Source organism: Trachypithecus francoisi, unplaced genomic scaffold, assembly GCF_009764315.1.
Source record: "Trachypithecus francoisi isolate TF-2019V2 unplaced genomic scaffold, Tfra_2.0 Lachesis_group16, whole genome shotgun sequence".
NCBI classification, from domain to species: domain Eukaryota; kingdom Metazoa; phylum Chordata; class Mammalia; order Primates; family Cercopithecidae; genus Trachypithecus; species Trachypithecus francoisi.
Window position 1 is genome coordinate 78279706 of NW_022681461.1, and position 72089 is coordinate 78351794.

Consider the following 72089-nt stretch of genomic DNA (forward strand, 5'->3'; position numbering starts at 1 on the left):
TACTGTTGCCTTTTTCTGGCACCTCTCTGCCTCTCTTCCCAACTCTGGAGCTCTAGGCATCATCTGCCTCCCACACGAAGAATCTTCTCCATGTCTTCATTCTGTCTTTTTCTGCAAGTGCTTGTCCAAAAGTTACCAGACAAAGGCACCCACCCTTACCCTCAGTGAGTCCCACTCACAACTCCCCATGGGTGCCCTACCTCAAGCCCCCTTCATCTCTCTCTTGTGCTGCAATACTGCCTCTTCTCTGATCTCATTGCCTTTAACCCTTCTCTTATCCCAAACTCTTCATCTCTATAATCCGCAGAGTTTATCAAGCTTCTCATTTATAATTTCTGAAATGGGGTGCACATCCCATGTAGGGTGGTCAACCTGATGCATTGAATACAGAAAGACAACCTTAGGTTATCGTCTCCATTGTATTGTATTGTATTGTATATATATATTTTTTTCTTTTTCGTTTTTGTAGAGATGGGGTCCCACTGTGTTGCCCAGACTGGTCTCAAGCAACACTCTTGGGCTCAAGCAAGCCTCCAGCCTCAGCATCCCAAAGTGCTGGGATTATGGTCATGATCAACCACACCCAGCCTCACCTCCATTTTAAAGATGGGGAAACTGAAACTGGGCAAAGTAGTCTCAGCTACTTAGGAAGCTAAGGCAGAAGGACTGCTTGAGCCCAGAAGTTCAAGGCTATAGTTTTCTATGATTGTGCCTGTGCATAGCCACTGAACTCCAGCCTGGGCAACATAATGAGACCCCCATCTCTTAAAAAAAAAAATGATGGTGAAACTGAGGCATGGCTGTGTTAAGTAACGCCTGTGGTCACACAGCTGTTCAATGTCTGAGTTTGTGCTATTAGAGTTATTCTGGTATCACTATTCCGCAATACATATGCATAACTTATTAACAAATATGCACAAATGGGGATGAGGTGCTCCAAATATATTTTTTGTTAGAGTTGTGTGATTTTAAAAGTTTGGATTACATTTAAATTCTTTATCTTGGCTAGGCGTAGTGGCTCATGCCTGTAAATCCAAAACTCTGGGAGGCCAAGACAGGAGGATCACTTGAGTTCAGGAGTTCAAGACCAGTCTGGGCAACTTAGGAAGACCTTGTCTCTATAAAAAATCAACAAGTTACCTGGGCATGGTGGTGCATGCCTGTAGTCCCAGCTACTTGGGAGGCTGAGGTTGGGAGATCGCTTGAGCCCAGGAGATAGAGACTGCAGTGAGTGGTGATCACACCAGTGTACTTCAGGCTGGGCAAAAGAGCAAGACCCTGTCTAAAAAAAGTAAAAAAAAATAAAAAATAAAAATCTTTATTCTAGCCTTCCAGGGTTATTAATATGTTCTGGCAACTGCCTACCTCTCACTGTTCTGGCAACTTTCCTCCCCTTACAGAAACCTGAAGCTTCATACTTCCAGGCCTTTCCTCGTGCTGTTCTCTCTACCCAGATGCCCTTCCCTCAGGTGAACTCAGGTGAGATTTGAACTGAAAGGGAAATTTTGTGCTTTAACGGGAAACCCTATATTGTCTAGAGAACACCTTCTAAGTTATCTGATTCTGATTCCAAGGGAGCTATTTTACAACTCTGGATGTTGTAGATAACTGATAGCAATGCAAAATTATTCTTGTTTATGGACATGTAAATTCTGTTTTATCCACAAGGTTTCCATTGATTCCTCTTCCACTGTAAAGGAAGCTAGTTTTGTTTTCACTTGCATATTGATTTCAATATTTCTCATGTGTCCATGTGCTAGTTCTTCGGATTCTCCTTTGAACTTATTATAACACCTGCCTCATTCTCTCATTAATTAATAAGTTAAATAAAATATTTAACATGTGTTTAATTTCTATCTGTATGAAAGTCATGATGTTAGGCCAAGAATCATAGCTCACACCTGTAATCCCAGCACTTTGGGAGGCCAAGGTGGGAGGATTGCTTGAGGCCAGAAGTTTGAGACCAGTCTGGGCAACATAGTGAGTCTTCATCTCTATTTTTAAATAAAAAGGAGAAGAAAAAAGAAAATCGCAATGTTATCCTTGTTTGGAAATAATTCTTTAACAGACTGAGGTCTGACCCAGAGCCCATGATCTCTGCTGTCCTCCCCTTCATGCAGGAAACTTTTAGTGAAAACCTACATAGTGTTGGACCCTGTGTTGGGTGAGGGGTGATAGGGATCTTCGATGAGTCAGGCATGGTTTCTGCCACCAGAAAACTCCCACCCAGGAAAATGGGGAGGCATAATGACAGACTGTTTGCCTGGATAAAGGGAAAGACAGAAGCTGGGAGCCAAGTGAGAAGAGGCCATCCCCAGCTGGGAACACAGGAATTTCCTGAGAATCAAGGTAATAATTAATATAATGAGTTAATCTCATTACAACAAATTCTAAAACTCTATTCAAAACTATTGGCCGAAACACAATTTTATGTTGAATATTACTTGAATTAAGTGAACTAAACCTTGGCAACATCTGGTTTCTTACAAGATATGTTAGTAATAATACTTGACCTGTACTGTATTTAAAATAACGCTGTATCCTACTCCAAAGAACATAGTTCAGGGTTTCCAAATCCCATGGGCAGAACTGATTAGTTGGAGTTAAACAATGTCAATCATCAAACAGCCATCCCCATGAAGAGGAAAATGCATGCATATATAACAATGGATCCAGAAGGCTTTTCTGAACACCAGGCAAAAGGAATGATAGCATATATTCGTCTCTCCACCAAGTAAACTGATTTTATTCATCTTTGTATTTCTTGCCCAATTCATTTGTTCATTCATTCATCCATCCATTTAGTAATTCTAAAGTCTGCACCACTAGGGTCTATAGAAACTTGAGGGGATATAATGATGAAAGAAAGGTATAGTTCCTGTCCTCAAAAGGTTTACAGTCTTCTCACAGGGACAGGGTCAGGGCCCAAATATAAATACCCAGAATGCAATTCAATCGTGTTATAAATAGGTTAAATTCAAAGTGCTATGGGGATAAAGAAGATTATAACTTATGAGATAGGAGGTGACCCATGATGAGGTAGATAAATTGTTTCTACCGGGGGAAGACACAAGACTAGGCTAAGCTTGAAAAATCTGAAATGACAGGTCACTCCCACTTTTAGTATATATGTCATTAAAAGTATAATTGCTATTAAAGACTGTCATTAAAATATAATTTTTGAAGGGTTAGAAACATGACTTTTCTAAAAAGAAAAAAAAGGAAGGAAGGCAGGACACACAGTGGCTTACTCCTATAATTTCAGCACTTTGGGAGGCCAAGGCTGGTGGATCCCTTGACTCCAAGAGTTCAAGATCAGCTGGGGCAACATAGCTAAACCCTATCTCTGCTTTAAGAAGCAAAACAAAATAAAACATGACTTTTCTACTTACATTAAAAAAAAATGCACACACACACAAAAAAAAGTATCAAAGATTTTAATCAACTCTTCAATTAATAAGACATTAAAACCTGCTAAAATGAGAACTTAAGGAGCTAGGTATATGTGGGCAATGTAATTGTATTAGTCCGTTCTCATGCTGCTAATGAAGACATACCTGAGATTGGGTAATTTATAAAGGAAAGAGATTTAATTGACTCACAGTTCAGCATGATTGCAGCGGCCTCACAATCATGGCAGACTGCGAAGGAAGAGCGAAGGCACGGCTTACATGGTAGCAGGTCCTTTTTAAAACCATTGATTCACTATCATGAGAACAGTACGGGAAAAATTTACCCCCATGATTCAATTACCTCCCACTAGGTCCCTCCCACAACTTGTGGGGATTATGGGAGCTACAATTCAAGATGGGATTTGAGTGGGGATGCAGCCAAAACATATCAGTGATCAAACAAAACTCACGGAGTTCATGCTGCCTGAATTGACCTCCATGGTATTTAAACAAAGTGAGCAGTGGATTCGTTCAGTTTAGGCTTTTTGGGGTCAGTCATAGCAACAGTGCTGGGACTAGCAGAATAAGCTGCTGTGCCAAATCTCATTAAGCTGCCTCCTCCCCAGAGCTTTGAGAAGACACATCCTGAATAGACGAGGAACAGGCAGGTGTTTTTAGGAAACATAAAGACATTGGTTATGACCGACAGTAGATTGGAGGTTGGGGGAATGGGTGGAGCACTATGCAGAAGCGTGTGAGTTGTGTTAAGAAGCATATAGATTCTCAATTCTGGACTTGGTTGAAAGCAAAGATACCCCCAGAGGGGTTTAAACCAGAGAGACGCATGGTCAGTTCTGCATATTAGCAGGACCATATTGAGGAAGAGATCAGAGCTGGAAGAGTAGAATCAGAGGCTCAATGGGAGACATAAGAACAATTCAGAGCAGAATGATGAAGGATTATGTGTTTCAGAGAAATATTGAAGTAGCAGCATTCAGAGTTGGTAACCAATTCATATGGGGAGTGAAAGCAGAAAAGTTGAGAATCTTGCTCGGTTTTCTAATGTGGGTATCTGAACAAGGTGATGCCATTTAAAAAAGATAGGGACTGGTTTAGGGAAATGGGTTAAAGATTATGAATTTAGTTCTGGGTATAGTGAGCATTACTGGGCTGAGAAATTTCAGTGAACTGGATGGGACCCAGAAGGTCCATTGGGTCTTTGTCTTCATGGTGAAACTACCTTAGAATAACCTGTTCTTGAAAGTATTTGTAGAAGCAATACATCTGAGGATCTCACCACAACAATTCTGGCATAATTGAAGCTTCCACCATTATTCTAGTTATTATTTATGAAGAATTGAATACCTACTGTGTGTCAGGCCTGTGTTGGGATGCAGAGGTGACCAACAAGTTCTTTGTCCTCTAAAAGCTCAAAGTATCTGAGCTTGAGAAAGTTAACAAGAGTAGATAAGAACGGGGGTTGGGGGTGGGGGATGCAAGTCATAGAAAAGAAGAGCCCACCCATCTTCTGGGTGACAGGTGCCCACCTTCTCTAGGGATACAAGGTCAGTAGGCCACACAGGTTATGTGCTGCCTTCATCTGATACAAGAAGTCACTCACAGGAGGAAGAGGAGAAAGTAACTAAAAATAACGTGGTTTCTGATTTGAGTATATTGCAACATTCTTTGGGTTGTTTTAAGGAACAAGTGCCTACGTTCTTTCAGGAAGAACTTGGAAATCAGCAAGCATAGATGATTTGAGTTGTTAAATGTTTGAAGCCTAATCCAGGCTTCTAGAAATCCTTCAGACACTGCTCCTACCTAAGCGGAAAACAGAACTTAATTTTTCTTCTCCCCTCTCTCTTCTTCCCCTGCCCCAATTCTCTCTCTCTCATATTTTCTTGTCTCTCTTTCTAGAATGCAGTTGCTAAGAATATTTTGTTTCATCCCTTTACTCTCCAGTCAATGGCACAATGTCATCAAAGTTGCAGGTTTAATATCAAACCCTTTTTCTTTTCCCATGCTACACTGATGTAGTGTCTCAATTCTTTTTTTTTTTTTTTTTTTTTTTTTTTGAGATGGAGTCTCGCCCTATAGCGCAGGCTGGAGTGCAGTGGCGTGATCTCGGCTCACTGCAACCTCCACCTCCCGGTTCAAGCAATTTTCCTGCCTCAGTCTCCTGATTAGCTGGGAATACAGGCGTGTGCCATCACACCCAGCTAATTTTTTGTATATTTAGTAGAGACAGGGTTTCACAACATTGTCCAGGCTTGTCTCGAACTCCTGACCTCATGATCCGACCACCTCAGCCTCCCAAAATGCTGGGATTACAGGCATGAGCCACTGCGCCTGGCCAGTGTCTCAGCTCTTTAAACGTCTACATATCTTCTTTAAAAGCCCTTATTATAAGGGGATAAGACTCCCCAATTACCCACCTTTCAGTCTTTCAAAAGTTGTCTTATCCATGAAGCCCCTTCCCAAGTGAACCTGATCCCTCTTTCTTGAAGCTTACATAGTGCTTGACATGCATCTTTCTCTCCTTCTGCTTTTATAACGATGACCTACATGGACAGTAACCTTCACTGTTGCATTCCTAGTGCCTGGCATAGTTACAGGAACATTCTTCGGCAGATGTAGGAATTTGTCCACTATATCCTCAGTTCCTATCACAGTGCTGAGTAACTAGCAGGCTCTTAATAGCAAACAAATACATGAACATAAACTCATCTTTTCCCCCACGATCAGCAGGTAGGAAGGATTAGATGAGTCATTACTCTATGGTTCTCCTTATTTCCCCGGACCCTTACACTCAGCTTAGTTTACTATTTTGCACATGGTTAGTACTGGGTATGCATTCCAAAAATGATTTTTGTGAGGAATTCTCAGTTTCTTTGCAACTTTTACATAAATCTAAAACTACTTCAAAATACAAATTGAGTAAGACAGTTAATTTGATCTTCCTTGGGAATTGATCTACCAGTGAACCACCGGAAATCTTGGCAAGTTCTTTTTTTTTTTTTTTTTATTGTACTTTAAGTTCTAGGGTACATGTGCACAACGTGCAGGTTTGTTACATATATATACGTGTGCCATGTTGGTGTGCTGCACACATTAACTCGTCATTTACATTAGGTGTATCTCCTAATGCCACCCCTCCCCCAACCCCTCCCCACAATAGGACCCGGTGTGTGATGTTCCCCTTCCTGTGGGCAAGTTCCTTTTTATAGCTCTTTCCATTGAGAACTCTACCTTTCATCTAATAATTACACAAATTTATTTGAAAAACATTTGTATAACACTTACTATGCACCAAGAACCATTCTAGGTCCTTTCTAAATATCTTTCATTGACTCCTCATAATAATCCTATGGCAGTAGTAACCCCTTTCTACAAACAAAGAAAGTGAGGCATAGAGAAGTTAGGTAATAGTCATCAGGAGACATAAAACAGCACAAAGTCTGTTCATTACAGGTTGTAATTCCTTTTCTGGGACTTCTTTTTTCATTAGCTGAAGAATGGCTTCATTTCCATTTGGTCTGAACAAGACAGTGTATGGGATTCTGTCACTGGAGAAACCTTGGACAAGGGCAATATTGTATAGCTCAGAGAGAGAGGCTACCAGGTTTGCTTTCCCTGGACATGTCAAGGAAGAAAGAATGATCTTTCTTTCCATTCTTCTGTACCTGAAACCAGCTTCATATTCATCTTCAGCTGCTGAATCCAAGTCAAAGTCTAGCCAAGCTGACGGGTCAAGTCATTACTTTATTCTGTTTTTAATTTTTTTTGTTTTGAGATGGAGTCTTGCTGTCACCAGGCTGGAGTGCCATGGCACAATCTCGGCTCACTGCAACCTCCACCTCCTGGGTTCAAGCAATTCTACTGCCTCAGCTTCCCTAGTAGCTGGGATTACAGGCACCTGCTACCATGCCCTGCTAATTTTTATATTTTTAGTAGAGATGGTGTTTCACCACGTTGTCCAGGCTGGTCTCGAACTCCTGACATCAGGTGATCTGCCTGCCTTGGCCTCCCAAAGTGTTGGTGAGTCACCACGCCCAGCTGTCACTACTTTATTCTTGCCGGTAAGATTGAGAGATGATTCATTTTTATACCACATATACTATATGCTTTTCTAATTTTCTGGGTTAGCTTGTCCATTCCCAGATGTTTTCTCTACCTCCTCTATGCTGGCCACTCTCCCCAAACTCTGCCTCCAGGCTTCTCTTCTGAGATGCAGGTCTGCATATCCCTCTGCCTTGTACAGTGAGGGACCACCATCTCCTGGCCCTTAAGCCATCCCTATGGTCACCCACGCTGCCTTTGTAGCCTTATCCCCTGCTCCTTCACAGACTCTTTCCTGTCACATCAATTCATCTGCAAGGTTCAGATGCCTCTTTTTCCTACCTGTAGCCTATGATCTTCTTTCTCTTCTTCCTGAAGTAAATTCTACACGTTGGTCCATCTGGTGGGTTTCTACTGTTTTATAGCTCATTCCAAATATCTTCTCCTCTTGGAAACCTAGGTTGCAGGTAAGTTGCTTTCCTGTTGCCTGACATTGACTGTCAAGTTCACCAATTCCCAATGCCACAAGCTTACTTACAAGTCTGGTCTAAAATGAATCTGTTAGCCAAACATGGTGGCATGTGCCTGTAGTCCCAGATACTCAGGAGGCTGAAGTAGGAGGATCACTTGAGCCCAGGAGGTCAAGGCTACAGTGAGCCAAAATTGTGCCACTGCACTCACTCCTGGGCAATAAAGCAAGACCCTGTCTCTAAAAATAAAAATTAGACCGTGCACAGTGGCTTATGCCTGTAATCCTAGCACTTTGGGAGGCCGAAGCGGGTGAATCACCTGAGGTCAGGCATTTGATACCAGCCTAGGCAACATGATGAAGCCCCATCTCTACTAAAAATACAAAAAATTAGCTGGGTGTGGTGGCAGGCACCTGTAATCCCAGCTTCTTGGGAGGCTGAGGCAGGAGTATCACTTGAACCTAGGAGGCAGAGGTTGCAGTGAGCCAAGATCATGCTGCTGTACTCTAGCCTGGGCAACAGAGAGAGACTCTGTCTCAAAATAATTAATTAATTAAAATTATATTAAATTTAAAAATAAAATTAATCTTAACAACTTTTCCCAAGAGCGATTTTAATGGACAACTAAACTGCACAGCCTTAAATATATAATTAGATGAGTTCTGACAAACATAAACACTCATGAAGTAAATATCTCAATCAAGAATTAGAACATTATCATCAGCCCAGAATGTTCTCTCATGCCTCTTCTAGTCAATCCCCACCCCATCCCATAAGTAACTATTGTTCCAGTAACTCTCACCAGTTTGACCTCAATTTTATGTAAATGGAATCAAGCAATATTCTTTTCTTTGTTTTGGTCTAGCTTCTTTCACTCAACATGTTTTTTGAGTTTGATCCACGTTGTTTTCTATCTCAGTAGTTTCCTCTTTTTCACTGATAAGTAGTATTCCATGGTATGAAGATACAGTAGTTGGTTTGTCCATGCTCCTGCTGATGGACATTTGGGTTGTTTCCAGTTTCATGTTACTGTGAATAAAGCTGCTGAAAATACTATTTTACACATCTTTTGTGAGCATATGTTTTTACTTGTCTTAGGTAAATATCCCCTGAAATTGACCTTCCTACTACCAACTTATCAAATTCATTTTCTATCTCAAATGTTCTCATTGTTTCTCCACGGCTTAAAGTTGCAGTCCAAGTTTTCCCTTTTTAATTTTTTTGAAACAGAGTTTCACTCTTGTTGCCCAAGCTGAAGTGCAATGGCATGATCTTGGCTCACTGCAACCTCCGCCTCCTGGGTACAAGTGATTCTCCTGCCTCAGTCTCCTGAGTAGCTGGGATTACAGGTGTGCACCACCATACCCAGCTAATTTTTTATATTTTTAGTAGAAACAAGGTTTCACCATGTTGGCCAGGCTAGTCTCGAACTCCTGACCTCAAGCGATCCCCCTGCCTCGGCCTCCCAAAGTGCTGAGATTACAGGCGTGAGCCACCGCACCCAACCCGGTCCAAGTTTTTAAGGACCACCCTTTCAATAAAACTGTGAGGGAGCCCTAATGAACCCCAACACTCAGAGGAGCCAAGAGATTTGCCCAAGATTGTTGCCCAAGGGACAAAAAAGGACTGGAAGTTAAGAGTTTCTGAGCCCAAGCCTACTTCTTTCCCTTCTGGGAAGAATAGTGCTGTCAAAGGGTGGGTGTTTTAGGAGCAGCATCAGCCCAATTCCACCTTTGGCAGCACCTTCAGATTTGCCCACTTTTTTGCTTTTCCTTCCACCAGTGTTTCAGAGCCTCAGGCCATCCTAACAGTTCAGGTTCTACAAAGGGCAAGAACTCCAAGCTCAACATCCATTTATCTGCTCTGTCTTCTTCTTGCTACCACTGCAAGCAGATACTGACTGGTTTGCTACAGATAGTCCGACATTCTTTCATAATCCTGCCCTGGAGGAGAGGGGCTAGATATTTGAGCCATCGAACTATAATTCACATGATGCCAGAATCAATCCAAAGGAAACCTTTGATTATCTATTTTATACCAGATACAGGGACACAAAGATGGCCGAGGTCTAGTCATGAGCTTCAGGGCACTCACGGCCCAGTGAAGGCAGATAGATGAGGAAATATTGCAAACAAGACAGGTCTTGGCACTAGCTGTTAATGGTGAAGGGAGACTCCTTTCCCAGAGGAGTTAAGACTGGAAGTTTTCTTGGAGGTGACAGCATTCGTGATAATCCTTGAAAGTTGATTTATTAAATTTCTACACTTGGAGACAGAATAGTGTGAGCAAAATCCAAGAAGTGGAAGAGTTCACAAAAGATAATGAAGGCAGTGCCAGGAGAGTGTGGCTGGAATTGAAGTCTTATTTAAGTCAATAGTGGGAAGCAGAGGGGTGAGGTTGGCAACTGATTTGGACCAGGCCAGTGAGAGTCCCAAATGCTGCCTCCATAGAGCTTGACTTTTCCTGATGGGGATCATTAGGCAGATCCATGCTTTAGAAAGATGCTGGAGAGTTGAGAAGATGGGGTTTAGAGGAGAAAAAAGGAGTGAAGTGTCCCCAAAAGAAAGATTCAGGTGAGAGATGACATAGGCTTAGGTGACAGAGACCATGGTGAAAAAGGCACAGAGGCACTTTTCCCAGCAGAGAAAAAGTGATGTTTTTAAGGACGGGTGTTAGCAAAGCAAGAAAGAAAATGACTCTAAGGCTGGGCAATATAGGTGGCAGCCTCAAGGAAAGAAGTCCTCACCATAGAAAGTGGTAGCATGGGACAAGCTTGCGATAAGTGCTGATGGAGATGTGGTCGGGGCCTGCTCTTGGGAAGCTTGTACAAGCATGGGAGGTGAGCACAATTCTTCACTGGCCCCAAAGCAGCAGGCCTGGCAAAGCAGCTAGAATGTTTTGTTTTTGTTTGTTTGTTGATTGGTTGGTTCGTCGGTTGGTTTGTTGGTTGGTTTTTGAGACAGAGTCTTATTTTATCACCCAGGCTGGAGTGTAGCAGCATGATCTTGCCTCACTACAGCCTCTGCCTCTTAGGTTCAAGTGATTCTCCTGCCTCAGCCTCCCAAGTAGCTGGGATTACAGGCACAGGTCACCACGCCCAGCTAATTTTTGTATTTTTAGTAGCGACAAGGTTTTGCCATGATGGCCAGGCTGGTCTCGAACTCCTATCCTCAAGTGATCTGCCTGCCTCAGCCTCCCAAAGCACTGGGATTACAGGCACCAGCCACCGTGCACAGCCTCTGTTTTTATGTTTGTTTGGTTTTTAAGCCTGTTTTGGGCAAACAGTACCTCAGACTCCTGGAAGCCAAAATAAAGGGAGTCTCTCTTGAGGGTCCATCAACCACTGAAACAAAAAAAATGGGAGGAAATACTCTTTCCCTCCTCACAACCCCTTTTCTAGCAGAGAGGGTGACAGCTGGAGAATAGGGAAACCCAGGTTTCAAGGTCACCATCTAACTACGTGATCTTGAAAAAGTCGCTTTCCACTTTCTCTGTGATCCTCAATTTCCTTATCTGCGTAATGCCTGCCTAACTGTCCTCACAGCCTTATTAGGAGGAGCAAGTGAAAATGCAGGTGAATGCAGTTTCAGAGTATAGAGTGCTACTCAAATATAACACACTCTCTTTCTCATTACTATACTGCTATTATTATATGCTGCCTGCCAGGAGGGGAGAGTTAATCACCTGACCATCTCTTTACGCTAGCACCCAGAAAAGGTAAAACTACCTTTTCTTGATCCTGTTTTGCCCAAGAAAATTTAAATGCACTTCTGTGACCATAGCACTCTCGCAAATATGGCAAATGTTCCTACAACCCGCCGTACTTTCTATAACAAGTGTAGCACCAATCCCACAAAGTGACACAGAATGAGATGGGCAAAGATTCTCTGTATGCCCAGGGAAAGAAGTGCTATAACAGGAAGCCAAGTGGCTATCATGGGCAAACTGAGCCCATTTTCAGGAAAAAGGCTAAAACTACAAAGAATATTGTGCTGTGACTTGAGTGTGTTGAGCTCGGCTGCAGATCTACGAGAGTTCTGGCTGTTAAGAGATGCAGGGATTTTGAACTGGGAGGAGGTACAAAGACAAAGGGCCAAGCGATGCAGTTCTAAGTGTCATTTTTTTGTTTTATAAAGAAGACAATAAAACCTTGAGTGTATGTTCACCTCAAAAAAACAACAAAAAAAGAAAATTTAAATGCCTAGGGTCTATTGACCAGAAAGCATGACATGTTTTATTGCATTTTTCTCTGTAGCAATTGTCCATGAAAAAGAACCATGCCCCTTGGCTTGAAGGTTTTAAATAAGACTTACTTTTCTTTTTTCCTCTTAAAGAACTTCTAAGGGTTTCTGCAAACACCAAATCACCCTTGAATTCTTTTATTTCCTATTAATTATCCACAAAAAGAAAAATAATTCCGACTAGTATAATAATAGTCTCTACCACTCTGTAGAACATGGAGCATTCATTCATTCAGACATTACTAGAGGATCCAGATAGAGCATGGAACATGAAGCCAAAGGAACCTCATAGGCTCCCCATCTCATCCGTTGATAGGGGTTGATGCCTCAAGGGGCATTCTGAGGGAAAGGGGCTTTTCCTATTAAGGGAGCACACTTCTCATGGAGAAAGAAAACCAGACTATGTGCTGGGGGTTGAAAGATGTCGGCCGTGTCTGTAACATGGATCTGCGGAACACATACACCCTCCACCATTACCACCGCTAAAGAGACCCTATGGCCTATTCTCAGGGGAACTAAACAAGGTTCTCACATTCCAGGAGTTTGTAGAGTCCCTCGGAGTTATCGCAAGGCAAGCTGTTGACCATATAGCGCTGCTCAGAAGGGCCTTAGTTATGGGAATTTTCTGTTTAATTGTATTTTCAGTCAACAAGAATGTGACTTCATTACTTCAGCATCAATTCAATAAGATTATCCTGCCTCTTTGTGTCAGATACACTGCCTTTAGCCCTGCGGAAATGGGATCTATACAGCCCTGCCTGCTGCACAGTGCTTACAGCCCAGTGTCTTAGAATGACTGAGTTGAAGGGCAAGATGTGACTATTGAGAGATTCCACACTTTGGAATGCTGCACGACTAACATGTTTTGTTTGTTTGTTTGTTTGTTTGTTTCCACTTGTTTGTTTTGTAACTCATGGTTACTCTTTTCCCAATTCAGAATGAAATAGAAATTGAGAAATAATCAGGTTAACTCAACCCATGCAGACAGAGAAGCTGGTCAATGAGAACTCCCAACTGCACATGGAGCTGAGATGTTCTGTCCTGCTGCCCACGGTGGTCAGATTAACCTAAACCCATCAGAAAGCGAACCAGCCTTAGCCAGCTCAACAAAGGCTTCAGCTTGCAATGTAGGAAAATGCAGAGCAAAAAATACTATGATAAAAAGAGTTTGGGAGAGATTCAAGGAAAAATCATGTAAAGACAGCATTGAGCAAACAGGCTTGCAAATCTACATGAAGGACACACAAGGGAATCCTTTTCAAGGTTGAATTGGTGACTAGACCAATTTTACCCTCCCCTAGAAAAACTGGCATTGATTAGTGAGTGTGACTGTATGGGCTATTTGGAGCTTTAGTTTTCATTCCAGGAAACTGGCAGCGTCTCTCACCACGGATCTCCCCAAAGTGATGGATGGTAGCAATTATGTAGAGCTATTTATGTAATGTGTTGTAATAGCAGCACACGTTGGCTGTCACTTTGACCCACACACCCCCTTGCCCAACTATAAAGAAATCCCATCACAGAGCCGCCTTCAACAAGGGGCCAAGAAAAAAAGAAAAAAAATCTCTTCATCCCACCCCGCCTCTCAAGGAAATAGAAAGTTTTAAAGCCTTCGAGAAAATAATGCCCCTTTGGTAGGAGGAGTTAAATTAATTGGTCTTTGTGGTTTATCAGTCCATCTGAGCATGTATATTTCTGCTCATTCCTAGAGCAAACAAAGGTTATTAAAGACTAAAGAATCTTCTTTCACTCAATGGATGTTTAATGACTTTTCACATTAAGGCCACATCATTGTTCTTGTCTGCAGGGGCATGCAAAGGTGAAATAGAGCCTTGGTGCTCCGGAAGCAAAGTGCCTGGTGTCCTTAAGATGAGAACAGCAATAATAATCACACCTTTCCTGTACTGTGTACCAGACATTGTACCAGGTGCTTCAACACATGATCCTTTATAACACTCAGATAGGACGATCTCCCCTCCTGGGCCCCTGACTCTTCTCATTGATCTCTTTTTTGTTTGTTTTTATTTTTGAGAGAGGGCCTCACTCTGTCTTCCAGGCTGGAGTGCAGTGGCACCATCTCTGCTTACTGCAAACTCAGCCTCCCAGGCTCAGGTGATTCTTCTACTTCAGCCTCTAGAGTACCTGGGACCACAGGCATGCACCATCATGCCTGGATAATTTTTCAGGTTTTTGGTACAGACGGGGTTTTGCCATGTTGCCCAGGCTGGTCTCGAACTCCTGGACTCTAGAGAGCCACTCACCTCAACCTCCCAAAGTACTGGAATTACAGGTGTGAACGACACATCCAGCCTCTCACTGATCTCTTGACTCTTCCCTGAACACTGGATGTGCTCCTGCCTCGGGATCTGGCATTGTTTTCTCCAAGGACCATTCTTTCCCCAGATATCCAGGTCTCACTCCCTCACTGCATGCAGGTTTCTGCTCCAGTGTCACCGTATCTGGCAAGCCTTCTCTTGATCACTGCAGGTAAACTAGCAATGTTGTCACCTCATCCCACTTATTTGTCTTCACTGACCTTGTCCATTTGAAATTAGATATCCATTTGAAATTGATCTGGAATCAGGTAGTGGTGATGGTTGCACAACTTTGTGATATACTAAAAACCTCTGAATTATGTACTTTCAAAGGGTAGAATTTATAGTATGTGAAGTCTGTCTCAACATAGCTGTTTAATAAAATAGAATAAAAGTTGTTGCCATCTTTCTCCCCTGCCAGGAGACAAATAAGAGTTGTTTTTGTTTTGTTTTATTTTTATTTTGTTTAAACAAATTCTCACTCTGTCATCCAGGTTACAGTACAGTAGTGCTATCTTAGCTCATTTCAACCTCCACCTCCCAGGCTCAAGCAATCCTTCCACCTCAGCCTCCCAAGTAGCTTCAGCCTCCCAAGTAGCTACAGGTGCATACTACCATGCCCAGCAATTTTTTATAGAAATGGGGTTTTGCCATGTTGCCCAGGCTGGTCTCAAACTCCTGGACTCAAGTGATCTGCCCACCTTGGCCTCCAAATGTGCTGGAATTACAGGCTTGAGCCACCATGCTCAGCCTGTCCTAGCTATTTTCTTGAGGTCTAGAGAAACATGAGCACAAAGCAGGCACCCAATAAATATTTGCTGAATGAATGAACATGTGAGAAGAAACTTTGAAAACTAAAGCAACATTAATTAGCCACAAGGATGTTAGTGTTTTTATTCCACAGATACTGATAGGTTTCTTCTAGAAGTCAGAGCAAGATAACTTCTGGCACAGTTTGTCTGCTTCTCAAATAATTAGTTGGGCTTCTAGACTTTCTTCTTCTTCTTTTTTCTTTCTCTCTCTCACTGTTTTTTTAGTCAACTGCAATGTCATCAAGCTGAGAAGTAAAAAGAACACTTCATCACATAAATAGAAGCAAGGATAAAAAAAAACCTTATGATCATTTCAATAGATGCCAAAAATTTAAATAAAATGCAACATTGATTTATGATAAAAGCTCTCAACAAACAGCATATAGAAGGAACATCTCAACACAATAAAGACCATATAGGACAAGCCTACAGCTAATATAATACTGAATGGGAAAAAACTGAAAGCATTTCCACTAAGATCTGGACCAAGACAAGGATTCCCACTTTCACTACTTTTATATAACGTAGTACTAGAAGTCCTAGCCAGAGTAATTTGGCAAGAGAAATAAATAAAGGGCATCCAAATTGGAAAGGAGAAAGTCGGATTATCCTTGTTTGCAGATGACATAATCTTATATTTACAAAAACCTTTAGGCTCCACCAAAAACCCTTAGAACTGATAAATGAATTAGTGAAGCTGCAGGACACAAAATCAACTTAAAAAAATTGATAATGTTCCCATACACTAACAGCAATCAATCTGAAAAAGAAATCAGGAAAGCAATACCATTTGCAACAGACACACACACACATACACACACACACACACACACACACACACCCTAGGAATAAATTTAAGCAAAAAAGTAAAAGATCTCTCACTGATGAGAGAAATCGAAGAGGACAGAAAAAAAAAAATGGAAAGATATCCTACATTCATGAATTGAAAGAATTAATAGTGTTACAATGTCTGTGCTACCCAAAACAATCTATAGATTTAATGTAATCTCTATTAAAATACCAGTGACATTTTTTTACAGAAATAAAACAAATAATCCTAAAATTTATGTTGAACTAGGAAAGACCTCAAATAGCTAAACCAATCCTGAGCAAAGAGAACAAACCTGGAGGCATCATACTATCTGATTTCAAATTACACTACAAAGCTATAATAACCAAAACAGCATGGTACTGGCATAAAAACAGACACATAGATCAATGAAACAGGATAGATAAACAATATACAAATCCACACACAGCCAAATAATTTTTGGCAAAGGCACCAAGAACATACATTGGGGAAATGACAGTGTCCTTAAATAAATGGCTCTGGAAAAACTGGATACTCATATGCAGAAGAATGAAACTAGATTTCTATCTTCCACCATATACAAAAATCAACTCAAAATTGATTAGACTTAAATGTAAGAATCAAAAGTATAAAACTATTAGAAGAAAACACTGGGGAAATGCCATAGGACATTTGTCTGGGCAAAGATTTTTTTGGTGTAAGGCCTCAAAAGCACAGACAGCAAAAACAAAAATAGACAAATGGAACTAAATCAGGTAAAAAGCTTCTGCATAGCAAAGAAAATACTTAACAAAGTAAAGACACAACCTACAGAATGGTAGAAAATATTTGCAAACTATCCATCCAACAAGAGATTAATAACCAGAATATATAAGGAACTAAAACACCTCAAGAGCAGAAAAACAAATAATCTTCCTTAAACATGGGCAAAAGACCTGAGTAGACATTTCTCAAAAGAAGAAATATAAATAGAAGCTGGAAGTGGTGGTGTGTGCCTGTAGTCCCAGCTACTTGGGAGGCTGAGGTGGGAGGATCAATCGAGCCCAAGAGTTTGAGGCTAGCCTGGGAAGCATAGCAAGACCCCATCAAGAAGCAAAAAGAGAAAGGGTAGGGTAGGAAAGGGGGAGGGGAGGGAGAAGGGGAGAAGAAGAAAAAGGAGGAGGATGAGGAGACATATAAATGACTTACAGGTATATCTTAAAATGCTCTAATCATCAGGGAAATGCAAATCAAAACCACAGTGTGATATCATCTCACCCAGTTAGAATGGCTATTATCAAAAAGACAAATAATAACAAGTGCTGGTGAGAATGCAGAAAAGGGGAATGCTAGGACACTATTGATGGCAAAGTAGAACAGCCATTATAGAAAACAGTATGGGGATTCCTCAAAAAACTAAAAATAGAACTACCATATGATTCAGCAATACCACTGCTGGATGTATCTCCAAAAGAAAGAGAATCAGTATATCAAAGAGGTATCCGTACCCTCCTATGTTTACTGCAGCACTATTCATAATAACCAAGATATGAGATCAACCCAAGTATCCATCAATAAATGAATGAATAAAGAAAATATGGTACATATACACAATGGTGTATTATTCAGCCTTAAAAATAAGTCTGTCATTTACAGCAACATGGATAGAACTAGAGGTGATTATGTTAAGTGAAATAAACCAAGCACAGAAAAACAAATATTGTGTGTTCTCACTCATATGTATGAGCTAAAAAACAAAAAGTGGATCTAATGGAGGTAGAGAGTAGAACAGTAATTACCAGAGACTGGAAAGGGAAGCTGGGACGGGGAGGAGGAAGAGAAGTTGGTTAATGGATAGAGATATAAGTCAGATTGAAAGAATAAGTTCTAGCATTTGATAGTACAGTAAGGAAATTATAGTTAGTTATTTATTATATATTTCAAAATAGCTAGAAGAGAAGAATTGTAATGTTCTTAATACAAAGAAAAGATAAATGTTGACTGGGTGCTGTGGCTCACACCTATAATCCCAGTACTTGGGAGACTGAAGCAGGAGGATCACTTGAGCCCAGGAGTTCAAGATCAGCCTGGGCAAAATAAGGAAACCCTGTCTCTACAAGTAGTTTTTAAAAATTTGCCAGATGTGGTAGCATATGCCTACGGTCCCAGCTACTTGGGAGGCTGAAGTGAGAGAATTGCCTGATCCCAGGAGGTAGAGGCTGCAGTGATCATGCCACTGTACTCAAGCAGTGGGAGACAGAGTGAGACCCTGTCTTAAATAAAACAAAAAGATAAATGTTTGACGTGATAGATATCCTAATTACCTTTATTTGATTATTATACATTGTATACTTGTATCCAAATATTACATGTACTCCAGAAATATGTACAATTATGATACCTCAATAAAAAATAAAAATAAACAAGGAACACTTAACTGACAGACATTTCTTGATTCATACACTGGCTCTGCCAGTTATAGTGTATGAACTCAAGTGAAATCACTTATTTCTTTGAAACTCGGTTCCTGGATTTATAAAATGGAGATTAAAATATCTCACTGGGTCCTTATGAGGATGGGATAACAGAATGTACATGGAATAGTCTAGCACTTCTAGATATATAACAGCTAGCCAAGAAATGTCCAGATATCTGCCAAAACATCAGTGACAGATCTTGAGGGGAATCACACTTGAACTGCAGGTTCAATAGCCTCAAAAAATAAAATTCAGTTCTCAAGAATTGTAAACCTGGATTTCAAAGCAATTAGAAAATGCAATGACTGCCCTTCCACAGGGTATCTGGTTACATCCCACTTCACTCCTCGTCTTCCATCTTCGTGAATGTTGATTTTTCTACTCTCACTGTTGACTTCCCCTTCCACGCCAAGGGAATCACTCAGTACAAGAGAGTGGGGACACAGAGTGCTGGCTTTCCAGCCAGACAGGCCTATGTATGAGCCTGAGATCTGCCTCATTGTAACCTTGAACAAGAAGCTTAGTCACTCAAATCCTCAGTTTCCTTATCTAGTCAATAAGAATCATTATCATGTGCAATTCTCTCACGCACATGCTTTCTCTATCTTTATCTCTGTCTCTCTCTCTGTTTCTGTAGTTGAGCCAAAGTGAGTGAAGTAACAGACATGCAAATACAATACATATTACTAATAATGTAAGTGCCTCTGTCCCCTACCTCACTCACTGGATGTCAGCTTTGAGAACTGTTCAGAAATGCATTATTTCATTCACTCAATCACTCAATATTTAATGAGCACCTATTCTATGCCAGATGTCAGTTTTTTGTTTTTTGTTTTTTGTTTTTTTGGGATACAGTCTCGCTCTGTCACCCAGGCTGGAGTGCAGTGGCACGATCTCGGCTCACTGCAAGCTCCGCCTCACCAGGTTCACACCATTCTCCTGCCTCAGCCGCAGATGTCAGGCTTTGAGGAAACAGGTTTACAAGGCGGATGCAATCATTTGTTCATTCCCCTATGGAGCGCAGAGTCTGCAGGTCCTCAGGTGAAAGAACTCTCTATACTGCCCTCAGACCACATTTCAAGAAGACCAGCAAGACCCAGCTCTGTAAAGAGCAAGGAGCCCACTAGTACTTCTTTTCCTTCTCTGTAGTCCCAGAACTCTAGGAATTTGAATTCCTAGAAAGAAAGGTCTTTTGTCTCTCCCCTTGGTCACACAAATAAACTAAGGCAAACCATCTCTCTAGCTCCCAAAACATCCAGATTCCTTGAAAAGATGAAATCTGGGCCAGGCACAGTGGCTCATGCCTGTAATCCCAGCACTTTGGGAGGCCGAAGTGGGTGGATCATGAGGTCAGGAGATAGAGATGATCCTGGCTAACACTGTGAAACCCTGTGTCTACTAAAAATACAAAAAATTAGCCTGGTGCGGTGGCAGGCGCCTGTAGTCCCAGCTACTCAGGAGGCTGAGGCAGGAGAATGGTGTAAACCCGGGAGGCAGAGCTTGCAGTGAGCCGAGATCACGACACCGCGAAAGAGCGAGACTCCAACTCGAAAGAAAGAAGAAAAGAAAGAAAGAAAGAAAGAGAGAGAGAGAGAGAGAGGGAGGAAGGAAGGAAGGAAGGAAGGAAGGAAGGAAAGAAGGAAGGAAGGGAAGAAAGAAAGAAGAAAAGAAAGAAAGAAAGAAAGAAAGAAAGAAAGAAAGAAAGAAAGAAAGAAAGAAAGGAAGGAAGGAAGGAAAGAAAGGGGGAAGGGAAGGGAAGGGAGGAGGGAGGGAGGGAGGGAGGAAGGAAGGAAGGAGGAAAGAAAGAAAGAAAGAAAGAAAGAAAGAACGAAAAGATGAAATCTGATTCCCAGTCTCAAAGGCCAATGATACAAGAAGCTGAGCTACCATCAGACAAGACCCCAGTAAGAGGGAGCTTCAAAGAATCACCAGATTGATCAGACTCCCTATCCACACTTGGAAACAGTTCTTAGCTATTATTAGGATGAGAAAGGATCTTCATGGATATACCATCTTCATGAACTTTCTTTGCAGCACTGAGGTTTTCTTTTCAAAAAGGAAGTTTCTCTTTCTTCCACGGACCAATAGCCTCTTTGAAAACAAAAGTATTAATCCTCATGGACAGTAAGACAATTTTAAGTTTTGGAGTGTGACAGGCAGGGTTTGACTCCCTGGCTCTCCTTGAAAAAAAAAAAAAAAAGCCTATGCAAACATCAGGGAACTTTGTTTTATTGCTTGCCTTAATTACAATTTGGTGAGAGGAACACACCCTTCTTTCCAGGAGACACTGTCTACCCAGAGCTTGGGAAAAAAACAGAGTCCCCCTCTGACCTTTGTCATCAACTTTTTGCCTCTCCAGCATTTTTGTTGTTGTTGTTTTGTTTGGTTTGGTTTTTTGGGGTTTTTTTAGACGGAATCAGCTCTGGCATCCAGGTTGGAGCGCAATGGCATGATCACGGCTCACTGTAGCCTTGACCTCCCGGGCTCAAGCAGTCCTTCCACTTCAGCCCCCCAAGTAGCTGGAACTACAGGCATGCGCCACCACACCTGGCTAAGTTTTTAATTTTTTGAAGAGACAAAGTCTCCCTATGTTGCCCAGGCTGGTCTCAAATTCCTGGGCTCAAATGATCCTCCCACCTCAGCCTCCAAAAGTGCTGAAATTACAGGCATGAGCTACCATGCCTGGCCCATTTTTAACCTTGGAAAGATGACTTTCCATGCTGTCACAATTCCCCCTTGCTAGGTACTATTGTATATCTATAAATTTAGACGCTTAGATCTGCTTTCACAGTTTCTGCTCACAACGTCTGGATTTAACATTTGCTACATAGATCAATTTCTCTCTTAAAAACATTGGATACTTTCATATCTAATAAATTATTTTACAATGCATCACCAATTGCATTATCTCATTTAATTCTTGTAGCAATTTTGTGAGGTAGGTATAATCCTTATTACAGAGGAAGAAACCAAGACTAAGCAATTTTATAGGGAGTTAGATGAAGATCCAAATCCACGTCCTCAGATTTCAAGTTCAGTATTTTCCATCGACTCCACAGCTGTCTTACAGAATTTTTCTAAAGCTCTCTTGGAAATTAAATATACATATATAAATATATATTATATATATATAATAAACACATATAACACTGCCCTTATTTTATAGGCAATAATAAAATTAGAAATCAGTGCACAGTTTAGCCACAGTGAAACAGAGAATAGAGCTCTCTTCTTTTCTCTACCTAGCCATTTTGCCATAATCTAGAAGATTTAAAGCAGTTTTAATGCATTGAACTTTCTTTAGACTGCTCAGTCTTTATCTGTCGATGCAGAATAAATTCTGTTTTCTACATTTATAAGTGAATCACTGCAAGGCCCAGAGAGGTGGCTGAGGAGTGAAATGATCTGGGGTTCCAACAACAGCCAGAACCACTCTTGAAGGGTGAGGGTCCATGAGGAGTGCCAGTAGAGCCACCAAATTCCACTGTGGTATAAGGGTATTAGCACATACATACTCTTTCTTCATGGTTTTCGGCATTAGGTAGCTTCTGGAAAGCTGTATGAAGTCACACGTTTATCAAGTCACTCAATAAGTATCTGTAACAGGGATCATCCTTTAGGGAAAATACAGAATTGTCTTTTCCTTCCCTTCTCACCCCACACACTGTTGTTCATGATGTTCCCTCTTTTTGCCTAGAGGCACATATTCCTTATTAAATTTGAAAAAAACCAATAAATTAAACCTCATTGAAAGGAAAAAATGGCTTTCTACATTGCATACTTCTCCATCACCTATCAAAACTCAAGTCTAGTGGACTTGGGATTGAGAGTTTCCTACAAGCTATAAGGTAAAGGAGGAGAAACAGAAGATGCTCACAAGACAAAAACAAAGGAAGATGAGGGAGAAGGAGGAGGTAAAATGTCACCCCCAACTCCCTATAAGATTAAAAGCAATAGATGGGAGAAGAAGTAAAGGATAGCACCAAAACTCTTAATATAGCTGTGAACTCCAAATGTTGGCATAGCAGACAAGTTTCAGAAACGGTTGACATTGGTGCCTTGGACAAGGGACTTGCTCTCAGACACATTTTGTAAAAGAGAAGATCCTGAGACCAAAGGGAAGAAACAGCTCTGATAGAGAGTTTAGATTTGGAATAAGCCAAGTACATGTCTAATTGACTGTGAGTTAATCCAGATGAAAGTGTTTTAAAGCAGAGAGACAGAGTTTCCCTTAACTGGCAAACTTCTCCTCCCCACCCATCCCCCAGGGAATGGGAGTGGAAGTTCCATTACAAAATAAGGTCATTTATTGATAAACACAGAATTTATTTTTTAAACTGGGACACTTCTGAAGGTGAAAAGGAGCGCTATTAATAATTTCTCCAGAATAGCAAGTATACATCAGAACTGTCCCAAGCAAACTAGTTAGTAGGATCTCCCCAACAATAGAAAACAAAAAGGCCTCCTTTCATTTTGTCTCTTAGTTGTCATGTGTAAATATCTACCCCCACTCATTTAGTGTCTCTCCTGGACAAAACACAGTGGGAGAAGGGGTGCTTCTCTAGGGAAAACTAGCCCTCTACCCTGCTTTGCTGAATGTGGTACCCAAACTGTAGGGATGGCTGGAGGGAAGCCACAGCCTCAGGCTCTCAGATGGTAAAGGGCAGTGGGAATGCAGGAAGATGGAGACCCCTGCCCACTGGGATAAGGATGTCAGGAAACGTGCTAAGAAAAAAGGTACCCCAGAGACAGGGGGAACTTGAAATTGTGGAAATTAGAAAGAATATTAGAATGGAGGTGAAAATATTTCAGGATGAAAGAAGAGTATCAAGCAGAAATGTGAAAGCGGGGTCCATGGATATGAACAGGGCACTACAAGGCATTTATTTTGGCAGCACAGCTGTGTGCAGCAGACACTGGTAATGACCATTCCTACTGCCATTTCCTTCTTCCTTTCACAGAAAACCCAACTTTGTTCTGAGTGACAATGGTCCCAGCTAAACATATGTGGATCTTCCTGGCTCCACAGTACTCTGACCAATGAGATCTCATGGAAGTTCTTGTCCAGGACACTCTTTTCCAAAGCCCCACTATGAGAAAGCCCTTTACCCATCACTCTTCACCTTTATTTTAGCCAGGCCGAAGCCATGCCTGGAAGTGCAGGGGCCATCTCATCTTCTGGGAAGAAAGTTATAGTCTGTGAATGGCAGAGCAGGAGAACAAAAGGAACCAGGGTTGTTGGTGGCGTACACACGCTGCCATACTAGCCCTAAATTGTCTACCTTGAACTTCCTGTTGCATGAGACAAATACATTCCTTAATTGTTTGTTCCACTGTCAGTGGGATTTTCTGTTATTTTCAGGCAACACAGTTTTAAATAAATAGATGTAAAACGGATGTAAGACCAGTTGCAAATCAAATAGTGAGGGCCTTGAATACCAAGCCACTGGTCTGTGGAGTGTCGTATATACCACAAATGATAAGCTTGAAAAAAATAAACAGTAGACAAGTGGAATCTGAGGACACTGTTATTAAGATTTATTTTTCATTGTTTGTTTTTGTTTATTGCAAATAGCTGGGATGGTCAATATAGTCCTTAAAGTCAGCGGCCAATCAAAACCTTCAGAAATACTTGAGTTCGTGACTATTAAATTTTTTTAATTCCAGCATTAACTGAGCACCCATTGTGGGCTAGTTTCCAGAGTAAACTGAACATTTTATGTCACTACTCTTAAAATGCAAAAGGTTGACATCTGTTCCCATTCTGAAATATCTTTCTCTGTTGGCTCCTGAATTTCCTGAAATGCATGATTACAGCAGAGTAAAACAGATTTTTCAATTATTATATTCCTGGTTTGAAAAGTTTAACCAGGTTTACATACTCAGGAAGTCAATGTTTGTATACCTGACCAAGATTCAGCTCAGAGAAAAGCATCACCCACAAAGTTCAAAGCTGATAAACAGCAGAAATCAGGCATCTCATAACCTAATCATCTAACTCAAACTGCAACATCTGCTGAAGAGTCTAGAGGAATTTGCTGGAGAATGGGCTTATCAACAACCTCTCTGAACACTCCTTTTCTTCTTACTTCCCAAATACACCATGGTTAAGGCTCAGGAGCAAGAATTAACAAAAAAATCTTTTTTTTTTTTTTTTTGAGACTGGATCTTGCTCTGTCTCCCAGGTTGGAGTGCAGTGGCATGATCACAGCTCATTTCAGTATCCATCTTCCAGGCTCAAGGGATCCTCCCACCTCAGCCTTCTGAGTAGCTGGGACACTACAGGTGTGCACCTCAATGCCTGGCTGATTTTATTTTTATTCTTAGTAGAGACTAGGTCTTGTTATTTCTGAGCTCAAGCAATGCTACCAGCCTTGGCCTCCCGAAATGTTGGGATTACAGGTGTTAACCACCACCCCCAGCCAAAGAAAATAATTTCAAGGAGAAGGAAATACCATGCCCACTGCTACCCTAGTGCCACATCCCATGGCTAAAGGGCATAGTCTGCTGTCCAACATACGCAACACCATAAAGTGATGTAGACAGCCATTCGTGCACGCCTTGAGTCTACAGCATTGCCTCCAGATGATCCTTGCAAATTTCAGAGTGAGTGTGGCATGCAGTTGAGGACATACACTCAGAATAGAATTGCCTTGGTCTCAATTCCAGCTCTACAATTTATTAGCCGTTTGACCTTGAGGATAATAACAATGTCAACCTCACAGGGTTGTAAAGATTAAATAAATTAGCACGTGTATGATGTTTGGAAAAGTCCCTAATACATAGTAAATATTTCAAAATATGAGAAGATTAAAGTGGAGCAGTTCTAGGGAAGCTTGGGATAGAGCCCAGAGCTTTGTCTGTTGGGATTTTCCCCCTTGTCCCTCTCCAAGAGGCCCAGCCCCAAAGTTTACTCCTATCTTAGAAAAGTCTCTCACTTAAGTTAACCAGATATTAGGGAGACTCTGTGGGTGGAGAGGGGTGATGACTGTTTAAGTCTCTGCTATGTTTTTATTTTTGTGAGTTCCCTCGACCAATATTCTGTATTTTTCTACTCCAATCCCCGATTCTAGTTTACTGAGAAGTGATTGTAGCTTTTTCCACTTTCCAACCTAAATTAGTATCATTTAATGTTCTTTAAATAGTTCAGAACTATGGTGATAAAAAGGAAAAAGAAAGCATTTCAATAATGCTACATTTCACGATTACAATTCAACATGCACACACTTGTCTTTATTTAAAACCTCTTCCACAGTATATCTAAAATCTGTGACAGCTTTTCCTGCTCAGTATTTAAAAACAGTTTTATCTCCCTTTGAAAGAAAAGCTTCCCTAAGGACCAGCTATTCACTGCCAATGTCAAAACAGGTGAAATATGGAAATAGCTCTCACCAGCAACATGTTTTCTCAACATATGTTTGCTACACAGCAAAGGGTAGCAAAAAAAAAAAAAAAATGAAGGATTGAAAATAAAAAAAACCTGGACTTTGCAGACCATTGTTTCCTCTATTTATGATTTGTTATGCAACTTTGGATAAGAAACTTTCTCTCTCTGAAACTCAGTTTTTCTATTTTAAAATGAGGGGCTTAAATTAGAATGATGGTCTTTTCTTACTCCTTCTTTCTTGCCTTCCTGCCTCCCTCCCTTCCCTACCTCACTTTCCCTTCTTCTTTCTTTCCTTTTCTTCCTCATATTCCTCCTTCTCTCCTCCTCTTCCTCCTGCTTCTTTTCCTGTCTTTCTTCCCTTTTTCTTTCTTTCAATAATAGAGAACCCTCCCTCCCCAAAATGAGCTCCCATCCAGTTGGCCAGCATATTGCACGTGAAAATGGAGCCTTCTTTAGAAGGTGCTCCTCACTGGTCTCCTCCTCGCCGTCAGGCGTGCACCTGGCAGCTAACTGGCTCCCTATATCTCCTTAGGACCCAGTTTGGAAAAAAAGAAAAAGAAAAGAAAAGAAAAATCACCGAATTACAGGATGAGAAATCATGCCGATAGTGCAATGCACGTGCACTTTGGAATAACACAGGCTTCAGTCCCAATCCTTGTTCACGTCTGCCCTTACCAGGGTATGATTGAAGAGTAACTTGACATGAATTACACCTTGAGCCCTCATTTGTTCATCTCTAAAATGGGAATAAAAACATCCACAGAATAATACTGTGAGAATTAAAGAGAAGAGTATTTTAAAGCATGAGTTAAATTCCTAGTTTGTAGTAAGGGCTCAATAAATATTAACCTGTTTATTACCAGGAAGACCAAATGTCCCCCCCAGGACAGCCCTTATTTGCAGTCCTGGCATAATTATTTATTGCATACCCCTTCACTCTCAAAAGGTTTTGGTTTGGGCAATAAATTATATGACTATTTATTACTATCTTCTTCTATTTTTTTATCTGTAGAGATAAATCTTGCTACGTTGCCCAGGCTGGTCTTGAACTCCTGACCTCAAGGGATCCTCCCACCTCAGCCTCCCAGAGTGCTGGGATTACAGGCATGTGCCAATACACCTGGCCACCATCTTCTTATCTTCCCTCTCCAGCTTTGGTTCTAGGGCTTCCAAAATATGCAGGAGTCAGTTGGTTATGTCTTAGAATTCCACAAGAGGCCACAGGTAACCTAATGTCAAGGCACTAAGAATGTGGTTAGTACCATTGCAGGCAGCTCACAGGCAGAGGAAACATATACTTCACCAAGGAAGAGGTGCCCTCAACCCAATAACTAGCAAGTTCCATGGGCATACTCATGTGGAATCACAGTGGACAAAAGTCCTGAAGAAAGCTAGCTCGCCAGAAAAGCCAGCATTTGCTTATGTTAGAGGGCACGAGTTTAGAGGAAGCAGTCCCTCACTCACTTTATGTCTCCCTCCATCTGATGTTTTCTCTCCTTCTGAACACAAGCACACACAATTCACTCACACGGTTGGGAAAGAAAGCACTTGCATTGTAAATTCAGAGCTGAGAGTAAAAGAGCACAGATCTTAAGATGTATTTGGACACAGTGAAATGTGTGTGTATGAGTGGATAGTGTGTGTGTGTGTGTGTGTGTGTGTGTATGCTTTGTGGTTATCATCAAGTAAATTCATTACAAGCCAACAAACATTCACAAAATTTTTTTAGCCTTCGTGACTGTGTCCTCAAACCATTGACTTATTTGTGGAACTCACTAGTATCTTCATTTGAGTGAAGCACTTCAAAACTGCTTTAGGCTTCTCCATCAGCCTTGAGAACAAGAGAGCAAACACAGCATCACTTATCACTTTGGCAAGCTCAACAAACAGCATTTCAGAGTGTTAACAGCCCTTAATAAGGACTCTCACTGGTGTTAAACAAACAGCATTAAGTTGAGAGAAGCAATCAGCAGCCTGATCTCAGTATTGACTGATCATTATCAGGCTTGGCCTCAGCTGGCTTGGTGTGGTGCATGCCTGCCCCAGCACACTCTGATGAGAGCTGGTGTTACTGGCCACCTGGGAAATGGAGGCCTTATTATTTAAACACTCAGCTGAAACTTGCGGTTGTCAACAGACCTTTGTGTCACTTTCAAATGCCAGAGGTCATCTTGGAAATGGAATTTGAAGATTTAAATATTGGGATGTCTGGAATATTTTCATGACTTACTGCATCAGTGGGGCAGAAGTTTCAGAAAAATCCACGACCCTTAGTGACTGTACCTGGGAATTTGTCTCACTGGGAGGGAGGAAAAGGGTGTATGATCATGGGAAAGACAAGTAGTATTTTAAAGGCTTACAGGCAAGTAACTATGTCATTTTAGAGTTGGATCTACTTTCAAAGCTGGGCTACCACTAGCTCTGTTTTAAATAACCTGGAGTTTAAACATTTGATGATTTAAACTGTCCATGTTCCCCCTTCCCCACAACTAATGAAACCCCACTCACTTTTCCCAATTTCACCCACAAAACCACTCACCTCCTCTAGGAAGTTTTCTCCTCACTCCACCTTCCCCAAACTCCAGAAGAAAATTGTATTTTATCCTCTAAACTTCCATAATGCAAACATCAGCTGGGTAAGAGTCACTGAGATGCTTGTAAAAATGCAGGTGCCTCTAATCCAAAGACTGGAAGTCCTGGCTCCATATTTCAATCACTTTGGGACAATTGAAAAACAAAACAAAACAAAAAACACAAAAGCTCTCCAGGTGAACCCTATATTCCGACAGTTGAGAACAACTCCTCCTCCCCAAAGAGATTCTCATTCTGTTTACCTGGGGTAGGACTCCAGAATTTTAATTAATTATTTATTTATTTATTTGGAGACAGAGTCTCACTCTGTTGCCCAGGCTGGAGTGCAGTGGTATGATCTCTGCTCACTGCAACCTCCACCTCCCAGGTTCAAGAGATTCTCGTGCCTCAGCCTCCTGAGTAGCTGAGACTACAGGCATGAGCCACAGTGGCTGGCTAATTTTTGTATTTGTAGTAGAGACGGGGTTTCACCATGTTGGCCAGGCTGGTCTCCAACTCCTGACCTCAAATGATCCGCCTGCCTTGGCCTTCCAAAGTGCTGGGATTACAGGTGTGAGCCACTGTGCCTGGCCGAGAATTTTGGAGCAGAGATACTCAGTCCACATTTGAGCAATGCTGCCATGCCCTTTGGGTGCTAAATGGGGCCTGATAACTATCACATTAACACTGCTTTATAAGGAGCATACATTCCCGAAACTGGGGGTCCTTTAGTCTTCTAACCATTACTATGCCTTTTGCATACATAAGATTAGAGGTTAAAGCTCAGGTATAGATTAATTGATCTACTTCATAAAAAAGATTGCCGAATATGTGGGAGTAGGGGAGGGAAGTGGATACTGGGATGGAAGAAACTGAGGCCAGCAAGGCTGCGGAAAAGGGAAAGCAGGAAACTCATGACTCTAGCACATGACCATGTCCCAGAACCAACCTTGAATGATGAAAATGTTGCAGAGGAATGTTGTAAATTGTTTGCTAAGGTGTGCAAAGCAATCTCCTTCCTCCATGTCCCTTTAGAACTCAAGTAAAGAGAGGTGCTGGAAGCCTTCCCTACATTGGCAAGGGTGGGAAAAGGGAGGAGGGTCTGAAGAAGCAGAGCAAGGTGATGAGGGACGGCTCACATCTGGCTCACATGTGTGGGCTTTGTCTTCTAACACAGCCTGTTACACAAAACAGGTGTTCGACAAGTATTTGTGAAACAAATAAAATAACTACTAGAAAAAAAGCTCACAAGGAAGACTGTGGTTCGTACCACTGCGAAGGACTGACAGGGATCAAAACAGAAATATCCTTATCAGTTTGCAAAGGCAAATCCTGACCTTCTCAACCTCAAGCTAGCACAATGTGCAAATGTTTGCCAAGAAAGAGCTGGCAAGTTCATAGCTTACAGAGTCAAAGAACTATCCGTGTGACATAAGGTAGGCTTTGGGTGTTTGGCTGTTACTGCTTTGGAAAAGTTTGGAGGGAAAAAAATAAAGGGGGGCGGTTCAGAATACTGGCAGAACAGTTCCCATGTGCCCTTCAATACTGATGTGCACAGCATTGGTCTTAAAGCAACTGGAGCAGGAGACTTCCACATGACACCCAGCTGGCGGAGTGAAATTTTGCCCTGAGTTCCATGTGTTTTAAGACAAAGCCACAGACTTTGCCTGGGGGTCCTACTTATAATTCAGATTCACACAGCTCAACAGCAACTTTTCTGCAAGTTATTTTACTTTGATTGGAAGCTATACGTATTTCTAAGCTGACAGAATTATCTTTAATGACTTTAGAAACAAATTTACTCGGACTAGGACTGACTCATAGGGAGACCTAGGGAGGAGTCAGGAGCAAATACCTCTTTCTCTAAGGTTCTTGAGGTAGATATTGCTTTGTTTTTGTCTGCCCAGCATTCTTAATGCCATTGGAGAACCGCTGGTCTCCAGTCTGTGTCTTTCCAGCGGAGCTGCCAGTCTCCACATCTACCGACATCCCCTTCCTCAGAACAGAGTTGGTCATGTGACTCCAGATTAGCCAATCTCAGTGCTCTATGCCTCTAGCAACAGTGATTGGTCCAGGTGTAGTTGTGTAATCTAAGCAAGGCCAATCAAAATCTTCCCTGGATTGATAACTGGGTATTGGGAATTAATAAGCTGGAAAACATGTGAACCTGGAGCTGTGGGTGGCCACAGCCTGTCTACAGGATACAGCCAATACCCACAGGGACTGTGAACTAAGGGGTGAAGAGAAGCTGGGCTCTGATGTCACCGTTGGAATCCCTGAATCCAGCTGTACCTAAAGTTGGTCTTGCTAAGTACATAAAATGTTATTTATTTGTTTAGGTTAATTTTAAGTTGAGCTTTGTTACTAATGACTGAAAATGTTGTAATGAATACACTGTGTTTATATAGTTCAGTAACCTTCATGTAGCAAAATGGGACAATAACTGCAATTAGTTATTGAATGCCCATTTGGAGTTAAGGCCTGTACTAAGACATTGACAGCATCTCTCATGTGAACATTCCACTGAACAAATGAAGTCACCTGAGACTCAGAGAGGTTGCTTGACTTTGACAAAAATCACGGAGCTAATCAAAGGAGGACTGGGGATCCTAATCTAAAATTTAAGTTTACATTGACTTCACTCTCTGCTTCCAAAGGAAGAGTGTATAGGGAGCAACACCTCTTTTGTGTTCATTAACAAGATGTCAACACTTGCCTCCGAAGCTTAGGGCCACAGAATGACTTTTGTCCTACACAAGGCTCCAAGCTTCCAAACCGGGCTCCTGAGGTTGGCAGAACCCAGCTCAAAACTCTGGCAGCAACAAAGCCTCCCTAGGGGTTGTTTGGCCTGCCTGTGCCACATGCCAGGGAATCAGTGGAGACATGCTCTGCAACTGACACTCATGGGCCTGAAAGCTGGAGGAAACACAAACACTAAGGCAGTGCATTTCATCCAGGACCTGCCACTTTCTTGGTCCATGGTGAGCTCATTCAAGCTGAAGTGGGGAAGTCAAGGAGCAGGATGGCTGTGATATATCAGTAACAGGAGTGGAACATATCCAAGACTGTCTCTGCACCCATTCTTTACTAACTTTGCTCATCCTCCTACACCCTCTCCTGCAGTTCCCTTGGAAGTAGCAGGGGAGTAACATCCTACATTCCCAAACCCCATTAATGAAAATGTCCTTTATTTGAATGTAAATTCCCATTCTAATTGTAAAAAAAATGCATGATTTTTCTGATTAAAATCCCCTTGCCAAGTTTTGAAAAATGCATGGATGTAGCCCTGCACTACCATTGTCTACGTGACATGGGCAAGTCACATGGTCTCTCTGAGCCTCAGTCACCTCTTCTGAAAATGGAAATCATGCTGCCCACCTGAAGATATCATAAGAATGAAACAAGGTGATGTGCCATCACTCCTTCTGCTGCCTGGAATGCGGCAGATGCTCCCTAATTGTAAATAATGGCAAGGTTTCCTGAGTATTCATGGGACCCAGTGCATGCCAGGCCCTATCTCCTCTGCTGAATCTTGAGTTGCTGCCTATTAAATAGCCAGCTTCTTCCAAATGAAGCGCGGGCCGGGCGCGGTGGCTCAAGCCTGTAATCCCAGCACTTTGGGAGGCCGAGACGGGCGGATCATGAGGTCAGGAGATCGGGACCATCCTGGCTAACACGGTGAAACCCCATCTCTACTAAAAATACAAAAACTAGCCGGGCGAGGTGGCAGGCGCCTGTAGTCCCAGCTACTAGGGAGGCTGAGGCAGAAGAATGGTGTAAACCCAGGAGGCGGAGCTTGCAGTGAGCTGAGATCCGGCCACTGCACTCCAGTCCGGGCGACAGAGCGAGACTCCGCCTCAAAAAAAAAAAAAAAAAAAAAAAACAAATAAAGCGTGAAGTAATTCATAGCTTTTCCCATTTTCCATATTTCATGACTCTGAAATCCCCACAAGTGGTACCTGGCCTGGTTAGATGAGGCAGAGCTATCCCAAGGTCACATAATCACTGTGATGCTACGGTTCACTATGGGTTAATCGTAGTGCTATCGTGATACAACAAGAAATACCTTGGACACCATGGGTAGAAGTCTCAGGGCTCAGGCACTGTCTCTCTGCCTCCAACTGAATCCCCAGGACCACAAAAGGGGTGCAGCTGATGAGGAGATTAGGGCCCCTAAACACTTTCTAAGATCGAAGCCTTCTTTGCTTCACTTTCCATTCTGTTAAGGTCTAGAGGTGTACACCACATATGCATGGCTAGGAAGGAGTGGTCACCCAGGCTCTAGGCTAAGCTTTTCCTACCTGGGGTGCATGGGCCGCATGCAGCCCAAGATGGCTTTCAATGCAGCCCAACACAAATTAGTAAACTTCCCTAAAACATTACGAGATTTTTTTTTTTGCAAATTTTTTTTTTTAGCTCATCAGCTATCTTTACTGTTAATGTGTTTTTACATGAGGCCCAAGACAATTTTTCTTCTTCCAGTGTGGTCCAGAGAAGCCAAAAGTTTGGACATCTCTGGTCTAGATGATCACAGGTGCACTGAAGTGAAGAAACAAAAAAATGTGTTCTAGACGTGCCCCATTTGTTCCTTGTGTGGATTCATGTAATATTGTGAAATATATATTTAATCTTCCCTCCTGTTTCTGGCATACAACTCCTAAAATCCTCAGAATCTGTAAAGTGATGTGTTTTTGTATGCTAATGAGTTGATGGATGGCTTGCAGGCCTGGGTAACTTCAGAATGAGCGCTAGTCACCAAGACACCATTAGAGGGTTGGGACTTTCAGCCCCACCCACAACCTCTGGGGTGAGGAGAAGGGCGGAAGGTTAAGTTGATCACCAGTGGCCAGTGGTTTAATCAGTCGATCATGCCTATGTAATAAAGCCTTCATAAAAATCTAAAAGGGTGGAGTTCAGAGAGCTTCTAGATAGCTGAATGCATGGAGGATCCTGGAGGATGGTACACTCAAAGAGGGCATGGAAGCTCCATGCCCTTTTCCCCATGCCTTGACCTATGTATCTCTTCATGTGTATCCTTTGTAATACCCATTATAACTGATATGGTTGGGCTGTGTCCCCATCCAGATCTCACTTTGTAATAATCCCCACGTTTCATGGGAGGGACCTGGTGGGAGGTAATTGAATCGTGGGGGCTGGTTTTTCCCATTCTGTTCTCGTGATAGTGACTAAGTCTCACGAGAGCTAATGGTTTTTTAAAGGGCAGTTCCCCTGCACGTGCTGTCCCTCTTGCCTGCTGCCATGTAAGACATGTCTTGCTTCCCCTTCGCTTTCTGCCATGATTGTGACACCTCCCCAGCCATGTGGAACTGAATTGTGAGTCCATTAAACCTCTTTCCTTTATAGATTACCAAATCTCAAGTATGTCTTTATTAGCAGCATGAAAACGAACTAATACAATAATAAACCAGTAAACTTTAAGTGTTTCCTTGAGTTCTGTAAGATCCGTTCCAGCAAATTAATCATACACAAAAAAGGGTTCGGGGGATCCCTGACTTGTAGATGGTCAGTCAGAAGCACAAGTAAAACAACCTGGGGCTTTTGACCGGTATCATAAGTTGGGGGTAGTCATGTGGGACTGAGCCCTCAACCTGTAGAATCTGACACTATCTCCAGGTAGGTAACATCAGAATTGAATTGGATTGGAGGGCATCCAGCTGGTGTCTGCTACAGAACTGACTGTTTGCTTGTTGGTGGGGAGAAATCCTCACAGTGTTGGTCACAGGATTTTTCAGTGGTGATTATTTTTGAGTGAGAGAATTGAAAAAACACTTTGACTTTTTGAGTTTTTTTCTACTCACAATAAGGAAGGTAGGAGTACTGGGAGTCCTCCCAATAAGTATTTCACTGACATAGAAAAGCATGAAGGAGGCCAGGTGTGGTGGCTCACACCTGTAATCCCAGCACTTTGGGAGGCTGAGGAGGGTGAATCACCTGAGGTTGGGAGTTCGAGACCAGCCTAACCAACATGGCGAAACCCCAACTCTACTAAAAATACAAAACTTAGCTGGTCATGGTGGCAGGCACCTGTAATCCCAGCTACTTGGGAGGCTGAGGCAGGAGAATCACTTGAACCAGGAGGTGGAGGTTGTAGTGAGCCAAGATCACGTTATTGCACTCCAGCCTGGGTGACAGAGTGAGACTCCATCTCAAAAAAAAAAAAAGAAAAAAAAGAGAAAAGCATCAAGGATAGTGATTTTCAATCTTTCATATATGCTGTGAATCACCTAGGGATCTTGTTAAAATGCAGATTCTCTGGTCCAGCTGTTCCGAGGTTGGGCCTGGGAATCAGTATTTCTAATAAGCTCCCAGTGATGCTGATGCTTCTGGCTTAGGAATTATGTTTTGAGTAGCAGGATTTGAGGACATAGAAAGTTCACAGTAGCTGAGCACAATGGCATGTACCTGTAGTCCCAGCTGCTGGGAAGACTGTGGTGGAAGGATCACTTGAGCCCAGGAGTTTTAGGCTGTAGTGTGCTGGGCCGATGAGGTGCCCACACTAAGTTCAGCATCAATACACTGACCTCCTGGGAGTGGGGCATCACAGGTTGCCCAAGGAGGGGCAAATGGGCCCAGGGCAGAAACCAATCAGGTCAAAACTCCCATGCTGATCAGTAGTGGGATCACACCTGTAGATAGCCACTGCCCTCCAGCCTACGCCACATAATGGCATAGTCCTGTCTCTAAAATGAATAATAATAGTAGTAATAATAAAAGGAAGCTCACAGTAAATGCTTGCTAAGGAATTAGCAATAGATAAATTGCTCAATGTACATACAAATGAATAAAATAGGGGAGGGCACCCAGCTGGTGTCTGCTACAGCTGTAGCAAGATGAAAACGCTATTATCCAAGGCTAGACTGAGGTTAGAGACTATGCTTCCAGCCTCCTATATTTGACATTTCTTCCTCCAACTGTTCCTTTTGATTTTGTTATCTCTCTCTCCTCAGTGTCAGGGCAATGAGAAGATCAAAGTCACTATATGTGGTGTACTACCTGAGCCTCAATGTCCATATCTGTAAAATGGGAATAATATTGTCTATCGTGCAGTTGTTGCAAAACTAAATGGCTCATAAGAGGAATTTAAGAAATGGTTGCTATTGAATATTTTCAAATTAATTAACTTGAAGAGACAACAGATGCCTCTCCTCCACGTCGAAGGAACAGAGGAAAAACTATTAGCTATGTATCTATGTGCTAGCACTATGCTATGTGCCTGAATAAATTGTTTTATAAATTGTTTTGCTTGTAAAGCCTTTTGAAGTCCATAGTGTTATGTCAGTTTCACAGTTGGGGAAACTGAGCCTTAGAAAGAATAAGAGACTTTTTCATCCAAGGTCACAAGGCTGAGTAAGTGGCGGGGACCAGTTGTGTCTGATTCCAAAACCACACTCTTTCCCCACATCCTGCCTCTCCTCCGTGCCCTAGTAGTGGGCAGCCTGCCCCTTTGAACACAGTCGTCCACAGTCAAAGGCTCTGGGTATTAGCTGTTAAGGCTCCAGTTCCGACCCACGTCCAGGGCTCATTCCTTGGCTGTGAAGCAGACAGCCTGTTTACATGACACAGGTCTGGGATGGCAAAGTACTCAGTGCCTGTTTGTCTGCTTTTGCCTTCTCCCCTATTCAGACCTTTGGTGAGTCAGTTATGGTCAAATTCAGGGACAGTTTGTGCCGAGCTCAGTCCAACTTAAGGGGAAGGTGTCTTAAGCCCTGAAGTTCACTGGGTGAAAGTGTCAAAGTAGACAGACAGATGACCCCTCACCTCCTTGCAGAAGGGAGGTGTTTGTTGAGCAAAGCATTCAAGAGCATCTTCTTCCAGTCCCAAACAGGCCTGAATCACCAGCCCCATTTTCCAACCACAGATGTTTTCTCACTCATAGCCAGGTTCCAAGTGGGACAGGATCTGCTGGATTGAGCTCCAGAAGAGACAGAGAGGAAAGAAATGTGAATCTGACATGTTGTTTTCACCACTATAAACTCAGCTCCCTGGCCCATATCCCAGTCCTGCCTCAGAATTCCCCCTCCTACGGTAGAGACAGCTAACTACTTCCCTTCCATAGTGTAGAACTGTCACTGGGAAGTAGCTGCCATGTCAGTGATTATATTTCCCAGCACCTCTTGCTTCTCGTGGGTGGTCATGTGACCACTTTACAACAATGAGCAGAAGTGATGTGTCTCACTCCTGGTCCAAGGCATCCCTTCTCCATCCTGTCTTTTCACATCCAAGGTAAGAAAGAAGCCACAGGAAGAAGGAGGTAGGGTTTCTGATTCACCATGTGAAAGGTTTTCTGGCAACCAGGAACATCCACATCAACAGCTTGGTGAGTGAAAAACAGTGTTTTATTACTTTAAGGTCACAGAAATTTTTGGATTTGTTCATTAGAGCAGCTAACCTTGCTCTCATTAGTATACCGAGGATAGAGATAGCAGCATGGATGCTGACTGGACTCTCGGCACTGGGTGCAATGCACTGGGCTCAGAACTTCATCACCATCATCTCACGGAACCTTCATATAATTTTGGCAGGTAATCAACCTCCCTAGTTTAAACTATAGAGACCTTGGCTCCAGAATGTTAAATTATTTGTTCCAGATCACATGGTTAGGAAGTGACAAACATAAGAGTGAAACAAATCTCTGTCTGACAACAGTTGCAGAAAGTTCTCCCTTTTACACCCCAGACTGAGTGACAGAGTGAGACCCTGTCTGAAAAAAAAGTAAGGAAGGAAGGGAGGAAGGAGAGAGAGAGAGAGAGAGGAAGAGAGGAAGAGAGAAAGGAAGGGAAGGGAAGGGAAGTGAAGGGAAGGGAAGGAAGGGAAAGAGGAAAGAAGACTGCCTAAACCCTCTCACCCAGGTGTGGTACAGATCCCAAAGAAGTAGCAGCAGGTTTGGTGGAAGCATGTTTAGAGTAGTCAATGTCTTATTTATTTATTTTTTTATTATAAGTTCTAGGGTACATGTGCATAACGTGCAGGCTTGTTACATATGTATACTTGTGCCATGTTGGTGTGCTGCACCCATCAACTCGTCAGCACCCATCAATTCGTCATTTATATCAGGTATAACTCCCAATGCAATCCCTCCCCCCTCCCCCCTCCCCATGATAGGTCCCAGTGTGTGATGTTCCCCTTCCCAAGTCCAAGTGATCTCATTGTTCAGTTCCCACCTATGAGTGAGAACATGCAGTGTTTGGTTTTCTGTTCTTGTGATAGTTTGCTAAGAATGATGGTTTCCAGCTGCATCCATGTCCCTACAAAGGATGCAAACTCATCCTTTTTTAAGGCTGCATAATATTCCATGGTGTATATGTGCCACATTTTCTTAATCCAGTCTGTCACAGATGGACATTTGGGTTGATTCCAAGTCTTTGCTATTGTGAATAGTGCCGCAATAAACATACGTGTGCATATGTCTTTATAGCAGCATGATTTATAATCCTTTGGGTATATACCCAGTAGTGGGATGGCTGGGTCATATGGTACATCTAGTTCTAGATCCTTGAGGAATCGCCATACTGTTTTCCATAATGGTTGAACTAGTTTACAATCCCACCAACAGTGTAAAAGTGTTCCTATTTCTCCACATCCTCTCCAACACCTGTTGTTGCCTGACTTTTGAATGATTGCCATTCTAACTGGTGTGAGATGGTATCTCATTGTGGTTTTGATTTGCATCTCTCTGATGGCCAGTGATGATGAGCATTTTTTCATGTGTCTGTTGGCTGTATGAATGTCTTCTTTTGAGAAATGTCTGTTCATATCCTTTGCCCACTTTTTGATGGGGTTGTTTGTTTTTTTCTTGTCAATTTGTTTGAGTTCTTTGTAGATTCTGGATATTAGCCCTTTGTCAGATGAGTAGATTGCAAAAATTGTCTCCCATTCTGTAGGTTGCCTGTTCACTCTGATAGTAGTTTCTTTTGCTGTGGAGAAGCTCTTTAGTTTAATTAGATCCCATTTGTCAATTTTGGCTTTTGCTGCCGTTGCTTTTGGTGTTTTAGACATGAAGTCCTTGCCCATGCCTATGTCCTGAATGGTACTACCTAGGTTTTCTTCTAGGGTTTTATGGTATTAGGTCTAACATTTAAGTCTCTAATCCATCTTGAATTAATTTTCATATAAGGAGTAAGGAAAGGATCCAGTTTCAACTTTCTACTTATGGCTGGCCAATTTTCCCAGCACCATTGATTAAATAGGGAATCCTTTCCCCATTTCTTGTTTCTCTCAGGTTTGTCAAAGATCAGATGGCTGTAGATGTGTGGTATTATTTCTGAGGACTCTGTTCTGTTCCATTGGTCTATATCTCTGTTTTGGTACCAGTATCATGCTGTTTTGGTTACTGTAGCCTTGTAGTATAGTTTGAAGTCAGGTAGCATGATGCCTCCAGCTTTGTTCTTATGACTTAGGATTGTCTTGGCAATGCGGGCTCTTTTTTGGTTCCATATGAACTTTAAAGCCGTTTTTCCCAATTCTGTGAAGAAACTCATTGGTAGCTTGATGGGGATGGCGTTGAATCTATAAATAACCTTGGGCAGTATGGCCATTTTCACGATATTGATTCTTCCTATCCATGAGCATGGTATGTTCTTCCATTTGTTAGTGTCCTCTTTTATTTCACTGAGCAGTGGTTTGTAGTTCTCCTTGCAGAGGTCCTTTACATCCCTTGTAAGTTGGATTCCTAGGTATTTTATTCTCTTTGAAGCAACTGTGAATGGAAGTTCATTCATGATTTGGCTCTCTGTTTGTCTGTTACTGGTGTATAAGAATGCTTGTGATTTTTGCACATTAATTTTGTATCCTGAGACTTTGCTGAAGTTGCTTATCAGCTTAAGGAGATTTTGGGCTGAGACAATGGGGTTTTCTAATATACAATCATGTCATCTGCAAACAGGGACAATTTGACTTCTTCTTTTCCTAACTGGATACCCTTGATTTCTTTCTCTTGCCTGATTGCCCTAGCCAGAACTTCCAACACTATGTTGAATAGGAGTGGTGAGAGAGGGCATCCCTGTCTTGTGCCAGTTTTCAAAGGGAATTTTTCCAGTTTTTGCCCATTCAATATGATATTGGCTGTGGGTTTGTCATAAATAGCTCTTATTATTTTGAGGTACGTTCCATCAATACCGAATTTATTGAGCGTTTTTAGCTTGAAGGGCTGTTGAATTTTGTCAAAAGCCTTTTCTGCATCTATTGAGATAATCATGTGGTTCTTGTCTTTGGTTCTGTTTATATGCTGGATTACATTTATTGATTTGCGAATGTTGAACCAGCCTTGCATCCCAGGGATGAAGCCCACTTGATCATGGTGGATAAGCTTTTTGATGTGCTGCTGAATCCGTTTGCCAGTATTTTATTGAGGATTTTTGCATCGATGTTCATCAGGGATATTGGTCTAAAATTCTCTTTTTTGTTGTGTCTCTGCCAGGCTTTGGTATCAGGATGATGTTGGCCTCATAAAATGAGTTAGGGAGGATTCCCTCTTTTTCAATTGATTGGAATAGTTTCAGAAGGAATGGTACCAGCTCCTCCTTGTACCTCTGGTAGAATTCAGCTGTGAATCCATCTGGTCCTGGACTTTTTTGGTGGGTAGGCTATTAATTATTGCCTCAATTTCAGAGCCTGCTATTGGTCTATTCAGGGATTCAACTTCTTCCTGGTTTAGTCTTGGGAGAGTGTAAGTGTCCAGGAAATTATCCATTTCTTCTAGATTTTCTAGTTGATTTGTGTAGAGGTGTTTATAGTATTCTCTGATGGTAGTTTGTATTTCTGTGGGGTCCGTGGTGATATCCCCTTTATCATTTTTTATTGCGTCTATTTGATTCTTCTCTCTTTTCTTCTTTATTAGTCTTGCTAGCGGTCTGTCAATTTTGTTGACATTTTCAAAAAACCAACTCCTGGATTCATTGATTTTTTGGAGGGATTTTGTGTCTCTATCTCCTTCAGTTCTGCTCTGATCTTAGTTATTTCTTGCCTTCTGCTAGCTTTTGAAGGTGTTTGCTCTTGCTTCTCCAGTTCTTTTAATTGTGATGTTAGAATGTCAATTTTAGATCTTTCCAGCTTTCTCTTGTGGGCATTTAGTGCTATAAATTTCCCTCTACACACTGCTTTAAATGTGTCCCAGAGATTCTGGTATGTTGTATCTTTGTTTTCATTGGTTTCAAAGAACATCTTTATTTCTGCTTTCATTTCCTTATGTACCCAGTAGTCATTCAGGAGCAGGTTGTTCAGTTTCCATGTAGTTGAGCGGTTTGGATTGAGTTTCTTAGTCCTGAGCTCTAGTTTGATTGCACTGTGGTCTGAGAGACAGTTTGTTATAATTTCTGTTCTTTTACATTTGCTAAGGAGTGTTTTACTTCCAATTATGTGGTCAATTTTGGAATAAGTGTAATGTGGTGCTGAGAAGAATGTATATTCTGTTGATTTGGGGTGGAGAGTTCTATAGATGTCTATTAGGTCTGCTTGGTGCAGAGATGAGTTCAATTCCTGGATATCCTTGTTAACTTTCTGTCTCGTTGATCTGTCTAATGTTGACAGTGGAGTGTTGAAGTCTCCCATTATTATTGTATGGGAGTCTAAGTCTCTTTGTAAGTCTCTAAGGACTTGCTTTATCAATTTGGGTGCTCCTGTATTGGGTGCATATATATTTAGGATAGTTAGCTCTTCCTGTTGAATTGATCCCTTTACCATTATGTAATGGCCTTCTTTGTCTCTTTTGATCTTTGATGGTTTAAAGTCTATTTTATCAGAGACTAGGATTGCAACCCCTGCTTTTTTTTGTTCTCCATTTGCTTGGTAGATCTTCCTCCATCCCTTTATTTTGAGCCTATATATGTCTCTGCATGTGAGATGGGTCTCCTGAATACAGCAGACTGATGGGTCTTGACTCTTTATCCAGTTTGCCAGTCTGTGTCTTTTAATTGGAGCATTTAGTCCATTTACATTTAAGGTTAATATTGTTATGTGTGAACTTGATCCTGCCATTATGATATTAACTGGTTATTTTGCTCGTTAGTTGATGCAGTTTCTTCCTAGCCTGGATGGTCTTTACATTTTGGCATGTTTTTGCAATGGCTGGTACCGGTTGTTCCTTTCCATGTTTAGGGCTTCCTTCAGGTTCTCTTGTAAGGCAGGCCTGGTGGTGACAAAATCTCTAAGCATTTGCTTATCTGTAAAGGATTTTCTTTCTCCTTCACTGATGAAACTTAGTTTGGCTGGATATGAAATTCTGGGTTTAAAATTCTTTTCTTTAAGAACGTTGAATATTGGCCCCCACTCTCTTCTGGCTTGTAGAGTTTCTGCCGAGAGGTCTGCTGTTAGTCTGATGGGCTTCCCTTTGTGGGTAACCCAATCTTTCTCTCTGGCTGCCCTTAAGATTTTTTCCTTCATTTCAACTATGGTGAATCTGGCAATTATGTGTCTTGGAGTTGCTCTTCTCGAGGAGTATCTTTGTGGTGTTCTCTGTATTTCCTGAATTTGAATGTTGGCTTGCCCTCCTAGGTTGGGGAAGTTCTCCTGGATGATATCCTGAAGAGTGTTTTCCAACTTGGTTCCATTTTCCCCCTCACTTTCAGGCACCCCAATCAGACATAGATTTGGTCTTTTTACATAATCCCATACTTCTTGCAGGCTTTGTTCATTTCTTTTTCTTCTTTTTTCTTTTGGTTTCTCTTCTCGCTTCATTTCATCCATTTGATCCTCAATCGCTGATACTCTTTCTTCCAATTGATCGAGTCGGTTACTGAAGCTTGTGGATTTGTCACGTATTTCTCGTGTCATGGTTTTCATCTCTGTCATTTCGTTTATGACCTTCTCTGCATTAATTATTCTAGCTATCAATTCTTCCACTCTTTTTTCAAGATTTTTAGTTTCTTTGCGCTGGGTATGTAATTCCTCCTTTACCTCTGAGAAGTTTGATGGACTGAAGGCTTCTTCTCTCATTTCGTCAAAGTCATTCTCTGACCAGCTTTGATCCGTTGCTGGCGATGAGCTGCGCTCCTTTGCAGGGGGAGATGCGCTCTTATTTCTTGAATTTCCAGCTTTTCTGCCCTGCTTCTTCCCCATCTTCATGGTTTTATCTGCCTCTGGTCTTTGATGATGGTGACGTACTGATGGGGTTTTGGTATAGGTGTTCTCCCTGTTTGATAGTTTTCCTTCTAATAATCAGGACCCTCAGCTGTAGGTCTGTTGGAGATTGCTTGAGGTCCACTCCAGACCCTGTTTGCCTGGGTATCAGCAGCAGAGGCTGCAGAAGATAGAATATTGCTGAACAGCGAGTGTACCTGTCTGATTCTTCCTTTGGAAGCTTCCTCTCAGGGGTGTACTCCACCCTGTGAGGTGTGGGGTGTCAGACTGCCCCTAGTGGGGGATGTCTCCCAGTTAGACTACTCAGGGGTCAGGGACCCACTTGAGCAGGCAGTCTGTCCGTTCTCAGATCTCAACCTTTGTGTTGGGAGATCCACTGCTCTCTTCAAAGCTGTCAGACAGAGTCGTTCGTGTCTGCACAGGCCTCTGCTGCTTCCCCTTTTGTTGTTTAGCTATGCCCTGTCCCCAGAGGTGGAGTCTAAAGAGACAGGCAGGTTTCCTTGAGCTGCTGTGAGCTCCACCCAGTTCGAGCTTCCCAGCAGCTTTGTTTACCTACTTAAGCCTCAGCAATGACGGGCGCCCCTCCCCCAGCCTCGCTGCTGCTGTTTCGGTTAGATCACAGACTGTTGTGCTAGCAATGAGGGAGGCTCCGTGGCCGTGGGACCCTCCCGGCCAGGTGTGGGTATAATCTCCTGGTGTGCCCGTTTGCTTAAAGCACAGTATTGGGGTGGGAATTACCTGATTTTCCAGGTGTTGTGTGTCTCAGTTCCCCTGGCTAGGAAAAGGGATTCCTTTCCCCCTTGCACTTCCCAGGTGAGGCAATGCCTCACCCTGCTTCAGCTCTCGCTGGTCGGGCTGCAGCAGCTGACCAGCACTAATTGTCCAGCACTCCCCAGTGAGATGACCCCAGTACCTCAGTTGAAAATGCAGAAATCACCGGTCTTCTGTGTCGCTCGCGCTGGGAGTTGGAGACTGGAGCTGTTCCTATTCGGCCATCTTGCTCTTGCTCCACCCCCCTAGAGTAGTCAATGTCTTATTAAAGTGTGTCTTAAACTTGATGTTGGCAAGTCATAGTGAAATAGAGTTCCAATAAATTTCCCAACTGGGTGACTCAAAACTATTGAAGTTAAATTTGCAAAGGTGGTCACATTGCAAGATGTGAATTATGCTGTACTTAGATCCAGCTCACCGAGAACAACTTTAGAGGGCACCTATGACACTGGTGACAACCTTGTACTCAAGTGGAAACACAGTGAGCTTGGAGCAAGAAGCCAGGTGTCTGAGACCTAACTCCATGGCTTGCTGACCTCGTTACATGTAACTGAGACACAATGGTTACGTGTCAAGACACAACATCTCAGAGATGTGGCACCCAGGTTTCTGAAAGGGGGTGGAGTAGAATGGGGAGGTGCTTCTCTGTCTTTCTCCCAGTGTTGTCAAATTTCCTTGTCTTTTTCATCTTTATGCTCAGACCTCAGCCTCTTTTTTTTTTTTTTCTTAACTTTAAGTTCTGGGATACATGTGCTAAACATGCAGGTTTGTTACCTAGGTATATATGTGCCATGGTGCTTTGCTGCACCTATCAACCAGTCATCTAGGTTTTAAGCTCTGCTTGCATTAGGTATTTGTTCTAATGTTCCCCCTCCTCTTTCCCCCAACTTCCTTACAGGCCCCAGTGTGTGATGTTCCCCTCCCTGTGTCCATGTGTTCTCATTGTTCAGCTCCCATTTATGAGTGAGAACATGCGGCATTTGGTTTCCTGTTCCTGTGTTAGTTTGCTGGATCTCAGTATCTTATACCTGAACAGACCCTGGGAGTAGGGACAGTGTGGTACCAGAGCCACATACCCCTCCTCATTATATCCAGTGAGATCACACTCCTATTGAAACCCAAGAGTTCCCTTCTATTCTCAGGATAAATCCAAGCTCCTCAAATTGCCATTCAGAGTATTCTATGATACAACCTTGACCTTCATTTCTGTTGGATATACCGTGACTCCAAATCTGCACCCTATACTGGATCCCAATGGCAAGTCCCACATTTCCTGTGTACCTTCCTGCCATTTCCTGACTTTAACTCCTCCAATGTGCTCTTATCCTAATCATTATAAATTCAAACTCTACTCACCTTTCAAGGCTGATGTTGGTACAACCACTTCTAGAAAGCCTGATGTCCACAACTAGGATTTCCGTTTCTCTCCTAAGAGCTCAGGCAGCAGGTCTCACTGGATTCTGATCCCTTTGAAACTTGTTGTTCATTATTTGATCCCATTTCTTATCTCCTCTCCTAGCTCCTTAGGAAAAATGACTCCACCTTCTTCATCTTTTTATATTGTCCAGCACCTATAATTATTCTTGGTGCAAACTCGGTCTTTGGTAAGTTTACTAAGTTAACTCAAAATCATGAGTCAAGGAAAGACTCAGACAAGGCAGTTGATAAAAGGAATTGTTAGAGGAAGCCACGCTATAGTAACAAGTAAACCCTGACATTAATGACTTAACACAATAAAATGTTACCTCTTACTCTCCTCACAGTCTTTCATGAGCTAGCAGCTGTGCTTAGCAGAGCTCTTCCAGTCAGTGACACAGGGATCCAGTCTCCTTCCATCCATTGAGGGAAGCACTCTGCCATTCCAAGTCCTTTGCTTGTAGCTGTACAGATAAGGTTGAGAAATTATGGAAGACTGCACATGATATTTCATGGCCAGGTTGGAATTGTTGTATGTTCTTACTACTTGAAGTGTTGTCCATAAAACCAGCAGCACTGGTATTAACTAAGAGGTTATTGAAATGCAGAATCATGGGCCTCACCCAAGACCTATTGAATCAGAATCTGCATTTCAACAAGATCCCTGAGTGGTGGGATGACTCATTATACACATTATAGCGTGAGAACCACTAATGGACACCATTTCTGTGCACATTCCATTGGCAAGAACTTCAGCGCAAGCCCCAACCTAACTGCAAAGAAAGCTGGCAAATTTATCCCACCCTAATACCTAGAAAGAGGACAAAAGTTTTGCCTGCCATAGACTGCCACAAGCAGCATTTAAAATGGAACAAATCCAGTTCCACTTTCAAGTCAAGCAAGTCATACAACTCTAAACCTCATCTCCCTGCTATGCAGTATCAGGGAGGATGGAGTGTCTATGCTGGCTGAATAAGGGACAGGCTGTTTCAAGATGGTGGACTGCAGCAGAAGGCAGGGACTTTCAGTATGTATGCAAAGAGATGGAAGCCAGGTGAACAGGGATATTAAACAACCTGTTAGCCAACAAAGTTGAAAGAACATTTAAACCATGTGCTTTGAAGAAAAGAGCTCCCCACTGCACCCACCAATATTCATCCAACCAAGACACAGGCCTTAAGGAGACACAGAAGCAAAGCCAGACCAACACACTGCTAATTTTCTGGGAAGTTTTTACCTGTTTGATCCAACTGTTTTCACTATTTCCAGTGGTCACTGCTCCTGGTTCTCATTAGTTGAAATTTATTTTCATTATTCTGTGACTATATTTTTTTTCCAGAACACAAGGATTTGAGGTTCACATACTTTCATCTTTTTCTTTATGATTGGTTAATTAACCAGCACTGAGTGAGGGAGTGGGGAGTAAGGAATAGAGGAAACTTTTAAAAATCCCTTTTCATGTAAATGTATAGGCCACTTAACAAGGAACTTGGAGGTTCTTGGTAATATTTGTACTTGATGGTGTTTTACTTGGAAAATAGTCTTACGCCAGCTCTGATCTTAAGTTTTAAAGCATTTCAATAAAATAAAAAGAGAACGCATTATATTTCATAATACAAATTAGCTTCATCTTGCATGTGCCAGGCATGGAAAAGAACAACCCTGAAGCAATCAAAATTTCCCCATTAGTACTGACCATCTAACTTTTATAGCAGACCATCACTTCTCCAAATAATGTTGCATGTTTGTTTTCAAACCACAGGGAAATAAATGATTTATAAACTCAATAAGAAAAGAAAGTGAATCTATAAAAACTACATATCCCGGAAAGAATTTCTAATGCTGAGTGTAAATTGGCACTTCATGTCTATTCATATGCTTCAAAATTAGGTGTCAATGTGGTGTTATATAATTCACTTGTGAGCTGCATGGATGAATGGGTAGTGTACATGTGTATGCCATCAGTCATGGGATAATTTCTGCGTTGTTAAAGGATCATACATCTTTTCTCTTTCTATTGCTGTCGTCTGAGGCTAGGCCACCACTCTTAAAGAACTGGCTCTTTCCTCCACTGGCTTCAACAACTGGGGTGATGACTTCTAAACTTTCTCTCCAGAATCTACCTCACTCCTGAGCTCCTTACTTACATAACCAATTCAGTGTTGGACAGCTCTGTTTCCAGAGGACCTCAAATTGTGCATGTGATAAAAGTAACCGTCCGTCTTCTCCGAAAACCTTTCATTCTTTCTTGTAGTATTTCCTAAGAATGTAGGAATTCAAGTATTTGCTGAGGGAGGTGAAGATTCATTCTTTCTTTTCCTCATTTTCATTTCCACAGAATTAATAGAACCCTTTATATACATTTATGTTTACCACATCCCACTCCCCAAAAAAACTTGAAGTAGCTATTTAAAAAATCTGCAATACAACACAATGAAAATAGTCTTAGAAAGTAATGGGAATGGCAAAATTAAGTTAGAATAGTTGCATGAAGTCAGAGGAAGACTGATTCTCAGCAAGGTAGAGCAGGAAGTTGGGACACAAATTAACTTGAGTTTTCCACAGTAGGAAACACTTATCAGGGATGTGTGATTCATAATGTCTGTCAGATTAAAGGAAATTCCAGCTGCTCAAGAGGAGCATGATTTGATTACATAACAAAAGCAGTGCCAGCAAAAGTGCGAAGTATGGACTTTCGTACAAGATGACCTGGGTCAAATGAACCTCCTCGGCTGCATGCCTTGTCTATTTAGCAATAAGATGGCCAGGCGCGGTGGTTCATGCCTGTAATCCCAGCACTTTGGGAGGCCGAGGCGGGTGGATCACAAGGTCAGGAGATCGAGACCATCCTGGCAAACACGGTGAAACCCCATTTCTACTAAAAATACAAAAAATTGGCCAGGCGTGGTGGCGGGCGCCTGTAGTCCCAGCTACTTGAGAGGCTGAGGCAGGAGAATGGCGTGAACCTGGGAGGCGGAACTTGCAGTGAGCCGAGATCGCGCCACTGCACTCCAGCCTGAGCGACAGAGCCAGACTTTGTCTCAAAAAAAAAAATAATAATAATAATAATTGACAATGGACTTAGGTAAACACCTTAATAACTTTTTTTTTTTTTGAGACAGGATCTTACTCTGTCACCCAGGCTGAAGTGTAGTGACACGATCTCGGCTCATTGCAACCTCTGCCTCCCAGGCTCAAGCAATCCTCCCATTTCAGCCTCCAGAGTAGCTGAGCTGGGACTACAAGAATATGCCACCATGCCCGGGTAATTTTTGTATTTTTTTGTAGATACGGGGGTCTCACTATGTTGCCCAGGCTGATCTTGAACTCCTAAGCTCAAGTGATCCTCCCGCCTCAACCTCCCAAAGTACAAATATTTCAGGCGTAAGCCACCATGCCAGCCCTTAGTGAATATCTTAGTTAACATTCCCTTGACGACTACCTGGAAAAGAGTGGAGGTGGGCAAAGAACTACCTTACTTCCATGGTCTCTCCTACTTCTCTGAGTATGCAATTCTAGTGAGCATCCTAAAATGAAATGTCAATCAAATATAAAGCACATTTACTGAATAAGGGTCCTCTGTGGTCTGACTCCTATCTCATCTCCTGCCCTATAACCTCCACACCATCCACACTTGTTATTTTCACTACTTAGTCTTGGCTGTTCCCCCTACAAAGCACACTCTTATTCTATTTCTCTGCCTCATATTCTTAGTCATCTTATGTAACCCAATACTCATTTCTTCTGTGAATCTTTCTCTGACTCCAGTATTGGAAGCTCTCTCCTTCAGGTTCCTACACTCCACGTACATTTTTTTGCCATAGCATTTGTTTATAGGGTATCAAGACTTCTTGTTTAGTGGCTGTTACCACATATAACAAGTAAATGTTTATTAAGCACTTACCATGTCTTTAGCACTGAGTTACATGCTTTCATATATATCATTTTATTTGATTCCTATATTAGTTTTCTGTTGCTAAGTAACAAATCCACAACAAAACTGAGCAATCTTAACGAACATTTCTCATCTCACATTTTCTGCGGGTTGAGAATGTGAGTGTTGGTTACGTAGGTGCCACTGGCTCAAGGTCTCTCATGAGGTTGCAGTCACGGTGTGGGTTGGGGCTGTGGTGTCATCTGAAGACTCAGTTGGATGAGGATCTGCATTTGAGCTCACTACATATGGTTATTGGCAGGTCTTAGAAAATTCATTCCCCAGCTCACTCACATGAGCCTCTCCAGAGGGCTCCCTCAGGACAGGGCTTCCTCCAGAGTGAACAATCCAAGCAACAGCAAGAGCACTCAACAAAGAAGCCACAATTTTTATAACCTAATCTTGAAAATGACATCCCATCACTTCTGCCATATCCTATTCATTAGAAGCAACTCTCTAAATTGAGCCCACACTTAAGGGGAAGAGATCACACAAGAGTGTGAGTAACAGGAGGTGGGGAATCACTGGGGGTCATCTCAGAGGCTACCATCTACCATGATCTCCTAAGCAATCCTGCAAATTCAGTCTCATAACTTGCATTTGCAGATAGAACACTGAGGCTCAGTGAACCAAAGCAACTTAGCAGGTAAGTGTTACCCTTGTGAGTAGGTCTGTGGGACTCTCCAGTTTACCTTTCACTGGTCCATGATATATCTTTGTCTCAACGTCTAGCATGGTGCAAATCATGTAACAGGCATTCTACAAATCAGAGATCATGGATAGCCCACAGATTTTTGAGAGTGGACCCTCACAGAGAGTTAAAATTTATTTAAGTTCAAGTCCCTTTAGAAGTCATACATCCTCTCCACAGTCTCTTTCACTCCTTATTGTCTTACCCCAATATAATTCACCCAGTTACACTAACTGTCTGGCCCCTGAAGTCATTTGAGTTTGGATTCCTGCTATAAGTAATTGGTGACAGAAGTGAGGTTTGTCATTCTTCATCCTCCTGTCCATTCATTCAACCAGCAAATATTTCTTGAATGCTTACGATCAGCTATGCACTATGTTAGCCAACTGTGGGGAGAGACTAAACTATTCAATGCAAACAGGTCCATAATTCAGGAAAGTTGGTGTATATGGATCAGTATATGGATGCTTTTTACGTTCCTGTATGTTCAAAAATTTCTATAATAAAAAGGTGAAATCAAAGGTGATCCATAAAATTTCTAAGTCATATTATGAAAGGAAGGGGTAAATACTGGGAAAATTCCTTGGTGAATCCCACAATACTTATTTGAAGGAAGTTTTAATATTTCAATTTACAGATGAAGAAACAGGTTGATTGAAGCTAGAAGGTTCTGGAGCTAAGATTCATAGCCACATCTGTTTGGATCAAAGGCCAACATTTTCCCCCACTGAACCACACTGCTAAACATATACAAATGTTATCTCCGCATCTCAAATCTTAAGGCTGCACTGGATTCTGGAAATCAATGAGGTTGCATTCATGACCACCTAACAAATGACTCTCAGTCTTCGCTGTCTCTTACTTAACATTTCCCCCAGTTACCTGTGGTGTCTCCCCTGTGTTAAGCACATAATGTATGCCAGGCACTGGGTCTTAATATCAATTCACCTTCACAAGTCTCCTCATTGGTATTGTTACCTCCCTTATCCACAGAGGAAAGAGGCTCAGAGAGATGAAGTCATACATCAAGTCATATAGCTAGACAGGGTGGAATTCAGATTTGAATCAAGGGCAGCTGGGCCACAAAGTGATTGTTCTTTCTGTTAACAGGACTGTCATTTTAGAACCTATGAATAGGGAAAAAACAAAAAATACAAAACTCTAGGCTAGCCAGGTGGTAGCTGATTCCTGCTGATTGCCAATTAGACCCTCCCCAGATGTGTTTGCCTCACAGTCTTCACATCTATAAAAGAGAGACCTGGTCTCAATATCCCCTAAGGCGGGATTTTCAAACCATAAGTCAGACCCATCAAAAAGTAATCAGATAAATGGAGTCACCACAAACATTTTTTAAGAAACAGAAGGAAGGCCGAGTGAGGTGGCTCATGCCTGTGATCCCAAAACTTTGGGAGGCCAAGGTGAGCAGATCACCTGAGATCAAGAGATCGAGACCATCCTGGCCAACATGGTGAAACCCCATCTTTACTAAAAATACAAAAATTAGCTGGGTGTGGTGGCACACACCTGTAGTCTCAACTACTCAGTAGGCTAAAGCAGGAGAATCGCTTGAAACTGGGAGGTGGAGGTTGCAGTGAGCCGAGATCGTACCATTGCACTCCAGTCTGGTGACAGAGTGAGACTCCGTCTCAGAAAGAAAAAAGAAAAAAAAGAAACAAAAGGAAGAAAAGAAAAACCATCATAGTAGAAATGAGTATTGAGTGTTTTTTTATGACAGGTATACATACACACATGTGTGTGCCTTTGTGTATGTGTGTATGTACATTGGGTCATGATGTAAGATCAAGTTCTCACTGTGGATTACTGTCAAGATTTTGAAAGTTACTCCATTAAGGAGGATTCTTTCAGTCTAGGGACTTAGGTCTCACAATTGCAAATGCAAACCTAACAGTTTGCTGGAAACTATAGACCAATAGACAGAGGAGAAAGATAGAGTCAGACAGATAGATTCTAAGCGTTTTTTTTTTTGGTCTTTTGTTTTAGAGACAGGGTCTCACTATGTTGCCCAGGCTAGTCTCGAACTTCTGGCCTCAAGTAATCCTCCTGCCTCACCTCCCAAAGTGCTACAATTACAGGTGTGAACCACCACACCCAACCAAGACGTGGATTTGGATCTGAACTCTTCTATTTGTGACTGTATGCCCTCGAGCAAGTTATTCTACCTCTTTGGGCCACAATTTTATGATCTGTAAAATGCAAATAATAATGCCCATCTTACAGGGTAATAATGAGGCTTAAATGAGAAAATATAATCTCTTAGCAGAGTTCCAGGAACATCATAATGCTCAAAATATGTTAATTATAATAATTGTTGATTTAAATATTTTATTATGACCATTATAATTATTATTTTCAAATTGCATTGAAATTATTTATTTACACATCTCTTCCTAGACTAGACTCATAAAGAAATCCAAGGTAGTCTTTATCACTGTATATCAAAACCATATTGTATTCAATGCAAATTGATTATGTTGACAGTATTTCCAAACTTAGAACTAAGATCAGAAGCCTTAAAGACTGTTCCACATGCCCCTCAACTAATTTATAAAAGGACTTTCATTCAGTTAAAAGCTCTTTGAAAAGAAAATGCACTGTCTTGAAAAGTAATAACAATGACTTAGCACTGCAAGGCATTTTATTATTATGAGGTGACATCACCCCACATTGCAAGGGAAATACTGTTCTCAAGCCCCATTTTACAGCATGGAAACTGAAGCTCAGAAAAGTAAAATGATGTGCCCAACCCATAGAACCAGAACTGTTGACTTTGAGCTATATGTTCTTTCTCTTGTACTGGTGATTCATAAATCTTAGGTTGTATGCAAAAATAACCAGGAAACTGGTCAAAAACATATTGCCAGGTCACAATCCCAGAGATTGTGACTCAGTTCTTCTATTACGAAGAACAGAAATTTCCTTTTTTTTTTCTGACAGGGAGTCTCGCTCTGTCACCCAGGCTGGAGTCCATCGGTGAGATCTTGGCTCACTGCAACCTCCACCTCCCGGGTTCAAACTATTCTCCTGCCTCAGCCTCCCGAGTAGCTGGGATTGCAGGCAACTGCCACCACGACCCGCTAATTTTTTGCATTTTTAGTAAAGACGGGGTTTCACTATGTTGGCCAGTCTGGTCTCAAACTCCTGACCTCAAGCGATCTGCCCACCTCAGCCTCCCAAAGTGTTGGGATTACAGGCATGAGCCACCACACCCGACCCGGAATTTGCTTTTCAACAAGCATCCACAGTGATTCTGATCTAGGTGATCAGAAAATGACTATTCCCCTCATCCAGCAATCTCTTAAAAACACAGGTTGAATGCCCCAATCTGAAAATCCAGAATCTGAAATGCTCAAAAATCCAAAATTTTCTGAGTACCAACATGAGATAGTGACACTTTTGCTTTCTGGTGGTTCAATGTACACAAATTTTGCTTCACATACAAAATTATTGAAATATTGTATACAATTACCTTAAGGCTATTTACTGAAGGTGTATATGAAATATAAATGAATTTTTTGTTTCGATTTGTATTCCATCCCCAAGATATCTCATTACATATATGCAAATATATCAAAATCTGAAAAAACCTGAAATTCAAAACATTTCTGATCCCAGGCATTTCGGATAAGGGATACTCAACCTGTACTCACAAACAAAGGTCTTATTTCTCTAGCCTAGTGAACCCATTTGTACATTTGCCAAAGGCTGTTCTCAGTTACACTGGGCACATAAGGACGCAGGATCTGGAATTCCCAGGTTTTGCTTTGCTAACAGTTTCATTTTGCCTCCTGACAAAGCTTTATGTCCTACTGCTGACAGTGGTAAGAAGAATGTCTTTAAATCACCTGCCTGTCTGACTAGCAGTGCATGCCCTGAGGATGCAGTCAGCCTGTATCTACACCACATCATAATGAAGGTGTTGTAGGAGTAAGAGCTCTAAAGGGCTTTGGGAGAGCTGAGATCCATCCCATGGAAACCATCCTCAACTTCTTCAGCCAGAGTTGGCACCCCCAGGTATGGCTCCTATAATCTTTTGTGTACAGTTAACATATTGTTAGTTTACAAGCCTGCCTCCTGGATAAAAAGGTGTAGGAAAGAGAGGGCTGAGGAATCACACCTCACTCATCTTATCCCTCTACCCCTATACTCACCTTTAGTCACTCAGCAGATGCTAAGCGTGTGAGTCGAAGAATCAATCATTGGATGCAGAACAAACAATACCACAGCAGACTTACTCTTATTACAATGTTGAATAAAAGTTTTCTAGCTGCCTATGTCTCATTTTAGAATTCAAAGGTGGTTTGTTTCTTTTTTTAACCGTGATGGAAACATCTTTAATTTTTCTTGGAATACATTAAAAACATAAAAAAGAGCACTTCTTGTGAAGCAGAAATTATGAACAATAAAGTCTGTGGTTTGTGAGACATGAAACACCATAACTGTTTTGAAAAGATAATTTTCCTGGAAACAATATATTTGGAAACTAATTTGCTATTTCACTGACCAAACCTTGGCCCGCTAATCCCCCAGAGGAATATGGAATATGAGGCTTTGTGGTACAACCAACAACCAACATTTGACAGAGTGACTTTTCCAAGACAGATTCAGTGCACACAGTGCACAGTTCAATATTCTGATGGTGTCTTCTCATTCACTCTCTTATGGAGGGAGTATAATTCCTATTTTACAGTTATAATAACTTAGGTTCAAAAGTCACACAGCTAATAAGAGTTAGAGCTGGAATGATACAATATCTGTCCTCCCGTGATTGCTTTATTTTTCTTGGCATAATGTCCTCCAGGTTTATCCATGTCATTGCATATGAAAAGATTTCTTTCTTTTTTTAATGCTGAAAAATATTCCATTGTGTGGATTTACCACATTTTCTTTATCCATTCATTCATCAACAGACATTAAGGTTGTTTCCATATATTGGCTACTGTGAATACTATCATTTGAATGTCCCTGCCAAAATTCATGTTGAAATGTAATTGCTAGTGTAACAGTATGGAAAGGCAGAACCTTTAAGAGATGATAAGGTCATGAGGTCTCTGCCCTCATGCATGAATTAATACTGTTATCACGGGAGTGGGTTAGTTGTCAAAGGAGTAGGGTCCTGATTAAAAAAAAAAAAAAAAGATGAGTTCAGCTCACTTTTCTCTCTGTCTCGTACGTTTACTCACCATGTGATACCTCCTACCAGGGAATAACCCTCACCAGATGCTGGCACCACGCTCTTGGAATTCCCAGTCTCCAGAACTGTAAGAAATAAATTTTTCCTTTGTAAAATACCCAGTCTGTGGTATTTTGCTATAGCAGTAGAAAATAAATTAAGACAGTGAATAATGTTGTAATAAACACAGGAGGGCGAGTATCTCTTTGAGATCCTGATTTCAAATCTTTTGGATATATAGCCAGAAGTGAGGTTGCGGGTACTATAGTAGTTTTATTTTTTAATTTTTTGAGGAATCTCCATATTGTTTTCCATAATGGCTGCAACATTTCACATGCAAGATGAATAAGTTCTAGAGATCTGCTGTGCAACATAGTGCCTATAGTTAACAATACTGTATTGTAAACTTAAACATTTTGTCGAGAGGATAAATCTCATGTTAAGTGCTATTACCACTAAAAAAGTGTTGAAATGCTCACTTCAGCAGCATATATACTGAAATAGGAATGCTACAGATATTAGCCTGGTCCTTGCCCAGGGATGACATGCAAATTCATGAAGCATTCCATATTTTCCAAAAAAAAAAAAAAAAAAGCATAGGGGACACAGAAAACTTTTGGAGGTGATTGATACGGTTTGGCTGTGTCTCCACCCAAATCTCAACTTGAATTTATCTCTCAGAATTCCCACGTGTTGTGGGAGGGACCCGGAGGAGATAATGGAATCATGGGGGCCAGTCTTTTCCCTGTTGTTCTCGTGATAGTGAAACAGTCTCACGAGATCTGATGGGTTTATCAGCAGTTTCCGCTGTTGCGTCTTCCTCATTTTCTCTTGCTGCGGCCATCTAAGAAGTGCCTTTCTCCCCCCACCATGATTCTGAATCCTCCCCAGCCATGTGGAACTGTAAGTCCAATTAAACGTCTTTTTCTTCCCAGTCTCGGGTAGGTCTTTATCAGCAGCATGAAAACGGATTAATACAGTGATGGATGTTTATTACTTTGATTGTGGTGGTGGTTTCATGGGTGGATGCACACATCTAAACCCATCAAATTGCATACATTAAATATGTACAGTTTTTTCAATAGATCAATTATACCTCAAAAAGACTTTTAAAAAAGCCTAGTGAATGTTTCACAAAAATGTAAATATACTTAACATTACTGAACTGTGCACATAAAAATGGTAAAATTTATATCATGTGTTTTTCACCACCAAAAAAAAAAAGAAAAGAAGACAAAGAGAACAAGGTAGAGCTGGATTTAAACCTAGGTCCTTTTGGTCTTAGCCCTATAGACTTCCTGTAATACTCAGGCTATTTGAAGTTCAGCAGCATCATCATAAAGCACTTTCAATTAACTCTACCCTAATACAGATGATATGGTTTGGCCATGTCCCCATTCAAATCTCAAGTTGAATCTTCCGGAATTCTGAGGGACCCAGGGAAAGGTAACTGAATCACGTAGGCCGGTCTTTCCCGTGCTATTCTCATGATAGTGAATAAGTCTCACCAGATCTGATGGGTTTATTAGGGGTTTCCGCTTTTGCTTCTTCCTCATTTTCTCTTACTGCCTCGATGTAAGAAGTGCCTTTCACCTCCCGCCATGATTCTGAGGCCTCCCCAGCCAGGTGGAACTGTAAGTCTAATTAAACCTATTTTTCTTCCCAGTCTCTGGTAGGTCTTTATCAGTGGTGTGAAAATGGACTAATACACAGGGCAATGAAAATTCAGGCAGAAAAAAAATGCCTCCTCTCTTCAGTGAACCCTCTTGACCCCTTCTCCAGTCTCCCCTGCCAGAGCATTCAATCACAATTTTGCTTTTTTGAGAAAAAGTCTAAAAATGGCACACATTATAAACTGTATGAAACGTGAAATTGACTGATGGTGATGTCTTCATTATCCTGAAGCCCTAAAGAATTATGGAGCATCAGAAAGATCAGACTGTAACAAATAAACAAAATGTAGTTAAGAAATAAATTCTCGGCCGGGCGCGGTTGCTCAAGACTGTAATCCCAGCACTTTGGGAGGCCGAGACGGGCGGATCACGAGGTCAGGAGATCGAGACCATCCTGGCTAACATGGTGAAACCTCGTCTCTACTAAAAATACAAAAACTAGCTGGGCGAGGTGGAGGGCGCCTGTAGTCCCAGCTACTCGGGAGGCTGAGGCAGGAGAATGGCATAAATCCGGGAGGCGGAGCTTGCAGTGAGCTGAGATCTGGCCACTGCACTCCAGCCCGGGCGACAGAGCGAGACTCCGCCTCAAAAAAAAAAAAAAAAAGAAAGAAATTCTCATACAATAAAGTTTGGAATATGTAGAAACTAAAATAAAGAATAAAGAAAAGTGCCTATAATCTAATATCCAAAGACTGTGAAGTATTTGATTAACATTACTTAAAGATACAGATATATATTTTACATATATAATCTATATATTATTTCAAATATATAAATATGAAATCAGAGTTTGTAGCATGAAATAGTACATCTTTTTGTTTTCCACTAATATTTAAGCAGACACATTTTCTCATGTGTATTTGTCCATTTTCATACTACTGTAAAAAACTGCCCAAGACTAGGTAATTTATAAAGGAAAGGGGTTTAATTGACTCATAGTTCAGCATGGCTGGGAAGACCTCAGGAAACTTACAGTCATAGTGGAAGGCAAGGGAGGAGCAAGGCACCTTCTTCACAAGGCAGCAAGGAGAAGTGCCGAGCAAAGGGTAAAGAGCCCCTTATAAAACCATCAGATCTTGTGAGAACACATTCACTATCACAAGAACAGCATGGGGGAAACCATGATCCAGTTACCTCCACTTGGTCTCTCCCTTGAACTGTGGGGATTATGGGAATTATGGGGACTATAATTCAAGATGAGATTTGGGTAGGGACACAAAACCTAACCATATCACCATGCCTTGACACAGACTCCATGAGTTTTACTGGATGCATAATACTTTATCAAGGAAATGTTTATTTAATTAATCTTTTTAAACTACATATTTAGGTTATAACTGGTTGTTCACTTCTCTTATGGCAATTCTGTCATGAACAACTTTGAAAGTAAAGCTTTAATTAGAACATTGAGATACATCCCCAGAAATGGAGTATGAGTCTGTTAGGCATGAATATCACACAAATTGCCAAATCCTTTCTGAAATGCTGCAGTCACTTCATCTGCAGTGCATTTTCCTTCACTGTACTCAGGGTCAGCTTCATAGCAGTGCAACCTGGGCAGCCTCAGAGAACCCTCACTCAGAAGGGTTTGTTTGGTTTAATGCTTTGTTGGCATCATCATGAAATTCTTAATAGTTTGAGTTTTGAATGTGTGTTTTCTAAGCAAAGTCTGATGGAACAAGGGAACATGCAAGTTACCAGAAGAGATTCAGGCAATCTGTGTGCCCCCTGTCCCCTGCTGCCATATTCACATGGAGTGCCAACCATGCCTCATAAGCACAAAATTCCAGCAGACCCACAGTATGTAGAAGTTCAATGAAGCTCAAACAAGTACGAGGTAAGAGTATTATTTCTAGAACTAGGTAAGCCTGGGGGTCAAGGGGCTGGGGGCGCTGGCTGTTCTAAGAGACCATACTTTTTATTGGAAGCAGAATTTACTTCAGATGGCCAACAAGCCCTGTCATATGTTTTCTTGCTTGTGTTGCTTTCCTGTTTCAGGCAACCATTTAGCCTGGTTTCCTTTTAGACCATCTTTACTCATCAGTGAGCCAAAGGTAGACAGCATTGGTAGAATGTTCACATATCAAGAAGTGAATTTAAAACAACTGAGTTAGTTTTGTGCACCATTTACACTGTTCTAGTAAGAATGAAATGCATATGCATGTACAAGCTACAGAACATATAGTTCAAAGGTAATGCAAATACAAAATGTAATTTCAGTAATTCTGCACAGGAGATTGAATACTCTTTCTCAATGAATCCAATCACTTTGAGGGAGTCAGAGCAGGATTTTACTAGGAGCAATCTTCCTTCTTCCTCTTCCATACCTCCTCTAACTGCCTTCTGGCTCAACAGCAGGTTGATAGCTTTTTTTGCACAATCTAATCTGTGACAAACCACCAGGCCAGCTTCTCCAGATAGTGACAGATTAACAGCAATGTTGGTTTGAGGGCTAGTCTTTGGTAAAAGGCAACTAGGCTAACATTTCTTTATTGCCATGTGCTCTATGACTCTTAGGTTCTTTATTTACTTGCTTGCTGGTAAATTTTTACAGCCTTGTTCTGCCAAATATTGTTCTCCTTTGGATTAAGGCCTCATTTCTGAAATATAACTTTTGAACTTTGGACTGCAATAAAATTACTATTGCTATTATGAGTTGAATCTTCTTTATAAAATTACAAAGTTTTTCAGGATAGAAGGTTGGAGAACAGTTAAAAAAAAAAAAATACGAAGTTTTCCTTCTAAGGACATTATTATAGCAAGAGATTATCTGGTATCCAGTGTGAAAAATCTTCTTAGGCTGATAACCCATAGCCTGGAGAGGAAAAATAAACCTAACCTCTACAGCACAGGATGCAAGTTAGAATCAACTGAGGAGCTTTAAAAAGCAAGAATGCCTGCATCTAACTCTCCAAGATTTTGACTTAATTGGTCCTTGGGTGCATCCTGAGGACTGAGAATTTTACAAACTTTGCAGGTAGCTCTTTATACAGCTACAGTTTTGAAGCTGCTTAGAGCCACTGCTCTAATACCTCATTTGTTTATATTCAGAGAAGGAAATACACACAAATAGGTCAGGCAGAATGTCCATTTCTATATCGTCAGGATTCAGCCAATAATTCTGGAGCCCCTACTGGCTGACTAATACTAGGCCCTTTGGGAATTGCAGAGATGAATAAGATAACTCCTCTGTCTCAAGAAGCTTTCAAGAGAGATGGCAGGTGAGGATCAGCAAGCTAGTCTGAGAGAAGAGAGAGTGTCTAGAACAAGATATACCCATGAGCCGATAGGAGATTATACCTGTGTATTGCCTTTGGAAGGGAACTTCTGGGGTCTCTTTACAGAGGAAGTGTTGGGTCAGATACTTGTGCATTAGGAAGAAGAGCAAAAAAAAAGGCACTCACATCTGGAGATTTTGTCCAAATCCATCCCAAACCTTCTTCCCCATACAAAATAATTTTCACCACTAATAAAGGCAAAACAGAAAATGTTTGACTCAACTTTAAAAAAAATTTTTTTTTTTTTTGAGATGGAGTCTTTCTCTGTCACCAGGCTGGAGTGCAGTGGTGCAATCTCAGCTCACTGCAACCTCCACCTTCCAGGTTCAAGCGATTCCCCTGCCTCTGTCTCTGGAGTAGCTGGGACTACAGGCACATGCCACCACGCTCAGCTAATTTTTTGTATTTTAGTAGAGACGGGGTTTCACCATGTTAGCCAGGATTGTCTCAATCTCCTGACCTCATGATCTGCCTGCCTCGACCTCCCAAAGTGCTGGGATTACAGGCGTGAGCCACCGCTCCCGGCAGACTCCACTTTTTGATAGTAAGGTGCTTTTTCAACAGCTACACAGTCAGTGACTATCAGTGCATATTAAATAAGGAGAGAATGATGAGGGGATGAAGATTGGAAATCACTCTTTCCCCAGCAGGTTAAATGAACAACAACAAAATCCATATCTTTGTCTAGATGTGATGGCTAATCTCATGAGTCAACTTAAGTGGACCATGGGGTACTCAGATCTTTGGTTAAACAGTATTCTGTGTTTCTCTGTAAGGGATTTTCTAGGTAAGACTAACATTTGAATTAGTAGACTAAGTAAAGCAGATTGCCCTTAGGCCTCATCCAACCTGTCAAAGCCCTGAATTGAACAGAATAAAATCTGCCAGACTGCCTTCCAGCTGGAGCATAGGACTTCTGCCTTCAGACTCAGACTTGGACTGGAACTGATCCCATCAGCTCTCCTCGGTCTCAGACCTCTGCACTCAGACTGCACTGTACCATCGGCTCTCTCTAGAGAACTCAGACTAACACACTGTCACAAAAAAGTTTCCATGCACATTCACGTTTAATTCTCATAACAATCCTCAGTCAAGGGAATGGTGGTATAATATGTGTCTTAATTGGCTCAGGGTGCCATAACAAAATGTTTTAGTCTGGGTGACTTCAACAACAGAAAGTTGTTTCTCGTAGCTCTGGAGGCTGGGAAGTCCAAGATCAAGGTGCCAGCCAATTTGATTTCAGGTGAGAGCCCTCTTCCTGGCTTGTACATGGCTTCGTTTGTCTATACCTAATTACTTCCTAAAGGCCCTGTCTCCAAATACCATCACATTGAGGGTCAGGGCTTCAACATATGAATTTGGGAGGACACAAAAATTCAGACTATAACAGTATGTTTCCCATTTTACAGATGGGAACACTAAAGCCTGAAAAAGTGAAGTAACTTGCCAAAAGCCACCAAGCTTATGAATGCAAGAGCTGGAACGTGAGCCAATCTGTCTCTCACATACACCATTTTTTCTACTACAGCCATGCTTTTTATATTAGTTATTCTAACACATAGCAAGATACTCATCTTTAGAGATAGCCAGTAAAGGTCTGAAAAGCTACCAGCCTTGCTAGTTATCTGGAAAGTGCTAATTAAAATGACAGCAAAATTCTATTTTTCACTCATCAGATGGGTAAAAATTAAAGGACTAATACTATCCCAGTGTCAGGAAGAGAGAGGTGAAAGGAATGCTCTTAAATACTTCTTGTAGGATCACACATCAGTGGACTGTGTGGAGGGCAATTTGGCAGTATCTATAAAAATTTTAAATGTGTATTCTCTTTGATCAAGTAGTTTTAGTTCTTAATACCTACCCAAGGTAAATAGTTTCACATGGGTATGAAAAAGCATCCACTGCGTTTTCTGGTAACAGTGAAATATTAGAAGCACCATATTACCCATTCATAGGTAATGAGTAAAAGGATCATGGTACATCCAAACTACGGCATCTGTGAAACTTTCCAAAAGAATGTGGTTGATTTGTATATTCTGACATAGAATGTTTTATTTAGTAGAACAAAACATGTGGTATGTGTAGCATAATGTTACTTATGTGATAAAAATGTATGTCTATAGGTATATAATTTTATACAAAAATTCAAGGACACATACATATCAAACTGCTAATGATTACTGCTCATCATTCTGGGATTGGAACAATGGGAAAACAAAACCAGCTTTTGCACTGATGGCATATTGTCTGAAATTCATAGTGAGAATGTGCTCATTATTGTTCATATCATTATAATAAATAAATAGATACATAAACAACAAAAGCATGGAAATAAAGGTGCTTTTCTTTACATTATTGATTTTATTTCTCTCACTATAACGCTATGGAGTAGACAGATTCCACATCCTAAATGAGAAATCAGAGAGTCTGAGAGGAGAGGGAACTTGTGAGATGAGCCAGGATGGGTTAATGATAAAGCTGGGACCAGAACCCAGGTTTTTTGATTCCAGTTCCAGTGCTCCATGGATGGCACCTTCCTGCTTCATTTAACTTCCAGTTTTCATACCATTTTGCCTCTTATGGAAGGAACCCATCAACCCATTCTTTCAAGGGAAACTTCAACTCTTAAAGAGTTAAACTTGAAAGCTTTTCTTCTCCCTCTTCTGTTTTTTTAAACCAGTCTGGGTCCAGGGGCCAGCATCCTTCTAATCTCTACTTGAAACCTGCAGGTTCACTGTTGCAAAAGACTTCTCTGATGTTCCGTCCTATTTCTATCCAAATAAATCTCATTTTGCTGATGTCTATAAAGTCTGACTTTATAGCAGAGAGCTCTCCTAGAACTCTGTCTTTAATAAAAGAGGAAAGAAGTGGAACTACTAATTTAGTTTCTTTAAAAGGCATGTATTTTCATGCACATTAAGTCCATCTGTTGGTGAAATGATGCCTTTGCACAGTGTATAATTTGATAAAACCAAAAGAACTCAGAGCTCCTAGCTTGAAGCAGAAATAGAGAAAGTGGCTGGGAACCTGACTAAAGTGGAGAAATCCACCAAACACTATTTTTAGAATTAAAAACTGATTTTTAAAAAATTATCCATCATGGAGAAAGATTCAGGTTCTCAGTGTAAGCACCTCTCAGCACATTCGAACCACTTCAGAAATGGAGATCCAAAGGCCATTGGTCTCTGCAGCTCATCCATTGTGGGTATCTTTTTCGTGGCACTGTGTGATATGTGACCATCTCACTCCCTGTCTTCACACTGTCCAATGGGTCTCTACTGGCTACAGAGAGCTTACAAATTGGCAGCCACATGTTTGTTTGCCAGTATGAAGTGTTTTTAAATGTTAAATATTGACAACATTAAAAACTTGGCAGTCCACTTAAAATTCTGATTTCTGATTTCTCAAAAAATCAGAAGATCTGGTCATTCCAGGTCCAAATTATTGCAGAGCATTAATGTGCTGATGCTGAGTAGTAGAAGTATAAAAGAGACATCACTTACTTCCTACTATGCCACAATTCCACCCTCACTGCCTGGCCCCTACAATACTTAAAGTTGCAACACCCGGTCTTAAGGATTAAACTCTAAACTTCACAAAAGGATATTCAAGGTTCTTCACTATTGGCTACTGGTCAACTTCTACATCTTCAGCCTCTCTCACTTCCCTGTTTAATCAATAAACCTTCCTTGATCCCTAGCATGTACCAAGCAGTGTGCTAGGTGGATATGGAGATGAATAAAATGCATGCTTCAGTTAGGGCTCCAACAGATGGCACATACAAATTAAGACAATGTGAGCAGGGTTGGTTGAATGGTAGGAGAACCACAAAGATAGTGCAGTACTTTGAGCCTAGAAATTTTGGGACTTTTGTATCTCTAGACCTGGAGAGGGATTTCTACCTGGAGAGAAACTACAACCTTCTGTTGGGAATGCAGCCAACTCAAGATAACCCTGCAGACCAGGCACTTTGCACCTGCTTTCACTCTCATCTCTACCTCTGGTTTTCTGAGAAGGCTTCTTCTTTGGCCAAAGTCAGAAGCAAAGGAGAGGGTGTGCCTCTTGATGCAGTCCAGAGAGGTCAGTTTCCTAGACAGAAAGCAGGACAGAGATAGGACAGAGTGGGTCCAAGGTACAAAGAGATGACACTGAGCCAACTCTGCTCTGCCCTTCAAGGAACTCACAGCCTAATGAGGAGACGGATGGGTCAACAGACAAGGTCAGCATGGTGGGGTCAGTGCTGTGTTAACTAGAATCACAGCAGGCTATAGAAACTCTAGTAACTACCTAGACAGAGGCAACTAACTCAAGACAGTTGAAAGCTCCAGGAAATGGTGAACTCAAAGCTGCTCTAGAAATGACTGAAGAACAAGGAGTTAGTGGTGAGGAGGGAAAGGTGGGTCATCCCAGGCGGGTCATCCCAGAAGAGAGAGCATCCCATTGCTCAGGCTTCAAGGGCATCATATGCCCAACCCATTGAGTCATTCTGTTCCCTAGATGTTTCTCACCCTTTTGTACTTTATCCCTGTGCATAGACACTGCCCTCTGCTGCAATAGCTTCCCCTTACCCTTTTTGGAAAGTTAAATTCAGTTCAAATTCACCTCTCCAAGCAATTTCACTCCTGTATCTACCCAATAGAAATGTGATCACACATGCACAAAAAGACACACATTAGAATATTCACAACAGTATTATGCATGGTAATCAAATGTCTATCAACAGTAGAATAGATCAATGAATTCTTAGAATAGAATATGACCCAGCAGTGAGAATATACAATCTAAAATTCCATGTAAAAATATGAATAAATACCACAAACAATGTTGAATTTATTAGTCCATTTTCACGCTGCTGATAAAAGACATACCCAAGACTAGGAAGAAAAAGAGGTTTAATTGGACTTACAGTTCCACATGGCTGGGAAGGCCTTAGAATCATGGTGGGAGGTGAAAGGCACTTCTTACATGGTGGCGGCAAGAGAAAACGAGGAAGATGCAAAATTGGAAACCCCTGATAAACCCATCAGATCTCATGAAACTTATTCACTACCATGAGAACAGTATGGGGGAACCGCTCCCATGATTTAAACAATCTCCCACTGGGCCTCTCCCACAACACATGGGAATTATGGGAGTACAATTCAAGATAAGATTTGGGTGACAACACAGCCAAACCATATCATGAGTGAAAGAAGTCAGACAGCTTTAACTGATGTACACCTCATAAGGTTTCATTTATAAAAAGATCAGTCAACATTGCTATAAAGAAATGCCTGAGGCTGGATACTTTATAGAGAAAAGAGGTTTTAGGCAGCTCATGGTTCTGCAAGCTGTACAAGCATGGCACCACCATCAGCTTGGCTTCCGGTGAGAATCTCAGGAAGCTTACAGTCATGGCAGAAGTGGGAGCAGTTGGTGTCACATGGTGTGAGTGGGAGCAACAGGTCCGGGGGAAGGTGCCACTCCGTTTTAAACAACAAAATCTCATACGAACTCAGAGTAAGAACTCCCTTATCACCAAGGGGATGGTGCTAAACCACTTATGAGGGATCTGCTCCCATGATCCGAACACCTGCCACCAGGCCCACCTCCAACATTGGGGATCACATTTCAACGTAAGATTTGGAGGGGACAAACATCCAAACCATATTGGTTTTAGAAGTCAGGAATGTAGTAATCCCTTAGAGGAGTGGTAAGTACTGGAAGGTAGCATGGTATATGGGGTTCTGGGTTGCTAGTAATGTCCTATTTTATTATCTGGGGGCTGGTTGAATGAGTTCATAAAAATTCATCGACCTGTATACCTATGATATAATTTTCTCTGTGTTATATGTATTTAGTTTTTAGTTTAAGTCACTTTCTCAGGGAAGCTTTCACAGGTTGTTGAATAACAAGGGCTTGCTGTCCAAAGAGCTCAGAAAATTCTTCTGTAGAACTCATCAAGATGTTTGAAAACCACTGAGAAAAGAGTAAGGTCTCAGGAGCCCCAAACCTGCCTGGATTTCCCTGGCAATCCTGAGCAAGTTCTGTCTACTCTCTTGGCTGGCTCTACCTGTTGCTTTAATGATGCAGTGGAGCAGATGTACTTCCATTTCTTTTCAGTAATCAGAAGTTTTGTAGACATCAGAGATCAATTAATCATTCATCATTTTCTGAACTTCCTTGCCAATGTGGACAATCTCTGCTCAGAAAACAACCTTGAAGGCCAGGCACGGTGGCTCACGCCTATAATACCAGCACTTTGGGAGGCAGAGGCAGGTGGATCACAAAGTCAGGAGATTGAGACCATCCTGGCTAACACGGTGAAACCCCATCTCTACTAAAAATAGAAAAATTAGCTGCACGTGGTGGCACATGCCTGTAGTCCCAGCTACTCAGGAAGCTGAGGCAGGAGAATCTCTTGAACCCAGCAGACAGAGGCTGCAGTGAGCCAGGATCGCGCCACTGCACTCCAGCCTGGGCAACAGAGTGAGACTCCATCTTGAAAAGAAAAGAAAATCAAAGAAAAAGGAAAAGAAATACAGAAAAGAAAAGAACTTTGAAATAAGCTGGACCCAGGGGCTTGTGCCTGTAGTCTCAGCTATGCGGGAGGCTGAGGTCAGAGGATTGCTTGAGCCCAGAGGTTTGTTGAGATTAGCCTGGGCAGCATAGCAAAACCACATCTCTATAAAATAAATGAATAAATACATACATTTTCAACAACAACCTGAAATAGCTGCAACTGTCAGTTGAGTGGCTCCCAACTTTGTCATCGTGGAGGGACCCTACTGTGACTTCTTTCTTATGAACCACACGTACTGAAAAAGGATGCAACCAATAACAACAACAAAGATGTTTACTGAGTAATGATCCATTTGTTTCAATCGAGACAGTTATATTAACGCCAACCTAATCTTGTGACCAGCATGAGATAACCAGTGTTTCTCCACTGGGTTGTGTAATTCCTGCTCAAAGCACAGTAATAAGATGGTTTAGTTCATCTGGGAATATCCATAATAGGGGTGCAATGTAGGATTGCCATCCTTAATTTGATGATACAGAAATTAACTCAGGAGAACTCATTTATATTTCTCAAACTCCTCAAGGTGGCATTCCTAGGTTAGAACCACAGTAACAGCTCCTCATCCCACATACCAAAGAGACTTTGGATTTTGTCTTCAGATATTTCATGGTACTATTTTCCTGACTTCTTTTCAATAATGATCTCAGGGTGATAAGGCCTTTGTGATGCTACATAAGCCAAGTGAAATGAAATATGATTATTTTAATAATACCAATTGTCTTGCTCTGTTTTGGCTGCTAAGGAAATCCCATAGACAGGGTTATCAACAACAGAAATTTATTTCTCATAGTTCTGGAAGCTGGAAAGTCCAAGATCCGTGTCTGGTGAGGGCCTGCTTCCTGTTTCATAGATGGAGGCTAGCTCTCTGCAACCTCTTTTATATGGGGATGAATCCTGTTCATGGGGGCTCTGTCCTATGATCTAATCACTTCCTAAAGGTCTTATTTCCTAATGCCGTCACCTTGGGGGTAGAATTTTAACCTATAAATTTGAGGGGCAAAGGAGGACACAAACATTCAGATCATGGCACCAATATTGGCTTACATGTGCTGCTGTTGTCCTAGGCAACTTACACGGGTTAATGCAGGCTGTGGAGTCAGATGGTGTGGGTTCAAACCCCACCTCTAATTCTTACTGTCTCAGTGACCTTAAGTGGGCAGGTAGTTAACCTCACTAAGTCTCCATTTCCCTATCTGTAGCATGAGACTTAATAGTTATTGAGTTCTTTGGAGGATTCAATGTATATAATCCATGAAAGAATATGGCATAGGGTTTGGCACATCGATATATTTAAAATAGTCAGCTTCTAATAGTAATTCTACTTTCTTTCTATTTTTTTTTTTTTTTTTCCTGTGGCAGATTCTCATTCTGTCTCCCAGGCTGAATTGCAGTGATGCAATCTCGGCTTACTGCAACCTCCGCCTCCCAGGTTCAACAGATTCTTCTGCCTCTGTCTCCCCAGGAACTGAGACTACATGTGTGCACCACCACACCTGGCTAATTTTTTATATTTTTGGTAGAGACAGGGTTTCACCATATTGACCAAGCTGGCTGGTCTCAAACTCCTGACTTCAAGTGATCCACCCACTCAGCCTCCCAAAGTGCTGGGATTACAGGCCTGAACCACTGTGAGCAGCCATAATTCTACTTTCTTCACAACACTCCTTTTAAGAAAGCATCATGATCCCCATTTTATAAAGGAGAAACTGAGGCTCAGAGACTTGCCCAAGATCACACAACAATTGAATGGCAGATCCAGAATTTTTAACCCTAGTTCTTCTTGATACCAAAGCCTGACCTATTTCCATGAGTCAGGTCTTCAGCCTGGCAGATGTGGGGGCTGAATACCCTCAATAGGTGCTTCTATTCCCTTATAAACATTATTTTTGAGAAGAAAAGGACATTTTAATTATTTTAAAGAATAAAAAATAAATTTTTAGGTAGGCCTTTTGCCCTTGTCATCATTTTTCCCAAGCTCATTTTTTTATGGACCCATTCAAGATTGTCTGTCCTAATTTTGAGACTGCTGCCAATCTCATATCGGGCATTAATTAGCCAAAGAGAGCACTGGCTAAGCTGTGTGATCGTGGGCATCTCCTTCCATCTCAAAGCAGACCTCAGTTTCTTCTTCTGCAGAACAGGGGATTGGATGGAGGCTCTCCCAGTTCTTGCAGGCTGATCTGGAAGCTTTTCTCCTGACATCACTCCAGGGACTTTACCCTTGAGCGGCTCAAACGTTTGACTCCTGCCCCGGCTTCCTGAACTATGTCAGAGGGGAAAGGAAAAAAAGACAGAGAGAATCGAACATCTGTTTTCACACCAGGGCTAGGAACTCATTCCTAAAACATTTCTCATACTTGACCAAAAGGGCATTCCGTCACGAGGAACAGGATTCATCCCCTCACTCTCTGGCTGCCTCTGCACTTTGCTGATAACACAGTAACAAATGTGCTGATGTGCATTTCCAGGAATCGAAGCTTCTCCCTGACCAGGGCCAGAGCTGCTGCGTTCAGAGGCAGGTGCCAGAACCCAGTGCCCAAAAGCCCTTCCCTTCCCAGGCGAACAGGCCAAGTCCCTGTCCTTGGGGCTGTCTTCCTCCCGCTGGGCACCTCTTTCAGGCCCTGTAGACAGGGATTGGTTGCTTGTGCAGTGATCAATCACACCTCCTTCTTCCTGGCTTCCTGGTTCAGCAGTGGGAGAAAGCCACCCCCCACCCCCACCCCACCACCTGGTTCAGCTATGGGAGGAGCTAAACGAACCCTCAGTCCTACCAGTCAATGGCTCAGGGCTCTGCACCCACTCCAGTATGACCTTGAACCGGTCTTAATGTCTCTGGGCCTCCATGCTAGCTAATCTTCGAAGAACACTGTGTACCAGGCAGTGTTCTAGTTACTTTTGATAGGAATCAACTCCTATTTAATCCTCTCAGCAACCTTACATCTCATGTGATTAGTTTTTTGGGGTATTTTTATTTGTTTGTTTGTTTGTTTGTTTTGTTTTTTTGAGACTGCAGAGTCTCACTCTGTCACCAGGCTGGAGTGCAGTGGCGTGATCTCGGCTCGTTGTAACCTCTGCCTCCCGGGTTCAAGAGACTCTCCCACCTCAGCCACCCGAACACCTGAGATTACAGGCACCTGCCACCACTCCTGGCTAATTTTTTTATGTTTTTAGTAGGGACGGGGTTTCACCATATTGGCCAGGCTGGTCTCAAATTCCTGACCTCAGGTGATCTGCCCACCTCGGCTTCCTAAAGTGCTGGTGAAATTACAGGCATGAGCCACTGTGATTAGTTTTATTGTTTTATTAGTTTTATTAGTTTTATTGTTACCCTGTTTCGCAGATGAGGACACTAAGCCATGAAGAGCTTATGTAGTTCACCTAAGAACACACACATTCCAGATTTGAACCCAGGCCTTTGGACGCTAGGCGTGCTCACGACCTGTCAGCAGCCCTCAAACATTTGGGTCTTAGGATCCCTTCACAGTCTTTAAAAGTATTGAGGATCCCGGCCGGGCGCGGTGGCTCAAGCCTGTAATCCCAGCACCTTGGGAGGCCGAGACAGGCGGATCACGAGGTCAGGAGATCGAGACCATCCTGGACTAACACGGTGAAACCCCGTCTCTACTAAAAAAAAAAAAAAAAACTAGCCGGGCGAGGTGGCGGGCGCCTGTAGTCCCAGCTACTCGTGAGGCTGAGGCAGGAGAATGGCGTAAACCTGGGAGGCGGAGCTTGCAGTGAGCTGAGATCTGGCCACTGCACTCCAGCCTGGGCGACAGAGCGAGACTCCGTCTCAACAACAACAACAAAAAAAAAAGTATTGAGGATCCCAAAGAGCTTTTGTTTCTGTGGGTTATATCAATCACCATATTAGAAACTAAAACTGTGAATTTTTTAAAGCTCAAGAATACACAAGCACACATTCCGTTTGTCATCCAAGTACAACATCATCTCGCATCGAACAGTCTCCAGAAAATACCACTCCAAGCTCATGGGAGAATGGGAGTGAAAAAAGCAAATGACATCTTAGTATTATCACAAAAATAGTTTCGACCTCAAGGACCCCCTGCAAGATTGCCGAGGACTCCTGGGGTCCCCAGACCACACTTTGAAAACGTATGCACTACACAGCCTCCATGACCTTGCTATGGCATGTGCCTTAGAGTAACTCCTCTACCTTCCCCACAGGGTATTAATTCAGTCAGTAAATACTAACTGACCACCGACCATGGCTCAGGTGCAATACTAGGCACTAGGATACAGTGGCAATCAATAAATACGTCCCAGCTACTGTGACACTTCCGGGAAAGTGGAGGAGTCAGATATTAAGCCAAAATAATCACTCCAATAAGTAATTTAAATCTATTAAGATTATTAGAAAAGAGCAGGACACCAGGGGACCATAACTCAGAGACATAACTTTGTTTGAGCAATCAGGAAAAACTTTTTTGAGGAAGTGGGTTATCTCACTGAGGTTTTGCAAACCATAACTGCACTTTGCAAGAAGAAACTGCTGATGGTCTCCTTCTAATGAGGGTCTGAGATCTGTTATAGCCTCCTTTCTTACAGCCCTTTCTGTTCTTAAAACTACCCCAGGTAAATCCTTTCTGTCCAAAGACTCTCAACTGGAGACTCTTAGTTATTTTCAACTCATGATCCTTTCCCTCCCATCATTCGGTCCCAACACAGCTACCCCCAGTGCATATATACAGTGGTAGAAATTGGTGGCAAGGAAGGGAAGAGGCAACGTGGGGGAATGAAAAGACTTTGGCTTTGGCTTGAGTCCTGGTCTCCATCCCTCTCCTTCCTATCCATGGGACCCTGGCCAAGCTGCTGTTCTAGATTCTCAGCATCCTCAGCTGTACTCATGAAGAGCATAGCATCTTCCTCGTGTGGTTAGGATGACTAGCAAGTGGGTTGACGTGTATGAAAACACACTGCAAATGTAAGATACATAAGGAAATGCACAAATATAAAGTGCAATGCCAGTACGGCAATAATGACAGTATTGAATTAGAATCGGACAGTGAGAGATACTGGATAAAACAGCTTTATCTTTGTTGTTCTCAGTTACATGTTGAAATCCATGCTTGGCCGGGCGCGGTGGCTCAAGCCTGTAATCCCAGCACTTTGGGAGGCCGAGGCAGGCGGATCACGAGGTCAGGAGATCGAGACCATCCTGGCTAACACAGTGAAACCCCATCTCTACTAAAAAATACAAAAAACTAGCCGGGCGAGGTGGCAGGCGCCTGTAGTCCCAGCTACTCGGGAGGCTGAGGCAGGAGAATGGCGTGAACCCGGGAGGCGGAGCTTGCAGTGAGCTGAGATCCGGCCACTGCGCCCCAGCCTGGGTGACAGAGTGAGACTCTGTCTCAAAAAAAAAAAAAAGAAATCCATGCTTAAAAATAGGTCATGTCAAAGAACATCTATAATTGAAAATACATGTTCTTTGAAGGAGGCGTGGGTTTTTTGTTTTATTTATTTATTTATTTATTTATTTATTATTTATTTATTTATTTGGTCTGTTTTCTGAATCCAGAACCAGAAATGCAAAAAAAGCAGCTATAATTTTTCCAAGACAAAAGACTTAGTAATTCAGAGCTTTGCTTTATTCATGCTGTTTATCATTCAAAACCAAACCTTCTTGCAAGATCCACTGGGGTGTTTGGTAAAAGGCACATGGAGCTGGGAGTCAGAAGCACCGGGTTCTTATCCCAGCTCAGCCACTGATTCACTGATTGCTTTTGAACAAGTTTCCTCTCTTGCTTGGGCCCCAGTTTTCACATGTATAAGAGGGGCAGGGAGGTGGTAGGAGGTTTTAACTATGTTATTATTTCTCAAAGAACGGGCGCAAAGTAGTCGCAGAACCCCTATGAGAGAAGACTTTAGGAATCACAGCCTTAAAAGAAAATCACTAGTAAAAAGGGAATCATGTTTTAACTCTCTTTTTATCCTTTGAATGAGATGT

At 41.9% G+C, this 72089-nt stretch overlaps 1 long non-coding RNA gene and 1 other non-coding gene across 2 annotated transcripts; one reads left to right on the forward strand and one right to left on the reverse strand.

Annotated features, from left to right (window-relative positions):
* Positions 1 to 15342: 15342 nt before the first annotated feature.
* On the reverse strand, positions 15343 to 44946 carry LOC117098870. Its single transcript, XR_004443623.1, has 2 exons — positions 44736 to 44946; positions 15343 to 15534 (listed from the first exon to the last, which is right to left on the reverse strand). It is a non-coding gene; the product is annotated as an uncharacterized LOC117098870 (long non-coding RNA).
* Positions 44947 to 55082: 10136 nt separating this feature from the next.
* On the forward strand, positions 55083 to 55186 carry LOC117099478. Its single transcript, XR_004443816.1, has one exon. It is a non-coding gene; the product is annotated as a U6 spliceosomal RNA (small nuclear RNA).
* Positions 55187 to 72089: the final 16903 nt, after the last annotated feature.